Genomic DNA, 72,089 nt, shown 5'->3' with positions numbered 1-72,089 from the left:
CTTTTTAATATGCTGTCTAGTTTGGTCATAACTTTCCTTCCAAGGAGTAAGTGTCTTTTAATTTCATGGCTGCAATCACCATCTGCAGTGATTTTGGAGCCCAAAAAAATAAAGTCAGCCACTGTTTCCACTGTTTCTCCATCTATTTGCCATGAAGTGATGGAACCGAATGCCACGATCTAGTTTTCTGAATGTTGAGCTTTAAGCTAACTTTTTTCATTCTCCTTTTTTACTTTTATCAAGAGGCTGTTTAGTTCTTCTTCACTTTCTGCCATAAGGGTGGTATCATCTCCATATCTGAGGTTATTGATATTTCTCCTGGCAATCTTGATTCCAGCTGTGCTTCTTCCAGCCCAGCGTTTCTCATGATGTACTCTGCATGTAAGTTAAATAAACAAGGTGACAATATACAGCCTTGACGTACTCCTTTTCTTATTTGGAACCAGTCTGTTTTTCCATGTCCAGTTCTAACTATTGCTTCCTGACCTGCATACAGGTTTCTCAAAAGGCAGGTCTCTTAGCTCGTCTAATTTCAAAAACCAGAAATAATTAAATACCTGAGCTGCAGCCAGGAATTTTAGCATAAAAGGGACATGATTATAAAGCAAAAATATTAAATAAAAGCCTTGTTGTATAGTGAATAACGTATAACTCATAGCATCGATGTGCTATAGTACACACCTACACCATTTACTTAAAGAAGGATGTGTCCCAACTCTTCAGAGGTAACCTCTGAACACTTAGGATCTCCCAAATGATAAAGAGTGTGCTTGTTATCCACACCACACCTAACAGTTCATGCTATTCAGGAAGTTCATGGTGTGCCTCTAGATAGATTATGCTAATGGCTTGCTCTTTGGAAGCTATCAACAAACATAGACAGCGTATTAAAAAGCAGAGGCATCATACTGCCAACAAAAGTCAATATAGTCAAAGCTATGATTTTTCCAGTTACCAACTCAATGGACATGAATTTGAATAAACTCTGGGAGATAACGGAGGTCACAGCAGCCTGGTGTGCTGCCGTCCATGGTGTCACAAAGAGTCAGACATGACTTAGCAACCGAACAAGTCAGTGATCCTATCTAATCATCTCACCCTCTGCTGCCCGCTTCTCTTTTTGCCTCTGATCTTTCCCAGTATCAGGGTCTTTTCCAAATAATCAGCTCTTCAGATCAGGTGGTCAAAATGCTGGAGCTTCAACCTCAGCATCAGTCCTTCCAATGAATATCCAGGGTTGATTTCCTTTGGGATAAGGCTTCCTGGTGGCTCAGATGGTAAAGAATCTGCCTGCAATGTGGGAGACCAGTGTTCAATCCCTGGGTCAGGAAGATCCCCTGGAGAAGGGAATGGCAATGCACTCCAGTATTCTTGCCCGGAGAACTCCATGGACAGAGATGCCTAGCAGGCTACATGGGGTCACAAAGAATCAGACATGACTGAGTGACTCATTTCACTTTCACTTCCTTTAGGATTGCCTGGTTTAATCTCCTTGCAGTCCAAGGGACTCACAAGAGTCTTCTCCAGCACCACAATTCAAAGGTATTAATTCTCCAGCTCTCAGCTTTTTTTATGATCTAACTCTCATATTCATACATGACTACTGAAAAAACCATGTATGTGACTATAGCGACCTTCATCAGCAAAGTGATGTCTCTGCTTTTTAACATGTTGTCTAGGTCTATCATAGTTTACCTTCCAAGGAGCAAGCACCTTTTAATTTCATGGCTGCAGTTACCATCTGCAATGATTTTGGAGCCCATGAAATTAAAAGCTGTCACTGCTTCCACATTACCCCCTCTATATGTCATGAAGTGGTGTGACCAGATGCCATGATCTTAGTTGTTGTTGTTTTTTTTTAATGGTGAGTTTCAAGACAGCTTTTTTACTCTCCTCTTTCATCCTCATCAAGAGATGCTTTGGTTTCTCTTCACTTTCTGCTTTTAGAGTGGTATTGTCTGCATAGTTGAGATTGTTGATACTTCTCCCAGCAAACTTGACTCCAGCTTGTGATTCATCCAGCCCAATATTTTGCAGGATGTACACTGCATATAAGTTAAATACGTAGGGTAACAATATACAGCCTTCTCATACTCCTAGTTCTGAACCAGTCACTGGTCCCGAGTTCAGTTCTAACTGTCATTTCATGGCCCACACACTTGTTTCTCAGGAAACAGGTAAGGTGGCCTCATACTCCCACTTCTTTCAGAATTTTCCACAGTTGTGACCCACACTGTCAAAGGCTTTAGCACAGTCAATGAAGCAGAAGTAGATGTTTTCCTGGAGTTCCCTTGCTTTCTCCATGATCCAGTGGATGTTGTGAATTTGATCTGTGGTTCCTCTGCCTTTTCTAAACCTAGCTTGTGTATCTGGAAGTTCTCAGTTCATGTACTGCTGAAGCCTAGCTTGAAGGATGTGGAGCACAACTTTGCTAGTATGTGAAATGAGTGCAAATGTATGGTAGTCTGAGCATTCTTTGGCATTGCCCTTCTTTGGGATTGGAATGAAAACTGACCTTTTCCAGTCCTGTGCCCACTGTTGAATTTTCCAAATTTGCTGACATACTGAGTGTAGCACTTTAACAGCATCATCTTTTAGGATGTGCAATAGCTCAGCAGGATTCCATCACCTCCACTAGTTTTGTTTGTAGTGATGCTTTCTAAGGCCCACTTGACTTCACATTCCAGGATGTCTGACTCTAGGTAAGGGACCACACCATCGTGGTTATTAAGGACATTAAGACCTTTATTATATAGTTATTCTGTGTATTCTTACCACCTTTTCTTAATCTCTTTTTCTTCTGTTAGGCCCTTAACATTTCTGTTCTTTATCATGCCCATCCTTGCACGAAATTCCCTTGATATCTCCAATTTTCTTGAAGAGATCTTTAATATTTTTCATTCTACTGTTTTCCTCTATTTCTTTGCATCGTTGATTTAAGAAGGCCTTCTTATCTCTCCTTGCTATCTCTGGAACTCCACATTCAGTTGGGTATATCTTTCCCTTTCTGCCTTACTTTTTGCTTCCCTTCTTTTCTCAGCTATATGTAAGGCCTCCTCAGACAACCACTTTGCCATCTTGCATTTCTTTTTCATTGGGATAATTTTGGTTACTGACTCTTGTACAATATTAAAAACTTTCGTCCATAGTTCTTCAGGCACCCTCTCTACCAGACTAATCCATTGAATCTATTCATAACCTCTATTGTATAATCATAAAGAAATTGATTTAGGTCATACCTGACTGGCCTAGTGATTTTCCCTACTTTCTTTAATTTAAGCCTGAATTTTGCAATAAGGATCTCATAATCTGGGTCACAGTCAGCTCCAGGTCTTGTTTTTCCTGACTGAATGAAGCTTCTCCTTCTTTGGCTGCAAAGAACATAAGCAATCTGATTTTGGTATTTACCTTCCGGTGAAGTCCGTGTGTAGAGTTGTCTTTTAGGTTGTTATAAAAGGGTGTTTGCTAAGATCAGCTTGTTCTATTGACAAAACTATATTAGCCTTTGCCTTGCTTCATTTTGTACTCCAAGGCCAAACTCACCCATTACTCCAGGTATCTCTTGACTTCCTATTTTTGCATTCCAGTCCCATATGATGAAAGGGATATCTCTTTTGGTATTAGGTCTAGAAGGTCTTGTAGGATTTCATAGAACCCTTCAACTTTAGCTTCTTTGGCATCAATAATTGAAGCATAGACTTGAATTACTGTGATGCTGAATGGTTTGCCCTGGAAACAAACTGACATCATTCTGTCCTTTTTGAGGCTGCACACAAGTACTGCATTTCAGACTCTTTTGTTGACTATGATGGCTACTCCATTTCTTCTAGGGGATTCTCATCCACAATAGTAGATATAATGGTCATCTGAATTAAATTCACCCATTCTTGTCCATTTTAGTTCACTGATTTGCTAAGATGTCTATGTTCACTCTTACCATCTCCTGCTTGACCACACCCAACTTACCCTTAATTCATTTACCTGAAATTCCAGGTTCCCATGCAATATTACCATCTTCTTTATAGCAACAGACTTTGCTTTCACCACCAGACATCCACAACTGGAAGTCGTTTCTGCTTTGGCCCAGCCACTTAATTCTTTCTGGAGCTAGTAGTAACTACCCTCTGCTCTTCCCCAGTAGAATATTCGACACCTTCTGACCTGAGGGGTTCATCTTCCAGTGATGTCATACCCTTAACCTTTTTCACGCTGATCATGGGGTTCTCCAGGCAGGAATACTGGAGTGGTTGCCATTTTCTCCTCCAGGGGACCATGTTTTGTCAGAACTCTTCACTACAACCCATCTGTCTTGGGGGGCCCTACACAGCATGCCTCAAAGCTTCACGGAGTTATGCAGGTCCCTATGCCGTGACAAGGCTATCATCCACAAAGGGGAGAAGCAATGACTACCTGGTAGCAATAAATTCCTCTGGCACCCAGATCATGATTCTGAATATCATCTCTGACTAGACTTCTTGACTTATTCCAAATTAGAACCAGAAGCTTACACCACAGATGGGATCATCTTGCTGCACCAAAAAAGCAACAAGCCATGCAGCATGAGTGGGGCCCATATCAAAAGGACACAGAAGTCAACATAAAGGGACCCATGATACCCAAAAATGGGACAATGTGAACACAAAATGGAATAACAAAAACAATAAATTGAAACACGTCAAATTCAAATATAAAAACCAAATTTAATGAGTTCATAATTTTAATTTTTAAACAAACATCAGCACCATTAAATACTGCTAGAGTACCATTCCTTATTTCGAAACCTAACAAAGAGAAGAATTAAGCACAATATTCGGATGAGGTGTGACTTTAAAGACAAATCCCAGATAAAATATACAGAAGGAAGAATCAAATAAGAAAATCATCTTTTTGATTCTTCCTCTTACCTCTTCATCCTCTAACCCTGGGCAATGAAAGGTCATGATATACCTGGATTATCTTGTATCAGAAAGCAGGTAACTGCTCAAAGAATAATGGAGTCATGTCAAAAGGACAAAGGAGCCAATTCTCAAGGGGCTCTGACTGGCTAAATCAATTTGAGCATCAAAATTTTAAATGTTATTAATGGATTATAACTCATTGAGTAAAGTAGGAGAATATAACATACAACACTGCTATAACAATAAATAAGTTGAAAATCTCATGAAGAGCAGGACATTTAAATAGTTTCAAAGTACCTCTCCGTAAAATATTAAGTAATTACAAAAGGATAAAGAATCACCTCACAGTGGAGAAACCTGGCAGAGGCTACCTTAATCAAGTGATGAAAGTGAATCTCATCAGCAAAGGAACAAATCAAAATCATGAGCCACTTGATAGTTTGGAACAAGAACACAGTATCACTTTTGTGACATTTCTGCTACAGTTGCATAACTTGGCTCTAGTCATCAGGAAATACCAGTCAAACACAAATTGAAGGACATACTATGAGTGCTCTGTAATCTTCAAGAAAGCCAAGGCTGTAAAGGTCAAGAAAGAACTGAGAAACTGTTCCAACTCAAAAGATAATAAAGAAGCTTGACAGCTAAGCACAGTGCAAGATTCTGAACTGGATCTTTTTCTTATGAAGGATATTACTGAGGTATTTGGCAAAACTTGAATGGGGTCCAAGATTAGATGATAGCCATGTGTCAATATTAATTTACTGATTTCGATGTTTGAACTGTGGTTATGTAGAATGCCTTTGTTGCAGGAAATACATGAAAATATTAAAAGATGGCTGGGCATCACATCCTTAACAAATTTTCAAATATATAGAAGTGAAGTGGCTCAGTTGTGCCTGACTCTCTGCGACCCCGTGGACGATAGCCTACCAGGCTCCTCCGTCCATGGGATTTTTCAGACAAGAATACTGGAGTGCATTGCCATTTCCTTCTCCAGGAGATCTTCCTGACCCAGGGATTGAACCCAGGTCTCCTGAATTGTAGGCAGACGAGTTATCATCTGAGCCACCAGTGAAGTCAAATATATAGGAAAAAACAATTTTCTGTACTGTACTTCCAACTGTTCTACAGGCTTAAGATTTATTTTTTAATAGAAAAAGAAAAATCACCATTTTGTAATCACAATTGAATGATTACCTAGATAATAATCAACAATGGATGCTATAATTATAAGGTATCTTGTAATACGATATCTCATAGAGTAAGCTTCCATAGGCTCTTCTTTATAGTGGAGGGTTTAGGCTGACTCCACCTGAACCAACTGATCAATCTTAATGTCATCAAATATCAGTTAACAAAGGAAAATATAAATTATAATGTAATATAATATGAAGAATACGGTAGCCACTATGAAATATCTTTCCCTCAGAATATGAGTGTGAGTCTCATAACGCCTCTAGCTCTAATGAAGAGTGACCAGGAACCACAGGGAATAGACCAGTCACTTAATACCACCACAAGGACGCAATCAGCCACATCTACAGTGCAGAACATGCTACTGGACAAGCGAGCTGGTCTCTCCAACAGGCCAGTTATGAAGAGGAACCAAAAGTGGTGTATGAGCGAGGACTTGAGAAGAATAAGAGACTTCAGGGAATGACACTTACTCTTTGGAAGAAAAGTTATGACCACACTAGATAGCATATTGAAAGGCAGAGACATTACTTTGCCAACAAAAGTCCATCTAGTCAAGGCTATGGTTTTTCCAGTGGTCATGTATGGATGTGAGAGTTGGACTGAGGAAAGCTGAGCGCCGAAGAATTGATGCTTTGGAACTGTGGTGTTGGAGAAGACTCTTGAGAGTCCCTTGGACTGCAAGGAGATCCAACCAGTCCATCCTAAAGGAGAGCAGCCCTGAGATTTCTTTGGAGGGAATGATGCTGAAGCTGAAACTCCAGTACTTTGGCCACCTCATGCAAAGAGTTGACTCATTGGAAAAGACTCTGATGCTGGGAGGGATTGGGGGCAGGAGGAGAAGGGGACTACAGAGGATGAGATGGCTGGATGGCATCACTGACTCGATGGATACGAATCTGAGTGAACTCTGGGAGTTGGTGATGGACAGCGAGGCCTGTTGTGCTGCGATTCATGGGGTTGCAAAGAATCAGATACTACTGAGCGACTGAACTTAACTGAGGGAAATAATAACTGAATGTAACTATGGACCCTGTTTGATCCTGATTTGAATAAACCAGTAGCAAAATAACATCACTGAGATAATCAAAAAGACTTAAACAAGGGCTAGTCATAAAAAATATGAAAAAGCAATTAGTAAAATTTTTAGAATTAATTAATGCATAATAGTTACATTTTTAATTTCTCTTTATAGACTAGAAATGTGTATCAGTGTATTTAGATGATATGATGTTTCAGATTTGCTTTAAAATAGAGAAGCAAAATGAAAGTGATTAAAAAAAAAAAAACATTTAGCAAATGTTAACAATTTTTGAAGCTAGTTGCAAGTTCATTATGGTCTTCCCGACTGGCTAAGCAGTAAAGAATCCCCCTGCCAATGAAGGAAATGTGAGTTTGATTCCTGGGTTGGGAAGAGCCCCTGGAGAAGGAAACAGCAACCCACTGCAGTATTCTGGCCTGAGAAATTCCATGGACAGAGGAGCCTTGTGGGCTATAGTCCACAGAGTTGCAAAAGAGTTAGACACAACTAAATACACATACACACACACACACACACACACACACACACAAGTTCAGTATATTATTCTCTTCTCTTTTGTGTATATTTAAGAATTCCCATTTTGAAAAAATCAAATATAAAGGCAAAAAATTAGCTTGTTCCATTTCTTTAAATGACTGAATATTTTTATTACCCTTTAATGAAACGTGTGTGTGTGCTAAATCACTCCAGTCATGTCCAACCCTTGGTGACTCTTTGTACTGGAGCCCGCCAGGTTCCTCTGTCCATGGGATTCTCCAGGCAAGAAAACTGGAGTGGGTGTCCATGCCCTCCTCCAGGGGATCTTCCCAACCCAGGGATCAAACCCACATCTCTTATGTCTCCTGCATTGGGAGGCAGGTTCTTTACCACTAGCACCACCTGGGAAGGAAATAAAACATCAACAAAGAAATTTGGGGAGAAGAAAGGACACAAGGAAGGTTTGGCTTATTTCAAATGGTTCAAAATTAAGAGAGAAGTTGTGAATTCACACACACACACACACACATACCCACAGCAACAAACAGACCCCTTAGTTAACACTGTGAAGAGGCACTGCCAGTAGAAGCTTGCTAATGAAAAGTGACGAATGGAGCAAGACCATGATGAGACCATACTTTAAACCCAGTTAAATCCAGGTTCTGCTTTGAATCACTGTAATAAGTCACACACGGAGAGTGGAGAAGGAAACAGCAACCCACTCCAGTATTGTTGCCTGAAGAATTCCATGGACAGAAGAGCCTGGGGGGTTACAGTCTATTGGGTCACCAGGAGTTAGACACGACTGAGTGACTAGTGCACACACACACACACACACACCCCTAGTCAGTCTTTAGAGTGAACTCTTGATTCTGCACATAATGCTGCAATTCCCAACTTGGCTCAGACGGTAAAGCGTCTGCCTACAATGCGGGAGACCCGGGTTCAATCCCTGGGTCGGGAAGATTTCCTGGAGAAGGAAATGGCAACCCACTCCAATATTCTTGCCTGGAAAATTCCATGGACAGAGAAGCCTGGTAGTCTACAGTCCATGGGGTCGCAAAGAGTCGGACACGACTGAGCGACTTCACTTTCACTTTCAAAAATACTAAGATAAACCCTTGCTTCCAGCCTTCATATAGAGGTCCCAGCTTACTTTTCAGAAGACTTAGAGTAAAGGAGTCATCACTCCCCCCAGGAGAGAGTAATTCAATTACTACAAGGTCAACTTATCATGAGAATGTCCTTCTACTTAACCAGATTTTGGAACAGATGGCCCCATGGGTCAGGGCTGGACCATCTGCTATGAAATCAGTTATCAAGACTTGTGGAGTTACAGTATTAAATTCTTTCTATTCTGTTGTTGTTCAGCTGCTAAGTCATGTCCAACTCTTTGTGACTCTGTGGACTGGAGCCTGCCAGGCTTCCTGTCCTTTATTATATTTCAGAGTTTGCTGAAATTCATGTCCACTGAGTCAGTGATGCCTTCCAACCGTCTCATCCTCTGTTGCCCCGTCTTCCTGCCCTCAATCTTTCCTGGTATCAGGGTCTAAAGAAATATAAATGTGCTAGCATAATGAGAGATACATCCCTGTGCAGAAAATCAATATTCCGAAATGTTTCATTGAAAATAAAATTACTCAATAAATCAAAAATCTTCCAAAGGATTTCTTAAAGAAACTGACTTTACTCCAGCCACAGAACTCTTCCTCACAAAGGGACTTTCAGAATATCTTTAACGCAGTAAGAATCTAACAACTGCTCTACTATGTTTAATTAAAAAACAGCAACGCAAAAAGCCCTGCTGAATTCTTTCACCGACTGACAGGGATCATTGTATTCAATCTAGAGCTGCTAAATCTGAATATCAAAGAGTTTCACGTAGCTTGCTCCAAACTACTCAACTGTTACTCCTTGATAGTAAAACAAATAGCTGCAAATTTAAAACTTCAGTTTCCAGCAGCCTTTGTGTTAGGTCTTTTCTTTTCTCTTTCCCCTTAAAAGTCTAGGTCAGGGAATAAAGGTAATCTTCGGAAGTGAGATAGATGGGCAGAGCAATTCAAAACAAATCCAGAGAGAACCAAGTTTCCTGTGGAGGAAGTAAACATTACTGAGATGTCACCGTGTGTGAAATGTATCTTCTGAGCTTACTATTTCATATTAACTTTTTTTTCCCGCTGAAATTTACTTTAGAAAATTCAAGCCAAAACACCCCTTTGGGATCCAGGTGTGTTCTTTACCTTTGACCTCAATAGGAGTTCTACGCGTATGAAAGCAGAAATTGGCTTTTTACAGTAGATCGATAAAAGCTCTCTGGGAATGAGCGGAATACCTCCCAGAAAGATTTCTGTCTTTACATCTCATAAAATGACCTCGATATCTGGGAGAGAAAATATTCTCTCTATTTTCCCATCCAATTCTATTTTCTCATATCACAGAGACTGCACATTGCTTATACTATTGCCAGTACACCACGACAACCGGGAGAGAGATTTATCATGTTCTGATACTCCTCAGTTCAGAGAGGTCTTGCTGCTGTTCCATTTCCTTTGTATGCATCTGGAGAACAGAGAAAGTGGGCTCAAATATTCAATATAAGAAAATATTCCATCAAGGAAGTCAGTAAAGACACCATCTGTCCTGTCTTTTCATCTTTCCTTTCTCCATCCCCATCTTCCCTGCTCATTCAATCCTTTTTCTCACATAAATGCACAGGATTGAACATGCTATAATACATCCCAGAATTGTGTCCCCTACACTTTAATTATCAGCACATATTATGAATTAAAAAAAAAATTCATTCAGGCAAATTGACACAAACAATGTACAACCTTCAAATGAACTATACTAGATTTAGGGAAAACATTTTAGATTTTATTTTTCACATATAATTTCCTGAAAAATATTTACATTGAAAGAATGCTGCAAGCTTGCCTGTCTTGGCTTTCCATGAAACAAATGATTTTAGGAAAACTCATGCAATTGGAATTTAGATACCTTGATGTACACAACCCAAAAATTTTTAAAAGTACTTTTTAAAAGCTAGTTACTTGGATTTAAAAAGGAGGAAATCAGAGTTTAGTTTCAAAAATTTTGACCATCAGGAGCTCTCATTTCAAGGCCATAGGTGTGTGTGTGTATGTGTGTGTGTGTGTGTACAACTAAAGCAGTACTATACTATGGCAAATATAATGCCAACTTAGCAATTTCCAGATGGGACATGAAGACATGTACCTTTCTGAAGCCTTATTTTGAATTTTATACTTCTGTTCTCCTACTTCAGGCACTTCAGTTAGTGAATCCAAGTACTCAACTAAGCCCAAATTTCCCCTGGCTTATTCTTATTTCTCTATCTTTGTTCATATACCCTTATACTTGAATTATCTATCCTTGTGATCTAAATGTGGTAGCTGTATGGCTATTCAGATGTTCATTTTAATTAACTGAAATTACATAAAATTAAAATTTCAGTTCATCAGTCACCCTTGCTTTATTTCAGGCACTCAGTAGCTGTATTTGGCTAGTTGGTACTATATGAGACACTGAAGATAAAGCACTCACCATCATAGAAAGTTCCACTGGACAAAGATAATCTATAGTATCTTTAACTTTGGGCATACTGTCTGTCCCTGCCCCCAATTACTAACAGAAAACGCTGCCCAGATAAATCTCATACATCCTTCAGAGCTTCTGCTCTGCTGTTGAATTCTCACCCTTCTGAACTCCACAGCTCTATTTCCAGGCCCCTTGTGCTTCCAATCCTGCTTCGTATTACTAAATCTTTTTCTATATATCTTTTCTCACCAACTACCACACTCATTCAGTCTTCAAATATCCACTGAGTACCCCATGTGGCAGGCACTATTCTGCGTTCTGGCAGGTGATGCTTATCAAGACAGGCAAGAGCGGGAGCTCCTTCAAATCACAGCCAACACTTTGATTTCTTTAGCACTTAGGACAAACTATGGACACAAAAAGGGAATGAAAGATACACTTATTAAGCAGTTTTGGAATTCTGTTTTAAAGAAATAAGTTAAAAAAAAATAAGATATATTGTGACAGGAAAGAATTTGATGTCTTCTCCCTGGTCTACATCCTGAATTATACATTCACTGAGTCACATACATACTGTGATTACATTTATGAAGCATGCCACCAAGTGTATTATTTCAGAAACTTTTTAAACATCACTGTGTTGCTGAGGCAATTAAATATCACATACACTAGGCTATATGTTGAGCTCTTTCACAGAAGAAAATATTTATTTCAAGCATAAAAGATGAGGCATATTAGTTACAATAGAGGCTAAGGTGCTTTAACAAAGAGATAAAAACCGTGGCTTACTTCTCTTTCATATAACAACCCCAGGGGGAGAATTCAAGTTTGCTAGGGTAGTTCTGCTACTCAAGGTCCTTCGGGATTACAGGTCCCTGTCATTTTATTGCCCTACCATTCAACAAAGTTATCACTTTCATCTGCATGGGTGAAGCTGGGTCACAAATACATTATGTTCCTACTCAGAAGAAGGGGAAAAAAGAGAGGAAATCCAGAATATATATATATATATTTTTTTTTTTTTTTTAAGCAAACAAGTCTGAAGTTGTCCACACAGTTCATATTCCCAATCCACCGGTGATAACTTAGATTTATGGGCACTCTAGACCAAAATAATTTGGGGAAATGTAGTCTCTAACTAGATAGTTATTTGCTCCTAAAGAATGAGAAAATGGAATGGTGGAAGGAAGGGATGTCTGCCAGTGAAATTATTTTAGCTATTACCGGGAGAAGCTATTCTCTTCGGTTATATCCCATTCATACATAATACATTAAGGAACTATGAAAAGAATTACAATGCTAAGAATGTACCTGTTGAAGAAAGCACTACCGTGTTCTATTCAGAATTCATATTGTCATTTTCCATACATTTACATATGACCTGGAATAAAGCTGATAAAAGAAATGCTTACCAGTTAACAGTAGGATGCAATAAATGCTATTGACTTACCAAATTACTATAATATATGTACATACATGAACCTTCTTCAAAGAGCATATGACTTTAGAGGTGATCAGCAGAATACGACATAAACAGAAATGTAAGTACATACTGCATTTAGCATAAGCTCAGATAAAATTATGAGGTATGCGATTTATGTCATCTCTTCTTTCTATTTCAACACTCAGCATCTACCAAAAAACACCAGCAACTCTTTAAAGGCTCTTTAAACAAGAACACTTGGAAAATTCTTGTCCCTGTAGGAAAAAAGACTATATCTGAAACTCCTTAATACCTGAGTATAAGTTTGTTCAAGTCACATTCTTCAAAGAGTATTAACATTTTAATAGAGGTTTAGGGGGAAAAAAAAGAACACAAATGACTGAATCTGAAATGGGCACATTTCAGGATTTAGACTCTTATATGAGGAAAGTGCTTAGGGTACATTTTTTCCTGCTGGCTTTTTTTTTTTTTTTTTCCTATTTATTTATTTATTTATTTATTTTTTCAGTTGTCTCATTTTTATTTTTATTTTTATTTTTATTTTTTTATTTTTATTTATTTATTTATTTTTTTTATTAAATTTTAAAATCTTTAATTCTTACATGTGTTCCCAAACATGAAACCCCCTTCCACCTCCCTCCCCATAACATCTCTGTGGGTGATCCCCATGCACCAGCCCCAAGCATGCTGTATCCTGCGTCAGACATAGACTGGCGATTCAATTCTTACATGATAGTATACATGATAGAATGCCATTCTCCCAAATCATCCCGCCCTCTCCCTCTCTCTCTGAGTCCAAAAGTCCGTTATACACAGCTGTGTCTTTTTTCCTGTCTTGCATACAGGGTCGTCATTGCCATCTTTCTAAATTCCATATATATGTGTTAGTATACTGTATTGGTGTTTTTCTTTCTGGCTTACTTCACTCTGTATAATCGGCTCCAGTTTCATCCATCTCATCAGAACTGATTCAAATGAATTCTTTTTAACGGCTGAGTAATACTCCATCGTGTATATGTACCTGCTGGCTTTTACAAGTCATACAACATAAGGAATCAGTTCATTGTAACTGACACACAGACTACCCTTCCGCATTCACATTATTAAACCACTAAACGTTTGCGTTGTCTCCTTCCTGTGCCACTTCAAGTGTGCAGCTTTACCCTGAGGACAAAGCCTTCCAGCAAGTATACTCTGACACAGCCACCAGGGACAAACTAGTGAGCTCAATGTTCCCTTAAATTATTATGTTCTAGAATTTTAGTTTGACAGTAACTCAGAAAACTGTAAGAATATTGCCTGTTGCCAACCTTGAGAAATACCTTACTGAACCCAGTCCTTGGCAATGTTACTGAGACTCAAATATTAATCTACCCACTTGTCCCAGCTGGCAACCAGACTACAGCTAACATAAAAAGATAGAAGACAGATAAACAGATAGATAGATGGATACATAGATAGACAGATAGAAAAATGTGATTTGTGCTCATTTCTTCAAATCCACAGGCTGTTCAACCATTTCCAGAGGTTACAGAAAATCTGTGATGATGTTGGAAGCTCTTTAGGAGTAAAATTCTGACAAAGAAAATACAATGTTCCTGGTGTTTAGAATCACATTAAGCAACAATTTATTAGGACCCCTTACATCCTTGACTTGGCTGGAGCAGCCAGACAGTTTTTCCTTGGAGTCTCTTATTGATTGCTTTCGGCAAGTACCTGGGGCTTAATTTATCCAAGGACTCTATTGGACTGATATCTAGATGGCTCAACTGATACTGACTGCACAAGGGGACATCGATAGAGCTGCTATCCAAGGCTCCTACCCATGACCTCCAAATGTGTGTGCTCAGTTGCTCTGTCATGTCCGACTCTTTGCGACCCCATGGACTGTAGCCTGCCAGACTCCTCTGTCCATGGGATTTTTCCAGGCAAGAAATGGTTTGCTATTTACTATTCCATGGGATCTTCCCCACCTAGGGATTGCACCCGTGTCTCTTAGGTCTCCTGAATTAGGAGGCAGATTCTTTACCACTACACCACCTGGCAGGCCCCGACATGCACATGTAGCTTAAGCTTTACACTGTGGTAACTTATTCCAAGAGTGTCTATTCCAAGAGAAGCTGCCATTTTCTCAAGGTGTAGGCCTGAAAGGTGGCTCAGCATCAACCCTGCCTTACTCTACGGTCTAAGCAGTCACATAGCTCACCCAGATTCAAGGGGAGGGGACTGCAGACTCCCCTTCTCAATGGAGAAGGGTCAGACCATTTATGGACACCTTTAATTGGTCACACACAGCCACATACTCACTACGGATGGAAAATAAGAACCCAGAGATCATTAAGAACATATTTTTGGCATTACTAGATAATTAAACTAAAAGTGATATTTCATAACAAAATAATTTACTTCAAATTACTTCACATGAAGTTCATCTGGCCTCTAAGGAATTACAGAAGTCCTATTATGATTATTACTTTGTAAGTTATGTGTTCTCTTCAACAGAAGCAACGAGCTTGATAATTAAAGTGAGATCCTAAGGTAGCAATAAATATAAAAATAGGAACTTAATAGTTATATTCAGTTCAGTTCAGTTCAGTTCATTTCAGTCGCTCAGTCATGTCCGACTCTTTGCGAACCCATGAATCACAGCACACCAGGCCTCCCTGTCCATCACCATCTACCAGAGTTCACTCAGACTCACGTCCATCGAGTCCGTGATGCAATCCAGCCATCTCATCCTCTGTCATCCCCTTCTCCTCCTGCCCCCAATCCCTCCCAGCATCAGAGTCTTTTCCAGTGAGTCAACTCTTAGCATGAGGTGGCTAAAGTACTGGAGCTTCAGCTTTAGCATCATTCCTTCCAAAGAAATCCCAGGGTTGATCTCCTTCAGAATGGACTGGTTGGATCTCCTTGCAGTCCCAGGGACTCTCAAGAGTCTTCTCCAACACCACAATTCAAAAGCATCAGTTCTTCGCTGCTCAGCCTTCTTCACAGTCCAACTCTCACATCCATACGTGACCACAGGAAAAACCATAGCCTTTACTAGACGGACCTTAGTCGGCAAAGTAGGATGTCTCTGCTTTTGAATATGCTCTCTAGGTGCATCATAACTTTTCTTCCAAGGAGTAAGCGTCTTTTAATTTCATGGCTGCAGTCACCATCTGCAGTGATTTTGAAGCCCAAAAAAATAAAGTCTGACACTGTATCCACTGTTTCCCCATCTATTTCCCATGAAGTGATGGGACCAGATGCCATAATCTTCGTTTTTGAAAGTTGAGCTTTAAGCCAACTTTTTCACTCTCCTCTTTCACTTTCATCAAGAGGATTTTTAGCTCCTCTTCACTTTCTGCCATAAGGGTGGTGTCATCTGCATATCTGAGGTTATTGATATTTCTCCCGGCAATCTTGATTCCAGCTTGTGTTTCTTCCAGTCCAGCGTTTCTCATGATGTACTCTGCAGAGAAGTTAAATAAGCAGGGTGACAATATACAGCCTTGATGTACTCCTTTTCCTATTTGGAACCAGTCTGTTGTTCCATGTCCAGTTCTAACTGTTGCTTCCTGACCTGCATACAGATTTCTCAAGAGGCAGGTTAGGTGGTCTGGTATTCCCATCTCTTGAAGAATTTTCCACAGTTATATTCAGAATACCCTAAATTACAAAGAAAGGAAAAGTGAATAAGTCTTCCATGAAAAAGCAACAAGGATAAATTTTAATTAATGTATCAGCTAGCACCTGTTCATCATTCAAAGGGAAGTCGCTCAGTCGTGTCCAACTCTTTGCAACCCCATGAACTGTAGCCCACCAGGCTCCTCCATCCATGGGATTTTCCAGGCTAGAGTACTGGAGTGGGTTGCCATTTCCTTCTCCAGGGGATCTTCCCGACCCAGGAATCGAACCCAGGTCTCCTGCATTGTAGGCAGATGTTTTATCATCTGAGCCTCCAGGGAAGTTCATCATTCAAAGTGAATTTTAAATGTTGCCGCTGCTGCTGTTCCATCATAAAGTCGTGTCTGACTCTTATGATCTATGGACTGTAGGGACCAGGTTCCTCTGTCCATGAACTTACCCAGGTAAGAATACCAGGGTGGGTTGCCATTTCCTTCTCCAGGGGATCTTCTGACCCAGGGATCATTCCGTGTCCCCTGCGTTGCAGGTGGATTCTTTACCTAAACAGATCTAAAATTTTCCAAATATATTCCAGTTAAACATGAAACATTTGTAAAATAAAAATGTGTGCAGCTTGCTTGTCAATGCCATTTTCTCTTTCTGGGTCTCCGTACATACCCCGCCTCCCTTGTGGTTGGTTAGGGCTATATGACTGGGTTTTAGTCAATGGAACGTGTGCAGAATTGATGTGCACCACTTTCAAAACTGTCTGTAAAACCACCTGCATGATTCTGCATGCTTTCTCTTTGCTTCTTAGCTAGGCAGATGAAAGAGAGAGCGTGGACTCCCAGAAGCCTCTAAGGGTCAACCAAAACAAGCCACCTTCTAGTAGAGATTTACCCTGTCCACAACTAATCTATTTCTGTTTTATTGACTATGCCAAAGCCTTTGACTGTGTGGATCACAATAAACTATGGAAAATTCTTCAAGAGATGGGAATACCAGACCACCTAACCGCCTCTTAAGAAACCTATATGCAGGTCAAGAAGCAACAGTTAGAACTGGACATGGAACAACAGACTGGTTCCAAATAGGAAAAGGAGTACATCAAGGCTGTATATTGTCACCCTGCTTATTTAACTTATATGCAGAGTACAATCATGAGAAACGCTAGGCTGGAAGAAGCACAAGCTGGAATCAAGATTGCCGGGAGAAATATCAATAACCTCAGATATGCAGATGACACCACCCTTATGGCAGAAAGTGAAGAGGAGCTAAAAATCCTCTTGATGAAAGTGAAAGAGGAGAGTGAAAAAGTTGGCTTAAAGCTCAACTTTCAGAAAACGAAGGTCATGGCATCTGGTCCCATCACTTCATGGGAAATAGATGGGGAAACAGTGGATATAGTGTCAGACTTTATTTTTTTGAACTCCAAAATCACTGCAGATGGTGACTGCAGCCATGAAATTAAAAGACGCTTACTCCTTGGAAGAAAAGTTATGATGCACCTAGAGAGCATATTCAAAAGCAGAGACATCCTACTTTGCCGACTAAGGTCCGTCTAGTCAAGGCTATGGTTTTTCCTGTGGTCATGTATGGATGTGAGAGTTGGACTGTGAAGAAGGCTGAGCAGCGAAGAACTGATGCTTTTGAACTGTGGTGTTGGAGAAGACTCTTGAGAGTCCCTGGGACTGCAAGGAGATCCAACCAGTCCATTCTGAAGGAGATCAACCCTGGGATTTCTTTGGAAGGAATGATGCTAAAGCTGAAGCTCCAGTACTTTGGCCACCTCATGCAAAGAGTTGACTCACTGGAAAAGACTCTGATGCTGGGAGGGATTGGGGGCAGGAGGAGAAGGGGACGACAGAGGATGAGATGGCTGGATTGCATCACCGACTCGATGGACATGAATCTGAGTGAACTCCAGGAGTTGGTGATGGACAGGGAGGCCTGGTGTGCTGCGATTCATGGGGTCACAAAGAGTCCGACACGATTGAGCGACTGAACTGAACTGAAGTGAACAACTAATATGACCAGGAAAAAAAAATCCTTTGTTTTGCCAAACCACTGACATAAGGGAGTTGCTTGTTACAGCCACTGATATTAAACAAACTAATTAATATAGAAAGTAAAAGTTAGCATCCCACTTCCCTTCTAAAACAGACACTGTAATCACCTTCTTTGGAAAGCTTAATGTATCGCAGAAATTCAAAGTTGACAGGCACCATAGATGTCATCTGGCTGATCTATTTTCTTGATACCAGTAACCACACTGCCGCCAGTGAATGAAACGCTTATAAACAGCCGTACTCAGAGAACTATACATTGCAGAAAACAGGAGTGTAGAAGCCTATGTTGCCGTGGCAACAAGAACATAATTCCATTTCAAAAGGATCACCAGCTACTGTATGAAAAATAACACTTCTTTTCCAAGCAAGCTTTTTAAAATGTTGCATGCAGGATGGAAGGTATCAAACATCTCACTGTGAAAACCCTGTTACATTCTTGGTACTCGCAATACCAACTGTAACAAATAGTAAAAAGCCACTTTGGTTTCTCTAGGTATTAATCTGAGTGCCAAGAACAGCATGAAACTTCCAGATAATGTATCATTTCCTCTGCTAGGGAATAAAGTAGTTTTTCCTTGAACAGTAATAGTCATGCAAGTTCAATAGTTTCCTCAAAATAAAATGTTTTGCTCTAATATATTAACCTCATGAGCAAACTTATATGCCTAAACCCTTATTGTTTTAAATATAGTCCTCAAAATTACATGATACCAATGTTCTCTGAAGCTACAACATAGTAATGTTACAGATATTTTAGATTTATAAGTAACCCTACAGCTCATTTAGTCCAAATTATTCATATTAAGTATTAGAAAACTGAGGCTCAGAGATGTTTAATGACTCAACCAATGTCACAGAATTAAGATGATCTTGTACTATTAATATTATACACTTTTGTACTACTGCATTGTGGGTACTATTTTCATACTGCAGAGGATTTTCCATTAAAAAATAAAGTACTCACACTTCTGGAAATTACTTTAGAATGTTTGCTGCTGCTACTGCTGCTAAGTCGCTTCAGTCGTGCCCGACTGTGTGTGACCCAAAGACGGCAGCCCACCAGGCTCCCCCGTCCCTGGGATCCTCTAGGCAAGAACAATGGAGTGGGTTGCCGTTTCCTTCTCCAATGCATGAAGGTGAAAAGAGAAAGTGAAGTCGCTCAGTCGTGTCTGACTCTTAGCAACCCCATGGACTGTAGCTTACCAGGCTCCTCCGTCCATGGGATTGTCCAGGCAAGAGTACTGGAGTGGGGTGCTATTGCCTTCTCCGAGAATGTTTACATAACCAATATCATAATCTCTAGGGATTTTTTCAAAACTTTGCCAAGATTATACTTCAGCATATAGAAGTAACTTCTAATGTAATCTTTTTAACTGTAAGGAGTTTAATGAAAGAATACATTTATCTCTTAATTATTAAAAACTTCCTTGTTCCTTATTATCTTTTAAGAACCTGATACTGTAAAACTTTATCAAGTTCTTAATACTTGTATGAGAAATTACCTAACAAAAATCATCCATTATTATAAATGTAGCATTATTTTAAATGTATGGCTTTATTATTCCAACTGTAAACATTAACTGAACTACTCAACATTAAAGTCCACCTTTTGTAAATAGATAATAATACTTTTATTAGAGTATCTGAAATCAAAATTTTTTAAATTTATTTCATAATAGCAATGATATAATATTTAATGTTTAAAGTTCTTCAAAGCTGTCTGAAAACAATTCACTTATCAAACTTGATAGATGTGCTGTTGAAATTTCACTTACTATTCATTTTCTTAGCAAATATGTTTTTCACTGAAAATATATAAAAGTACATTTAGGTAAGCACCTCTTAAAATTAGTTTAAATTTATAATTAAGAGAAATTCTAAATAAAATATTTTTATATATTAATACTGATTTAACATTTAAGTAACAAGAAAAATAGGTCTGGGAGAAAATATTTATTGTGATATTTTCTAAACTGAAAAAATAGGGAAGCCAAGAAAAGAGTTGATAAACAAATATATCCTTTCCACCAGCCCTTTATCAGCACTAATTATTTTCAAGCCTTAGCATTGTGGAGCAATTAATTTAGAAATCAGATCTATCAATATTATGACCCAAGAAATTCCTCATATATTTTAGATAAAGGGAAAAAGGAAAAATTATGGAGAGTGGTAAATATATGGACTGATAATGCTTCCTATCTTTTAAGGCCACCAAAGGCTTCCTTGGGACTTTTCAGGTGGCGCTGGTGATAATCAAGAACACGCCTGATAATGTAGGAGAGGTCAGAAACTCGGGTTCAGTCCCTGGGTTGGGAGGACCTCCGGGCAAAGGGAATGGCAACCTGGTCCAGTATTCTTGCCTGGAAAATTCCTGGACAGAGGATCCTGGCATGCTGCAGTCCAAGGGGTAATCACAAGAGTCGGACATGACTGAGTGCCTGGACAGCAGCCGGCCTCTTTCTGCAGCCTCCGGTTTCCTCTGTAACTGTCTACCTCTTTTATATCACAGCCCAAAACAGTCAGGTCATGAGGTGGACCAACCCCTCCCAGATGTCCCCATCATCACACACACACAAAAAAAAATGCTGAAAAGGAGATTCAGCCTTCCTGCCACTACTGGCCATTTTTTAGGAATAAGATCTGAATAAAAACAGATGCTATGTATTAGAAACACCTACCAGTTAGCTCATCCTATAAAACACACACACCTAATTTGATGCTTATTTAATAAATGTTAAATTTAACCTTTCTTTAACTCTTTCAATTATGGCAAAATTAGCATGGCATTGGAAAGAGATTATCATTCACACTTTATTTTCCAAAAAATAGAAGTAATGATTACCCAATGGGAGAAAATAATTTTAGGAGCAGGAAAGGATTTAGAAACTATCCCTTTCTCAAAAGGACAATCTGGTCTCCTTATTCACATGAATATCTGTGTTGAGTTACTGACAGAATGACATAAATGTGATTAAAAGTCATCAACATAGCTATCATCATCATCTGGACTAAATACCATCCATCACATTTGTCTCTCTCTCAGTACGAGCATTCTTTCTTTTTCTAATTTTTATTTTTACTCTATTTTACTTTACAATACTGTACTGGTTTTGCCTTACTTTGACATGAATCCGCCACAGGTGTACATGAGTTCCCAATCCTGAACCCCCTCCCACCACCCACCCCATATCATCTCTCTGGATCATCCCAGTGCACCAGTCCCAAGCATCCTGTATCCTGCATCGAACCTAGACTGGTGATTCGTTTCTTACATGATAGTATACATGTTTAAGTGCCATTCTCCCAAATCACCCCACCCTCTCCCTCAGAGTCCAAAAGTCCGTTCTATACATCTGTGTCTCTTTTGCTGTCTCACATACAGGGTTATTATTACCATCTTTCTAAATTCCATATATATGTGTTAGTATGCTGTATTGGTGTTTTTCTTTCTGGCTTACTATCCATCTCATTAGAACTGATTCAAATGTATTCTTTTTAGTGGCTGAGTAATACTCCATTGTGCATATATACCACAGCTTTCTTATCCATTCATCTGCTGATGGACATCTAGGTTGTTTCCATGTCCTGGCTATTGTAAACAGTGCTGTGATGAACATTGGGGTACATGTGTCTCTTTCAATTCTGGTTTCCTCAGTATGTATGCCCAGCAGTGGGATTGCTGGGTCATATGGCAGTTCTATTTGCAATTTTTTAAGGAATCTCCACACTGTTCTCCATAGTGGCTGTACTAGTTTGCATTCCCCCCAATAGTGTAAGAGGGTTCCCTTTTCTCCACACCCTCTCCAGCATTTATTGCTTGTAGACTTTTGGAATGCAACCATTCTGACTGGTGTGAAATGGTACCTCATTGTGGTTTTGATTTGCATTTCTCTGATAATGAGTGATGTTGAGCATCTTTTCATGTGTTTGTTAGCCATCTGTATGTCTTCTTTGGAGAAATGTATATTTAGTTCTTTGGCCCATTTTTTGATTGGGTCATTTATTTTTCTGGATTTGAGCTGCATCAGTTGCTTGTATATTTTTGAGATTAGTTGTTTGTCAGTTGCTTCATTTGCTATTATTTTCTCCCATTCAGAAGGCTATCTTTTCACCTTGCTTATATTTTCCTTTGTTGTGTAGAAGCTTTTAATTAATTAGATCCCATTTGTTTATTTTTGCTTTTATTTCTAGTATTCTGGGAGGTGGATCATAGAGGATCCTGCTGTGATTTATGTCGGAGAGTGTTTTGCCTATGTTCTCCTCTAGGAGTTCTATAGTTTCTGGTCTTACGTTTAGATCTTTACAAGTGGTGCTGGGAAAACTGGTCAACCACTTGAAAAAGAATGAAACTAGATCACTTTCTAACACCACACACAAAAATAAACTCAAAATGGATTAAAGATCTAAAAGTACAAACATCCCTAACACAGTCATAGAAAGTGTAAGCCATTTGTACTTTCTGTTTTGTTTTGACTTCAGAATAATGCTTCCTGCCCATCTAATATAGTAAGAACAATGAGTAAATATAACATGAAATTATAAACTCAAACTCCATTTTTAAATGTATTTCTATTTTTAATATAACCAGAAGATCACATTTCTCCACCTCCATTGCTTTCTAGAATACCACGAAGTCTACTCCAACATGGGGATTCAGGAATCCACCCATCTCTCTGCCAGTTCAGTTGCCTAGGGGAAGACATTGTTTGGTTTTCCTTCATCTCTTTTCCCTCATCAGTTCTGCTCCATAACTTAACTTGAGCACATCATCACTTCTCCACAGAAAAGCAGCAGTCATCATTGAAGATATTTGTGATGTACAAAACTGAAAACTAATGAGGTGAGAAAGATTAAGGGACTGTGAGTAACTCATCGCCTGGGCACTGAACAGGAGTAGGTGAATGCAAAATGGCTCTGAAATGTGCAAAAACAATCGGCTGAACTACTTGGGCGCTATGAATTATATTTTCAAGCTTCTAAATTCACCTCCTAAAATGAATTTCAGAATTTTCGTTAGACTCTGTTCTGGATGTATCCTATAACGTTTATATGGGTAAGGAAGGAGTGATAATTAGCTCTGGTCATCCCCTTGCCAACGTTCAGTGTATCTCCAGTACCAGTTCCTTCAAGACACTGGTCAACTCCCCTCACTTTCCTTTTCCTCTAGTAGGAATCACCACACCAGGTTAGAAGCCCTAAGAATATCTATGTCTCCTGAACAAGGAAGCTTTCAGAGTTTATCTGTCAATGGGTACTATGATTTGTATTATTTTATTTTAGTCAGTAAGAACAGGATAAAACTTTAATTCATATTTTTAGATATTTGTTGCTTAGAGAAAAACGGAAACAGTAAAATCCACCACCCTCAACTTTACCAAATCACTGAAAAATACCAAACCAGACTAAGTTAACAGCCACAGAACTGAAGTATAATCTACCAACATGAGTTATGAAATTTATAAATTCATTTCACATATGAAGAAAGTTAAAGACTACATGAGAATATATTTGTAAAATAATACATAAGACCTTCTGAATCGAATGAAATGGTTCTATAAGATGGCTGAATGTACTCTAACATTTAATTTGTATGTAAAATAGCCATGTTTATTAGTTTCTGTATAACTTTGTAACCTGTTATGCAATAATTTCACTTCATTATATTTTCACATGGTCAACAAATATTTTAGAGATACTTATTTATTCAGAGGTCTAAACAGTGTTCATAGGAACATTTGCTCAGTCATGTCTGACTCTTTGTGACCCCAAGGACTGCAGCCCACCAGGCTCCTCTATGGGGATTCTCCAGGCAAGAGTACTGGAGTGGATGGTCATGCCCTTGTCCAGGGGACCTTCCCAGCACAGGGATGGAACCCAGGTCTCCCGCACTGCAGGAGGATTCTTTACCAACTGAGCCACCAGGGAAGCCCTTGGATATAATGGAATTCCTCAAATACACAGCAGCACATAGAGTTTTGTGAGATAAGAGGATAAAGATTAATAAAATATGTACACCTGTATAGCATTTTTAATGCGCTGGAAAGATGCTATGTACATGTAACATTTGAATTAATAAAACGCTACATACACTCCAGACATCTTTATGTAAAACCAAAGCATTTGATAAACAGCCCTGAAGACCTCCACACATGTATATGCCTATTAAATCATTGTGTACATGAATATTACTTATTTAGATCATTCCAAGTACCCGAGAGCCTGATTTTTAGAAAGAAAATGGACTATCACACTCAGCAAACAGATTAAAAATGGCAATGACATTTCTTTTGGTTACTCTTTCCCAGTTAGTCTATTCTTGCTGGTGAAGGTACTCAAAGAAGGAAGATGAACAAGTCCTTCTCCAGAGATCTTCACTTGCTGAAGGAGGAATGTAAGCTCCACCCACCTTTTTTTGCAGAATTCCTTTTAAAAAAAAAATCTGAATAGGCTGTTTAGTTTTCATAGATACTTGAGTCCTTTTTTTTAATTAAAAATAAATAAATAAATGAGTCTTAATTTAACCTTTGAGAAAGGCCAAAGTCATCACCCATATTCACATTATTAGCTTTTTCCTGTTTAACTTCTAAACACTTTCTAATTCTCAAGGGAGCCAGGGATTATTAAAAAAAAAAAAAAAGATAGGAAGCACTGCATATTAGAGGGGAAAAAAAGAAAACGTAAGCAAACATCCTCAAGAAGAATTGAAGAGTGGAATCTCATTATATTGCTTCTTGGCCACAAGATAACATCTACTCAACCTGCCAGCTATTTGCGTCTATTCTGGGCAGTTTGGTTGGCCTGCCCTCCCTAATGCATGCCTTCCTCAAGCACACCTTCAGGCATTATGTAGATTAGGAGGCAGAAAGCCGGAGAGAGGGAGCCTTGGCCATTGTCTTGAAATTCGATTTTCTTTTTCTGATCAAATGTCCATTTTCTATATTTTACACATATTGTCAAGAAAGCCTAGCACACCACCAGGAAACTATTAAGGGCTATCAAAAGAGATGCCCAAGTCTCTCTGGTGAGCACCCTGTTGATGATGAATTTACAGTGCTAGCTCAGTGCAAACACAAAAAAAAAGACGGCAACTGGCAACTCAATTTTAAATATTTCAGGCGGCAATAGACTCCTATTAGCTATTTCTAGGTCTGTTTTATGTCTTCTTTAAAAATTCATCTTTAATGGGGAAACACATGGAGTGCACTTGGGGGTCCCATGGTTCTGCCTTTAGCTTCAATAGTGTTTGAACCAAACAGACCCAGGTGTTTTTTTTTTTTTTCCTGCAGCAAAAAAAAGGGGGGTGGGGGGGACTATTCTAAATTTTTACCCAAGGAAGGGCCTATATAAATACTTTTGTTTTCTTTTACTCTCAGAAATATAAGGCTAGTTCAAACTGAGAAAAGAATAAAGCTGAAAAGATTTTTTTCAATGAGACCTGCACATAACGGTCTCATCTTCTCCTCCCCGTTCTTTACCTTTTCAACCAATAACTGAAAACCCTGTAACTTGCACTTTCAACTCCCTAAGTTCTTCTGGAGTACAGTGTTTTCCAGCATATTACACATCATTGCACATGTTAAATATATTTTTTATTTAAATGTCTTCTTTTCCATTAATAGCTTAAGCCTGTAGGCCCTGCATTGTGAGTACTTATGCTATAGTGAGCAAATGAGTCCCTGAAATCAGTTTGCTATAGTGCCACGGGGAGAGAGCCAACAGAACTGAAAAACTGCAGAACGGAGGACCTCTGCTGGCAGTTTTGTGGCACGATTTTCTTAAACCCCGGTAACACAAGAGGGAGGGGGAAGTTATCTACGTAATGCTTAGAAACCTTTGATTGCCTTCCTAAAACTTTATTTTCTGCTTCTGCCACATTTTCAGCAATTTGCGTCTTTCATTTCCATAGTAGTTGCTTTACTTTCTGAAAAAAAAAATACATGGAAAGGAAGACCGTTGGGTGAAAACATTAATTTTAATACTATTAACCTTCCAGCAAATTAAATTTGTTCATGAATAATGCTTCAGATTTTCTTAACATGGGAGCTGTACATAAGTATATATGCATATGGAGACATAGATATAGATAGGTAATCCTCATGACATAGAACATGGAATTTTGTATCAAAATCTAGTAGTTTTATAATTACTAAGAAAATTTTCATTTTTCCAGAAGCTAGATTTGTTTTATATTCAATATACACCTAGCTAGCATTGGAAGCCAAGTTTTCTTCTAAATGTCCAGTTCAGTTCAGTTCAGTTCAGTTCAGTCACTCAGTCGTGTCCAACTCTGTGACCCCATGAATCTCAGCATGCCAGGCCTCCCTGTCCATCACCAACTCCCGGAGTTAACACTATTTTAAACTTGAAAAGGCAATTGTACTGGTTATCCGTCGCTCCACTTCACGGCTAACGTTGCTTGCCTGCGCATTCCCTCTAGTATCAGTAAGCCACAGATTACTCTAATTCAAAGAGACCTTAAAAGTCATGTCACCCAACTCTTTGGTTTTACAAAGAAGAATCTGAGATTGGTGGAGGTCAACAGCAACCTCTGCCTGTTCTCGCCAAGTCTGGACCAAATGAACAAATAACTACCCAAGGCCTTCTCAGCTTCTAGGGGAAAGAGAGAGCAGAGTCCCAGTCCTGGGCCACCGTGACCCAGTCCTCTGTGAAGGCAAGAAGACTTAAACCAGTCTGATTTCAGGCCTTCCAACCGCTAGGAAGACGTTTGCATCGAGAGGCAAGAGCAACAGTGATAACCATTACAAACATTATTGAGCACCAAAAACGTGCCAGGCAGGCACAGTTCTAAGCACCTTACATGGGATAGCTCGTGTAGTCATCACACCAACCCCGTGCCGGGGATAAACTTGCTGGTATAATTGAGGAAATGGAGGCACAGGGCGAGCATCACTAGACCAAGGCCACTAAGTCACATCCGTGCGGTGGAGATCCAGAGCTCACATGCTTAACCCTACACTCTGAGAAAATATATAAAGCCCTAAAATTGGTCCCAAAGGGTCCACCTTGAATTTTATAGCTGGTCTGTCTGACCTTGAATCAGAAAGTGATCTTCTATAGCCCAATCCCATTAGATCTAGAATTCTGGTATTTTAAAAGCTGGGGAGAGCCTTATTAAGCATGGAGTCTGGTGGCCCTTCATCTCTTTTGGTTTATAGACTTATTTGAAAATCTGCTAAAAGGAATAAAACTGGTTCTCTGAAAAAAACATTCACTGCATAAACACACACGACGGCACAGCAGCAGACCCATGCACAATATAATTTCATGTTGTTTATGGAATCTTTGAATACTCATTTATGGACCTTAGGGGACCATAGGATTCTGATTCTGACTTAGTCCAACGTTCACAATTCATGTTTTATGTGAAGTTTTTGATCTCATATCTCTGTAGCCAAAACAAATATGCCAGTCTTATAAATGTCCAATCTTACAAATGTCAGTGCTGTCCAACTGTTTCACATGCCAGCACGTCTAGAAAATATTATTATGACACACAGGCATAAAGAAAGAAGCTTTCTCGTGACCAGAAGTGACAAGCTCCAAGAACTCAGCCTCTCCAGACCTCCCCAACCACCCAAAGTATTAAGAAGAATCAATATCTCAATGTACCCAATTCACAACACACCAATTGGGAGGTGCTGGCTCAGAAGCCTCCAATAGATAGCAAAGAAAGAACAGGCTTAGGAGACCAGTGTTTAAATTTCCCTCTCAATTCTAAATCTGCTTCAGATTCTCACCCCTGACCACTAGCCCAAACTAGTTTAAATTTTAACCCTTACTTCCCAGATCTTCAGAATAATGGCTATGTGTATTGATTCCCACTCAAGACTATGCTTTTTCCAGGAGTCATGAATGGATGTGAGTTGGACTATAAAGAAAGCTGAGTGCCGAAGAATTGAAGCTTTTGAACTGTGGTGTTAGAGAAGACTCTTGAGGGTCCCTTGGACTGCAAGGAGATCCAACCAGTCCATCCTCAAGGAAATCAGTCCTGAATATTCTTTGGAAGGACTGATACTGAAGAAGAAACTCCAATACTTTGACCACCTGATGTGAAGAGCTGACTCATTGGAGAAGACCCTGATGCTGGGAAAGATTGAAGGCGGGAGAAGGGGACGACAGAGGATGAGATGGCTGGATGGCATCACCGACTCGATGGACATGAATCTGAGTAAGGTCTGGGAGTTGGTGATGGACAGGGAGACCTGGTGTGCTGCAGTACACAGGGTCACAAAAAGTCAGACATGACTGAGCGACTGAACTGAACTGATTGATTGCTGCAAAACAAATGAACCCAAATTTAGTGACTTAAAGGAAAGTACTTGTTATCTCACTGTCTGGGTGGGTCAGAAATTCAAGAGCAGCTTAGCTCTGTGATTCTGACTTGTGGTCTTTCACAAGGCTGCAGTCAGAGTATCAGCTAGGGCTGCAGTTTCTGGGGCTACTTCCAAGCTTAATCAGAGGCCTGTTGGCAAGAAGCCTCATACCCTCCCCACCCTCTCGCGGGGGCTGCAAGAACATGTCCTCTCCGACATCGAGCAATACAAAGGGAGACAGAGAACCTCAAATGAAAACTGCAATCTTTGTATCTCCTAATCTCAGAAGTGACACTACTGCTATATTTCATTGTCACCCAAACCAACTCAGGTAAGTGTGGAAAGGAAATGAAGAGTTGTAAACACTACGAGGTGGGACCCTAAGGGACATCTCAGAGGTGGCCACCAGACTGGGGGTTACTAAGTGCCTAATTTGATATGAGCACTTTAAATTTACTCAGCATTATCTCATTGCATTTTTGCAACAGCACTCTGATATAGAGATCTCCTTTTAAGGTTAAGACTAAACCCAGAAAGATTAATTGCCCAAGATCATACAGGTAATCAAGCCTATCCATCTTTAATGATTCACATTCTTTTCAATACATTTTTATGTTGTGCTTTGCCTTCTGAACCTCAATTTTTCTGGACCCCAGTTCTGATGTATAAAGCCCTTCCCACTCTTCTCAGATCTGACCCATTATCCTATTTGGATGTGAGAGTTGGGCCATAAAGAAAGCTGAGCACCAAAGAATTGATGCTTTTGAACTGTGGTGTTGGAGAAGACTCTTGAGAGTCCCTTGGACTGCAAGGAGATCAAGCCAGTTAATCCTAAAGGAAACCAGTCCTAAATATTCACTTGAAGGACTAGTGCTGAAGCTGAAGCTCCAATACTTTGGCCACCTTATGCAAAGAACTGACTCATTTGAAAAGTGCTGGCGATGGAATGAAACACCAACACTGCAGAGTGGTTTGAATCTTTGTATTTTAATACTTGCTTCTTACAGCTGCTTTATTTTATATCCCTTGCACAACAATCTACAGGGCAAGTTGCCAAACACCATAATTCAGCGACTATACAGTGCGCAGGCGCAGGGCGAGATAACCTTTACCTTGACTTATTTACTGCAGCTAAGACTTTGTTTTGGGGAACTTCCTTATCAACTTGGAATCCGTTTTGTCCCTGGGTCTGTTCCTTTTGAGAAATCAGAGAAACATCCTTGTGTGCAAGAAATGTTCTTTTCCCACGGGAACAAACAGAGGATTCTTAGCTGAACATTTCGTTTGCAAGAATGTTCAGCCCTGGTTGAGAGTCTCGTTTGCAAGCACTTCTCAACCTTCCTTATACCTAGTTCCCTACAGAAAAGACCCTGATGCTGGGAAAGACTGAAGGCAGGAGGAGAAGGGGATGACAGAGGGTGAGATGGGTGGATGGCATCACTGACTCAATGGACTTGGGTTTGAGTAGGCTCTGGGGGGTGGTGATGGTCAGGGAAGCCTGGCGTGCTGCAGTCCATGGGGTTGCAAAGTAGGACGCAACTGAGCAACTGAACTGAACTGATCCTATTTGTCCACTTTTGCTGCCAATCCATACTCTGTGATTACTGAAATCAACAGCACTTCCTAAGGACATATTTAATTCCATCTTCTCAATAATCATATGAGATAATGTGAGGCATTAAGTATTAAAATATAATCATAAATTTATTAATGAAAGTGAAGCTGCTCAGTCATGTCTGACTCTTTGCAACCCCATGGACTGTAGCCTACTAGGCTCCTCTGTCTACAGGATTTTCAAGGCAAGAATGCTGGAGTGGGTTGCCATTTCCTTCTCCAGGGGATCTTCCCAACCCAGGGAAGATCGAACCCAGGTCTCCTGCATTTATTAATAGCTATTGTTAAAAGACATAGAGAGAAAAGAGTAAAGATGTTGCAGAATAAATTTGAGACACATAATTGTTTCATTTGCAGTGATTGACAAATGCATTCCACTATCAGTAAACACAGGCTGAAAATTTGAAGGAGAATGAAGCAAAGTGGAGGTGCCGGTGTTTGATTCTCACATGTTTCCTAAAGGCTAACTGAAGATTCTGTTGATTAAAACGGATACACAACAAATCGCAAGATAAAAGTGGGTCAATAGAATGTTAACTGGCCAGGTAGGTTTTCATATGAAAAAAGCAAGAGGCCAATATGAAAAATTGTCTTACTTTCTGACCCTTTATCAACTACACTAAATGGTTTTTATTTAACTGGATTGGTGGGTATTTAGTAATTAAAGAAATCCACCACAATACCAACTTATTCAGGTATTAACACCCCAGGACATCAATTGATCGATATGATATGAGCCAAATAAATAAGCTGAATCAAGTTTCCTGTCACACAAAAAAGAGCCTTAATAATAGTGCTTCTTGAGTTATATCAAATCTGAAGTTACCTCTCTCTGGTCATTCTGAATAGGCAGTGGTAAAAATGTGTTGGAAAGACATTGTATGCATATGTATGTGCATTTATGCATGTGTGTGTGAGTACATGCCTACTTACATGAATGTCATTCTATGATTGATAATAAAAATCACACTTCTCAGTCTATTTGTGATAGAAAGTGAAAGTCGCTCAGTCATGTCTGACTCTTTGCGATCCCATGGACTATACAGTCTATGGAATTCTCCGGGCCAGAATACTGGAGTGCCTAGTATTCTCCAGGGGAGTTTCCCAACCCAGGGACTGAACCCAGGTCTCCCGCATTGCAGGCAGATTCTTTACCAGCTGAGCCACCAGGGAAGCCCATTGTTCTAAGTCTTTCTCTCTAAAGTCATGCATTTGTAGATATGGTTTTCCATTTTGTCTGAAGGGAATGCAGTCATCATCTTCCCCAGCTTATAAATGAAACAAAACCAACAACCAAAAAAAAAAAAAATTGCTGCAGCTTGGAGAGAAGGTGTAAAATACAGAAAAACCAAGACTGAACCTAGACCGCCCAGCTCTGATTCTAACACTCCTCCTCTACATGAGACCAGAGCGTCATAATTAGAGAAAACTATTGGAGAAAGAAGAGCTTATGATACAAAGTAAGGAATAATATCTCTTCAATGGGTGTCTAACATTAGAGAGAGCCCTTTCACATATGTCACAGCAGTATCAGCTCATTCAATGCAAAGAGTGGAAATAGAGTAGAGGGATACTGTGAGTAAAAAAGAAATAAAAATTTTCTTCTTCCTTATCTCCTGTTTTGATGCCACCCTGCAATGTTCAGCTATGGTAACAAGTGCCTGCCCAAAGTCTTCAGTAGAACTTCAGCCCCTGATGAATTGGATCAGTACAGCCAAAATCCAAGGTCCATTACTCTATAGTTCTGCTATGGCCATTCTAAGGCTCCAAGTATTTCGTGACAGAGGCAAAATTTATTCTGGAGCTCATCCATTCTTAAAAAGCACCATTGTACATGTTGGGCTTCCTTATTGTGAGACACCTAACTTTGAATGCGAAAGACTGAAGAAATTCACTGAGAAAGCTCAACTCTAGAAAGGATTAATTCAAGAAGTGATATCACAGAGGACCCTGTTAGATGTTTCCTAAGACAAAGAGAAATAAAATGATTTACTGGGAATTCAATTTTGAAGAGTGAACAACTTAAGGATAAAATTTACTATCATACCTTTTGGATTCTAAGAAATTTTTTAGCACTAATAAAAACCATAATGTATCATACTATTGGCATTATTAGGGTTTTTAAAAATAGGTTGTTACTTAGCAAATGGTGTGGTTTATAACCCATGACAAAGGCAAATCAAGGAAAAACAACATCTACAGATGAACATTAATGAATGTTTTAGAAATATGTGTCCAAAGAGACTTTGGAAAAAAACATAAGTCTTTGAAAGTGTTAGGCATCATAACTAAGTAAATCTGTTCTCTAATAACTTGTACTGTCCTCTATTTGAAGAAAAACCTGTTGAAAGGGGCAGGTGTCCTATGAGAATCTCAAAAGTAGAGGATGATTCACCTCCACCTGCTACAGAACACAAGCCTCTTATCACCAGGCAAGTGCAGCCCATGTGCAAGGAGGGCAGTGGGACCAGTGCCCTCAGATAAGGTCTCTTGTTCTGAGCCCAAAATATATTCAGTTCAGTTCAGTTCAGTTCAGTCGCTCAGTTGTGTCTGACTCTTTGCGACCCCATGAACCCCAGCATGCCAGGCCTCCCTGTCCATCACCAACTCCCGAGTCCACCTAAACCCAGGTCCATCGAGTTGGTGATGCCATCCAACCATCTCATCCTCTGTCATCCCCTTCTCTTTTTTTTTTATAAATTTACTTATTCTAATTGGAGGCTAATTACTTTACAATATTGTATTGGTTTTGCCATACATCAACATAAATCCGCCCTCAATCTTTCCCAGTGTCAGGGTCTTTTCCAATGAGTCAGCTCTTCACATCAGGTGGCCAAAGTATTGGAGTTTCAGCTTCAACATCAGTCCTTGCAATGAACTTTCAGGACTGATCTCCTTTAGGATGGACTGGTTGGATCTCCTCCAAGGGATTCTCAAGATTCTTCTCCAGCACCACAGTTCAAAAGCATCAATTCTTCGGTGCTCAGCTTTCTTTATAGTTCAACTCTCACAACCATACATGATCAAAATGTATTAGTCAGACATATTTCAATCGTAAGTCAAAGAAAGCCACTCAAGCAGACTTAAGAAGGAGAGGGATCTGGGCTGAAACACTTACAGATGGACCTGGTCTCAGGCAGTTCAGGGATTCAAACACTGCCTTGTGTTCATCCTTGCTGAGTCCCTGTTTTGTTTTGTTTTGTTTTTTAATGGGTGGATAACCAGTTACAATATTGTGTTGGTTTCTGCCATACATCAACATGAATCAGCCATAGGCATGCATATGTCCCTTCCCTCCTGAAACTCCCTTCCACCATCCAACCCCTCTAGGTGGTCACAGAGCATCGAGTTTGAGCTTCCTGCATCGTACAGCAAATTCCCACTGTCTGTCTATTTTATGTGCACTTGAGTCAGTTCTAATGAGTGGATGAACCTAGAGCCCACTATACAGAGTGAAGTAAGTCAGAAGGAGAAGAACAAACATCATATATTAACGCATATGGATGGAATCTGGAAAGATGGTGCTGGCGAACCTATCTGCAGGGCGATGGAGGCGCAGACGTAGAGAACAGACTTGTGGGCGCGGGGGGGAAGGGAAGGAGGGGTGAATTGGGAGAGCAGCACTGAAGCATATGCCTCACCATACGTGACACAGTCCTTGCTTTAGACGCGCCCCCTCCCCCCAATCCAGTCTCCCGGATCCACGTTGCTCTGTCCGTCGACGTCATCCCTCCTCGCTGAGGCCGAGGACAGAGGGACACAGTCAACACAACCCAAGAGGGAAAAGAAAGCTCTTTTCTCTCAGAGACGATATTGCCCTGGCTTGTGCTATTAGGCTCACTGTTTGTTTTTTTTTTTTTAACTTTATTTTACTTTATAATACTCTATTGGTTTTGCCATACATCAACACGAATCCGCCACGGAGCTAAACACTAGAGCTGAGGGGATGGGACATTAAGTTTCCACTCCAAGTCCCAGGCCCACCCATATAACCAGGCTAGAGAGACCTTGTCACTGGTGGTCCCTACTGAGCTCACAGGGGATGAGGAAAGGCCATTCCCAAGGGAGAGGGGAAGGCAAATAAAATAACAAATATCCAACACACACATTCACTACGTAAACTTACATACACAAAGTCTGTTTCCCACACAGACTTTCCCACCAGGGCACCAAGGCGATACTCACTGGAGGAGTGTTTCCACATACTTGCAATTACAAGTCTCAATATCTGGCTGCCATTTCAGAACTATTCAGTGTTTGATCATTTTGAGTCCGTCCCCTGAGCTTAATGAACCAATAACTAAACAGGCTGCCGATCTAAAGGATGACTTTGAGTAAATTAGAAAAATGTGCTCCTGCCTCAAGACACTTTAATGCCGTCTGCCAAAAATTGGCTAAAATGACATGCGTCACGTCAGCTGAGGGAAATACTGCTCCATGGAGTTGCATAATGCAAAACTTCCACAACCAAGATCTGTAGTCCTGACCAGGAGCTGGAGACACGCACTCTTGCCCTGGCGCTGTTGCTCTGTAAGATGTTAGGTATCCCTGACCTAGCCTTTGTACAGCTCCAAATGCAGGCTCACCAACATCATCAACAGATGTCTACGATGTACCCACTTTGTACATATGGCTGAACAAGAAAAGACGATCTTTGCTCCAAATCAAATTTTCTCCATCTGATTGAAAAATAAAACACAGGGATCCTCAAGTTCTTTGAAAGGATAGAGCAACATTTTGAGCATTGAAAAAGGCTAAATGGTAAGAACTACCAGCCCTAAAATAATTTTACTACTGTCTAAAATTTTCTTTAATAAGTTCCATTGTATTCTCTTAAGAAATCCTTCATAAAACAAGCATTATTTAATTAGGAGCATTGTATATCAATTCATGTGATGAACTAATCATATACAATGAGTTGCACAGAAATTTTCATATCCCATTAAATCTTGCAAGTACTTGAAAAGTATCTTGGAAGCTTGCTAGTAGGTGTCTGAGCAAATCCATACTTCCCTCACATGCTTTCTTTTACAGTTATCTCATGACTCTGTCAGTTTTACACATTGACATTTTGTTTGAATAAAGGGTTTTATTGTTTTTAAATGTTTGAAAGTCAATGCATTGATTGATATTATAATTTCTCTCTTGGCATGTACATGCTGAGTAAATGTTATGCCCTAAGACAAGCGGAAAGAGTCATAGGGGCAAGGGCATTTGAAAAAAAAAAAATGAAACCCAAGGAAAATGTGAAATTCATCAATTCTGTCATTAGAGGGAGTGCAAGGCAAGCATGGAACTCAGATTCCAAGCACTTATGGAAAATAGAAAAAAAAAAATGAGTATACAATTCCAGTGAGATGAGTCCATGAAAGAGCTTCCCTTTCCATCTGCAAAACTTGGTGTTTTTTGTATGCTGGAGCTGGCCCTGCAAAAGAAAGTTTCTTCTCCTAGAAGAAACTACATTCAGCATAAATCTTGGAGATTATCAAGAACTATACATTTGGCAGAGACTTTATGAAGCTAGGAAGGATACAACTGTACTAGCAAGAAGTATACAAAGTGTATAAACTTAAGCACAGAGGATTTTTTGGGCAGTAAAATTCTGTATGATTCTCTAGTGGGGGATACATGTCACTATACATTTATCAAAACCCATAGAATGTAACCAGCAAAAGTGAACTCTATTGTAAACTATGGACTTTGGGTGATAATAATATGGTCATTTAGGTTATCAGTTGTAACAAATGCACTACTCTGGTGGGGAATATTGATGACAGAAAAGGCTATGCATGTGTCAGGGCAAGGAATATGTGAGAAATCTTGGTACCTTCTCCTTAATTTTACTGTGAACCTAAAATTGCTCCAAAAAATAAAATCTACTTTAAAAATTTGTGTTAGTTTTTCAGTCGTGTGTCCGACTTTGCGACCCATGGGCTGTAGCCTGCCACACTTCTCTGTCCATGTTATTCTCCAGGCAAGAATACTGGAATGGGTTGCCATGCCCTCCTCCAGGGGATCTTCCTGAGGATCAAACCCAGGTCTCCCACATGGCAGGCACACTCTTTATGGTTTGAGCCACCAGGGAAGCTTCTCAGTAAACTCAGTACCATACACAGATTATAAATTTGCTATTTGACCTAGAGACCTATGAATGACTCACTCCTAACCATTTCTCCTTCATTAAAATTGAGAACAGATCTTCATCAGGATAGCTGGCAAGGTAATACAATGCAATCAATTACCTAAAAAATGCAAGTTAAGAGTTTTACCCCCATCTAGAGGGACAGTGGCCATAATATTGCCCTCTATTTACATAACTCTCAAGAACTGTAGGGTTTTTTAAAGCCTAAAAAGATCTTGACATGGGTAACCTAATTAAAAGACGCTTACTCCTTGGAAGAAAAGTGATGACCAACCTAGATAGTATATTTAAAAGCAGAGACATTACTTTGCCGACTAAGGTCCGTCTAGTCAAGGCTATGGTTTCTCCAGTGGTCATGAAAGATGGCAATGACGACCCTGTATGCAAGACAGCAAAAAAGACACAGATGTGTATAACGGACTTTTGGACTCAGAGGGAGAGGGAGAGGGTGGGATGATTTGGGAGAATGGCATTGTAACATGTATACTATCATGTAAGAATCGAATCGCCAGTCTATGTCTGACACAGGATACAGCATGCTTGGGGCTGGTGCACGTTGATGACCCAGAGAGATGTTATGGGGAGGGAGGTGGGAGGGGGGTTCATGTTTGGGAACGCATGTACACCCATGGTGGATTCATGTCAATGTATGCAAAACCAATACAGTATTGTAAAGTAAAATAAGGTAAAAATAAAAATTAAAAAAAAAAGAATCTGCCTGCAATGCAGGAGACTCTAGTTTAATTCTTGGGTCAGGAAGATCTGCTGGATAGGGATAGGCTACCTACTCCAGTATTCTTGGGCTTCCCTTGTGGCTCAGCTGGTGAAGAATCTGCTTGCAATGTGGGAGACCTGGGTTCGATCCCTGGGTTGGAAAGATCCCCTGGAGAAGGGAAAGGCTACCCACTTCAGTATTCTGGCCTGGAGAATTCCATGGACTGTACAGTCCATGGGGTCACAAAAAGTCGGACACGAGTGAGCGACTTTCACTTTGATGGAGGAGGCTAATCTTTCATATGACAGAGGATGATGATTCAAAGTGGACTTGTGGTTGTAAAGCTGTAGAGAAATAACTAGATGCCACTTTATTCTAGTTTTAGTGTGATTTTTTGACCACTCCGTTTTTTCTGTGACTCCTAATTTACCACTTCTAAAATACTGATGTCATCCAAAATGGAGTTTGTCTACAGCTGAATGTTTTCATTTTATTATTCACTATTGTTTCTAAACCAGTATCACCTATATAGCTTCCAAAATAAAATGTCCAGACTCAGTTTCTTGTAACATTTGGCATATGCGGTGGTCATGAGATATGCCTCTCAGATCTCTGACCGCAAGGAGTATAACTTCCTTAGTTCACCGAGGGGCCTGGCAGCTTCTCACTGAAGCCGTCACATTTGTACTGAGGCCATGCTGAAGGCCAGGCATTTCCCTAATTCATTAATTTCTTCCACATTTAACCCTATTGTGCCGTCTGTTTCTTGGCAACCCAAACTAACCCTAGGGGTACCAATAGTAAACCCAGATAAAGACAGTAAGATCAAGAACTGGGTGGTTGCCTCCTACCTGGCAGCTGAATCGGATGCCGTCCAGGTTAGTAGGGGGTCACAGTTCGTTGTTGACACAAGGTCTGGTCAGGTCATTCCAGTGGCTATTCTCTTGCTATCTGCACATGTCCTGCTTGACCAATCCCTGCTTCATTCATATGACTATCCAGTTCACTTAAGTACAGGGCTTAATCAATAACAACCTATGTGCTTGCCCATTCCCCAGCCTCTGGTTTTCCTGGTAACTGGTGAGCCAACCTGAGGTCAGTTCCCCCCAGAAATGGTAGCCTCTTTGTCCCCCAAGTAATGAAGATAGCTGCCATGTCCTGCCTGCTGTTGGCTATATGCACGGTGGGATGTCTCTCTGGGAGGACCGTTTGTTTTGGACTTGCAAGATCCGATTTCCAATAAGTCACTGATGTCTCTGTTACTATGTCTGAGCCTTTTCTTCAGTCCTGAGGTGGGCAGTTGCAAGGCTTCCAGGCCTGTGGGGTACAGCCCAATACACAAGGTGACAATATAAATGTTAAAACTTCAATAATAGTAATGTGGGGAAATACCCCAGAGGAGGAGAATGCCATGCTATGTGCAATGATGGGCATTCTAAAAAACCAACCCTAATCCCTGCTAAGTTTTTCGACACACTATGAAAGGATAATGAGAGACTGAGGGCTGTTAAAAAGCCGTTAATGGCTAAAAGGGAAAGCACTATGTCCTCTCTAATAACCCACAGGAGGCTCTTTTCTCAGATAGAGGAAGGGCAGACATAACTGAACAATAAGCTGAAGACCTAATTGTTAGTCTCAGAGTCCAAGAGATATTTGAGTGCTCAGCCAAAGCAGGTATGTTATGTAAAAGTCAAGTTCCTGGTGGGGAAATGTGGGACACTTAAGATAGGACCATCTGAATGGATGCCCCTCAGGCTGTTGTCCCTGAAACCTATGGATTTACATTAACGATCAACATTCTGTAGAGACCTCTCCCTCGTAAAGCATTACCAGCTCCCCTCAGAAACCTTCTGTTTGATCCACCAGAGTGAGAACCACAAGAGTTAAAGCTGAGCAGAACTTGACCGGAAACATGTTTGGGAACTCATGTAAGAATTAAAGATTTTAAAATTAAAAAAAAATAATAATAATAAATAAAAAAATAAAACAAAATAAAAAATTAAATTAAATTAAATTTTTAAAAAAATGGATCCAATAAAAGACAAAAATAAACGATATGCCTAAAGTGTAGCAAGAAATAGTATTTACCAGCAGGAGCTAAGGGCAAATTCCTAAGACAGATTTAAGAATACTAGATCAAGCAGAAGAGAAGATAAGACCGGACAAGAAAGAATTCATTGATCTGGGGATGTTTCTTTGGACACAGAATTTAGCATCTTAGCAATGTCTCCAGGGAACGGCCAGTTCACTGCCAGGATGGCTTGTAGAGGCCTGGTAAAAATAATGGCCGCTGTCAAGAAAGTGGAAATGTCTGACTCATCCTAAAGGAGAACAGAGAAAGAAAGAGGCTGGGAGAAGTGGAATAATATGTGAGGCCAGAAAAACTCGCACAGGACTTTGATCCATGGGAGGGCTCAGGGTACACTCACCAAGGCCATCAGGACTGTGCTGGTGAGAAGAGCACCCCCTCAGCAGACCAGGTATGGTGGTAAGGAAGGCATTCACATAACTGGGCTAGTTAATGGGATCCTGATGTAATTGAAGGCAGGTGTTACGATGCTCAACTGCCAAACCCAGGAGGCTACAATTATCATGAGGATCAGCAAGGTCAGAAGGGCAACCAAGGTCGCTGGACCTTCAGAGAATTGAGACAGTTAAGAGCGAGTGGTGCCCCAACCTGCAAAATTGATAGCCAGCCCACCTACTTGCTGCCTTCCGTCTGTCACTGGGGGATGGGGAGGTAAGCAAGAACGGAGGAGCAGGACTCTACACTGAAAGTGATGACTCTAACAAAAAGCCACAATCCTTTGCTCATTTTCCAGACCTGAGCTATTTTCCAGGTCCAGAATAGGAAGCCAATGGCTGGGGTGGCAGCCAAGGACCGAGGAAGAAGACCCTGCCTTACACACTGTGATGACCCTCTCAGCCCTTCCCCTAAAGGGATATAGAGCCTTTTAGGGTGGGTGAATGTCCTAGAGAAGAAAAGACACTTGCTGATGACCTAAGAGAAGGCAAGCTAGTAACAAGGCTAGAAGCGCTAAGGAAGGTTTTAAGGAAAAAGTGCACTGACTCAATAGGACTAAATCGCATCTACTGCTTGTCATTTGGGGCTTCCCTGGTGGCTCAGATAGTAAAGAATCTGCCTGCAGTGCCAGAGGCCCAGGTTTGACCTCTGGGTCAGGAAGATCCCCTAGAGAAGGGAATGGCAACCCACTCCAGTATTCTTGCCTGGAGAATCCCATGGACAGAGGAGCCTGGTGGGCTACAGCCCATGGGGTCACAAAGAGTCAGACGTGACTGAGCATGCACATCACCATCATCATATAACCCAAGGACCAAAGAATACATCAAAAGAAAAGTAGCAGGGACTCCCCTGGTGGTCCAGTGGCTAAGACTTAGCTTTTCAATGCAGGGGGTGTGAGTTCAATCCCTGGTCGGGGAGCTAAGATCCTACATACTTAGTGGCCAAGAAACCAAAAAGCAAAAAAGAAAGAAACAATGTTGTAACAAATCCAATTTTTAAATGGTCCATATTTTTTTAAAAAATCTTTAAAAAGTGAGAAATAATAAAATACTACTGAAATAATGAAAATGAAAATACAACATATCAAAATTCTGAGATACAGCTATTGCCTACATAAATTTTCCCTTTGTCTCCATATGTGATGATTTTATTTATGTGTATTCATTTAGCATCTAGAATATAAGCTCTATGAGGCAACAACCTCATTTTTTTCTCCACTGCACATATAGTCCCTAGAATAATGCCCAGTCCCAATTAAAGAAATATATGTACCTGAGGGCTTCCCAGGTGGCCCTAGTGGTAAAGAACCCGCCTGCCTGCCAATGCAGGAGACGTAAGAGACGTGATTTGATCCCTGGGTCGGGAAGTTCCCCTGGAGGAGGGCATGGCAACCCACTCCAGTATTCTTCCCTGGACAATCCCATGGACAGAGGGGTCTGGTCAGCTACGGTTCATAGGTTGCAGAGTCTGACACAATCGAAGCAATTTGCCACACACATGCATGTATCATCAAAGGGTAATAAAAATACTCAAAGTCATTTAAAGAAATTGAACAAGCCGACTTTTTATATATATAATTTTTTCAAACTGGAAATTCTTAAAGTGAAAGTGAAGTGAAGTCGCTCAGTCGTGTCCAACTCTTTGCTACCCCATGGACTGTAGCCTACTAGGCTCCTCCATCCATGGGATTCTCCAGGCAAGAATGAATACTGGAGTGGGTTACCATTTCCTTCTCCAGGAGATCTTCCCAACCCAGAGATCGAACCCAGGTTTCCCGCATTGCAGGCAGATGCTTTACCCTCTGAGCCACTAGGGAAGCGCTTAAATATACACCAAAATTCTTATATACACCAGGGAAATTCTTAACTATACACCAAAAAAGAGAAAATAGTATAATGAACTTATCCGTGTGTGTATAGTTGTGTCCAACTCTTGCCACCCTGTGGACTGTAGACCTCCAGATTCCACTGTCCATGGAATTTCCCAGGCAAGAATACTGGAGTGGGTTATCTGGTGGGCTATAGTCCATAGGTTTCAGAGTCCGATACGACTGACTTGAATTTGTACACACACACACACAAATACTTATATGAGTTCCATCACTCAGAAGCAACTACAACAAAAACTTATTGCATATCCTTCCAGAATTTTCTAGACATATATAAAGATATTTATATTCTTTTTTACAACAATGGACTAACACTATCCACATCAGCTTGTAGGCTGCATTTCCTCAACTAACAATATATTGGCAAGTTATTTAAGTGCAATCAAATGAAAATTTACATCAATTACTAGTGGTTGTATAGTATTCTATTATATAGACTTATCCTAATTTATTTAACTAATCTCTACCAATGGACATGTAGGTATTTCTGGGTTTTATAAAATTAATTTTTATTTTAAAAAATGCAATAATTCACATATACCCACACATCATACTTACTTGACTATTTTTTAAGGATAAATTTTTACAGGTAGAATGACTGGCTTAAAAGGCATGCACATCTAAATGTTGGCTACAAAATGACAAATTCTAGAAATAATATACAAATCTCATAGCACATTAAGCTAGTTTTTTTTAAGCTATTATCTTGATCTTGGAATCAAATATATGTTAATACTTATATGTCTATTATATGCATAATTTGTTCCTTTTACTCCAATAATTGTTCAAATAACACTTTTTCCTTGCAGTGTCTCTGTGGATGTTCAGTTACTCAGTGATGTCCACCTCTTTGTGATCCCATGGACTTGTAGCTTGCCAGGTCCTTCTGTCCATGGGATTTTCTGGGCAACAATACTGGTGTGAAGTGAAGTGAAAGTCGCTCAGTAGTGTCCAACTCTTTGTGACCCCATGGACTATACAGTTCATGGAATTCTCCAGGCCAGAATGCTGAAGGGGGTAGTCCTTCCCTTTTCCAGGGGATCTTCCCAACCCAGGGATCAGACCCAGGTCTCTCACATTGCAGGCAAATTCTCTACCAGGTGAGCCACCAGCAAAGCTCTGCAGCATCTTAGTAGTCCATTAACAAAATACTGATAACAATTGTGCATTTTAAGATTTGCATAATATTTATAAGCCAGTTGTTGGTTTTTCAAATTGTTAATGAATCAACTACTCTATCAATAATGATTAACAGTTGAATAGAATGAATCTAAGCAAGCACTTATTTCACTTATTGTCACCCTGCTTACTTAACTTATATGCAGAGTACATCATGAGAAACACTGGACTGGAAGAAACACAAGCTGGAATCAAGATTGCTGGGAGAAATATCAATAACCTCAGATATGCAGATGACACCACCCTTATGGCAAAAAGTGAAGAGGAGCTAAAAAGCCTCTTGATGAAATTGAAAGTGGAAAGTAAAAAAGTTGGCTTAAAGCTCAACATTCAGAAAACAAAGATCATGGCATCTGGTCCCATCACTTCATGGCAAATAGATGGGGAAACAGTGGAAACAGCGTTAAGACTTTATTTTGGGGGGCTCCAAAATCACTGCAGATGGTGACTGCAGCCATGAAATTAAAAGACGCTTACTCCTTGGAAGGAAAGTTATGACCAACCTAGATAGCATATTCAAAAGCAGAGACATTACTTTGACGACTAAGGTCCATCTAGTCAAGGCTATGGTTTTTCCTGTGGTCATGTATGGATGTGAGAGTTGGACTGTGAAGAAGGCTGAGTGCCGAAGAATTGATGCTTTTGAACTGTGGTGTTGGAGAAGACTCTTGAGAGTCCCTGGGACTGCAAGGAGATCCAACCAATCCATTCTGAAGGAGATTAGCCCTGGGATTTCTTTGGAAGGAATGATGCTAAAGCTGAAACTCCAGTACTTTGGCCACCTCATGCGATGAGTTGACTCATTGGAAAAGACTCTGATGCTGGGAGGGATTGGGGGCAGGAGGAAAAGAGGACGACAGAGGATGAGATGGCTAGATGGCATCACTGACTCGATGGACATGAGTCTGAGTGAACACGGGGAGTTGGTGATGGGCAGGGAGGCCTGGCGTGCTGTGATTCATGGGGTCGCAAAGAGTCAGACACGACTGAGCCACTGAACTGAAGTGAACTGAAGCAAGCACTTATTTTGAAAATGCCTTAAAAATTGAGCAGATTATTTGACATTAAAATTACCTACTCAAAGTTAAAGTATTCTTTCTCCTCTCCTACAAATCCCTGTAGCTAATTTGAAAGGTAGGTACTCTGGGAATTAAATTCCAAGTCTAACACAGTTACTCCAAAATAGTGTTCATTTGAGCCTCAATTTGTCCAATGACAAGATACAAATAACAGCACTTGTATAACAGCTGCATAATAGAAAAATGAGATATATGTCAGATAATTACTGGAGTCCCCCATACTAGTTCCAGGCACTTTATACTACTATAAACTTCATAAAAGATCAATTGGCAACATCCATTGGATCACTGGAAAAGTAAGAGAGTTCCAGAAAAACATCTACATCTGCTTTTCTGACTATGCCAAAGCCTTTGACTGTGTGGGTCACCACAAACTATGGAAAATTCTTCAAGAGATGGGAACATCAGACCACCTGACTTGCCTCCTGAGAAATCTGTATGCAGGTCAGGAAGCAACAGTTAGAACTGGACATGGAACAACAGACTGGTTCCAAATCGGGAATGGAGTACATCAAGACTGTATATTGTCACCCTGCTTATTTAACTTGTATGCAGAGTACATCATGAGAAACGCCAGGCTGGATGAAGCGCAAGCTGGAATCAAGATTGCCGGGAAAAATATCAATAACCTCAAATATGCAGGTGACACTACCCTTATGGCAGAAAGTGAAGAGGAACTAAAGAGCCTCTTGATGAATGTGAAAGAGGAGAGTGAAAAAAGCTGGCTTAAAACTCAACATTCAGAAAACTAAGATCATGGCATATGGTCCCATCACTTCATGGCAAATAGATGGGGAAACAATGGAAATAGTGACAGACTTTATTTTGGGGGGCTCCAAAATCACTGCAGATGGTGACTGCAGCCATGAAATTAAAAGACATTTGCTGCTTGGAAGACAAACTATGACAAACCTAGACAGCATATTGAAAAGCAGAGATATTACTTTGCCAACAGAGGTCCGTCTAGTCAAAGCTATGGGGTTTTTTTTTTTTCCAGTAGTCATATATGGATGTGAGAGTTGGACCAGAAAGAAGGCTGAGTGTCAAAGAATTGATGCTTTTGAACTGTGCTGTTGGAGAAGACTCCAACCAGTCCATCCTAAAGGAAATCAGTTCTGAATATTCACTGGAAGGACAGATGCTGAAGCTGAAACTCCAATACTTTGGCCATCTGATGCAAAGAACTGACTCATTGGAAAAGACCCTGATGCTGGGAAAGATTGAGGGTAGGAGGAGAAGGGGACAACAGAGGATGAGATGGTTGGATGGCATCACTGACTCAATGGTCATGAGTTTGAGTAAACTCTGGGAGTTGGTGATGGACAGGGAGGCCTGTCATGCTACAGTCCATGGGGTCTCAAAGGGTCGGACATGACTAAGCAACTGAACTGAAATGAACTGAATAATGGAACAAGTTAAAATCACAGACTACTTGATAGGATACAATAAAAAGAACACATCCTTACTTTTGGGTTTCTGTGATATTCCTGCCATGTACACAAAATCTAAATCAAATAATAGGAAACATCAGATGTACCCACATTGCGAAGCATTCTACCAAATAACTGGTCTCTAAAGGTCATGAAATTCAAAGACAACCGAGATTCAACACTGAAGGAGATTAAAGAGAAATGACAGCTAAATGCAACATGTGGGCCTTGACTGGATCTTTTTACTGTGAAACATATTACTTGGACTACTACCAAAACATGAATGGGTAAGCAACTAGCTGGAAGTAATGTAGCAACGTTAATTTCCTGGTTTTGATGATTATGTGGCATTTGGGTTCGAACATGTCCTTGCTTTTCCATTTACCCGTTAAATATTGGAGTTAACATGCATCATGTCAGTAACTTACTTTCGAATAGTTCATGCCAAGAAATTTCACTGTACTTGTAAATTTTACACATATTTAAAATTATTTCCAAGGGAAAAAAACTTAAGGGTATGATTTTTTTTTTTCATCTAAGCCTTAAAATTATAGTTGAATGAGTCAGCACCTCAGACAGACAAGACTGATTATGTTGTCTTGAGTATTCCTGGTCAAATAACCAAACAAATTCTAAAAATGATGTGCACAATTTAATATGCCACTTTATGGAATTTGACGGTGCACTAGCCACAGCTGTTTCCTCGTTCAGATATCTATCACTGACACTGATGCATTTCTAATCTCCTCCTTTAGGGAACGCAACCTGAGTAGTGGACACCAGTAGCTGTCTACACAGTATCCATTACTCCTTCCTCTTTTCTAACAAAATCCCCCTCTTGCTCAGGCAGAGAGATTGGTTCAGCTAATCCAATTAGATCATGGTAGTTGCCTAGCCTCAAAAACTGGTGCAGGAATTAGCTTGTAACCTACTATGGGCCAGTAAGCCCTGGAGCCACAACAAAGACTTCCTGTAATTTTTCATATGCTTAGTTACATGGAGCCTAGAACCTCTAGGCTCAAGAGGCATTTTTGCCACCTTGAGGCAAGTCAGCCTAAGCAAAAGCCCATCATACTAACAGCAACAAAGCCAAGGAAACCACAATAAACTGAGCTGTGTCCACTGAGTTAACCGAAACCTATCCTGCCCTTGACTATTACTTTGTGAGCCAATTTAAGCGAGTGGGATTGAACTAAATTTTCTGTTACTTGCTTCCAAAAGTATGCTAATTTATACAGTCTTCAATTTCAGGTTTGAAAAGTGGCATACACAGGCCAATCTTTTAAGGTAATTTCTTATTTTGTTCTCCCAAAGCATAGTATGAATAGAGGGAGAAAATAAGAAAGAGAAGGCAATTAGTCTATCAGTTGAAAAGAGGTCTAAGGTTAGATGGGCGTTTGCACATATATTTAGAAGGGGGATAAGTATTTTATTTCTTTAAGAAACATGTATATGGCAGTATATGTTTGGCACCATTTAAAGGTTTCATCATATTAACTTACTTGATTCGTGTAACAAATTTATGAGGACCTGTTTTACCTTTCATTTCCATTTTCAATTGAAGCAACTGAGGCATGTATAAGTTAAATAATGGGCCTAAGGTCACATAGCTAGCAAGTTGCAGAATCAGGATTCAAATCATTAAGTATATTAATACTGGAGAAAAACAATAAATCATCCAGTGAGAACATTTCAGTTTTATATGTCTGTTACAGGATATGGCATGTAGTTAATTTATTTCGAAACATAAAATTTGCATCAAGAAACTAGATATTTCTCAACTATCAGAAAAAGAATAAATGGAACTGTTAGTCATTTATCTAAAAAAAAAAGATAATTACCAGATGTCTATGTTTACTTAAAATCAACACATGAGTAGACCGTACCACAAACTCAGTAATTAAGAAGTACTACAATAGAAAAGTCTATTAAAAATAGAAAAAGACTTTTGGACTCTGAGGGAGAGGGAGAGAGTAGGATGATTTGGGAGAATGGCATTGAAACATGTATAATATCATGTAAGAAACGAATCGCCAGTCTATGTTTGATGTAGGATACAGGATGCTTGGGGCTGGTGCACGGGGATGATCCAGAGGGATGGTGTGGGGTGGGAGGTGGGAGGGGGGTTCATGTTTGGGAACTCGTGTACACCCGTGGTGGATTCATGTCGATGTATGGCAAAAACAATACAGTATTGTAAAGTAAAATAAAGCAAAAAATAAAAATTAAAAAATAATAATAAATAAAATAAAATAAACTCAAAAAAAAAAAGAAAAAGAAAAACCTCTCTCTTTAAAAATAGAGAGTGTGTGAGTTATATAGTGGGAAATCTGAATGACTACAGTTGTTAACTTGGAAACAGTACCAGATACAATTTTATTTTTTGTCTATTACATTGGATATCTTTGCTCATTCAAATCTGCCTAATTGACACCTGAACTTCATGTCTCATCACCTTGACCCACTTAATCTGTACTTCCCATAGAAGGATGGTCTAAAGAATCTTCTCCAGGCTTGAAGGGGGAGGAAAACAAGAAGGCGGACCCCCAACCTGAGGCTAAAGAAAGTCTTGTGTTGCCCAACAGTTTGTATACAACTTAGGGGAGCTGCTTGTCTCTCCTTGAATAAATCCTCCCAGAATTTTCCCTTTCAAAGCTGTCCACCTTTTTTTTTCCTTTAATTCTTTATTTACTTTAATATAAAATGACATTTATAATAAAATTCAATAAAAGCTCAGCAAACAGAAAGACTTAAGCCAACAAATGTGACATAATTTACTAATGAGGTCACATTTTCTTCATTTGCCAGTTTATCCTGTTTTATTTTAAAAAATAAAATAAAATAAAACAGAAAACTATTCCCAAAAAAACTCTTTTAAATTTTTACAGTTAAGATTTTACAAATCTGTCCATCATATTTGAAGTAGGTATAGAGAAGAGGCCTAAAATTAGAACACAGAGAAAATGAGTAGGAAAGCATCTCCCTTCAACCCATTATGACTGAAGTGCTTAATGGTGCCTTTAATTATTCAAATGCTGCAACATCTAAATTTTAAAAGGACAAACACAATATTGAGCACACAGGAAGGTTAACAGCACAATTTTAAATATTTTTGCTCGCTACGAGGAAACTGATCAGAAACAAATCACCAGGGAAACGTCCCTGTACAGTGTTTAAGCCGCCTGGCTCATTCCAAACAGTCCCCAAAGCTCAGCTAAATTGTAAGAAAGCAATCAACATTACTGTTAAACTGTTCTGTTGCTCTTGTAGTTAGCATCTTTGTTTTATCTAAGTCAGATGTTATGGAATTTGGGGGTTTTTGGTTTGTTTTTCCATTCCTGTATGTCAGAAAACATGTCTTTATATTCCCCAAACTCAATAGACATGAGTTTGAGCAAGCTCCAGGAGTTGGTGATGGACAGGGAAGGCTGGCTGCTGCAGTCCATGGGGTCGCAAAGAGTCGGCCACAGCTGAGCAACTGGACAACAGCAAATATTCCCCATAGTATGTTGAATATGGGCTTCCCTGGTGGCTCAGGGGGTTAAGCGTCTGCCTGCAATGCAGGAGACCCGGGTTGAACATATGTTGAATCTAGCAGCTACTAAACGATCCCTCCTGAATAAATGAATTGAAAAGGCCAGGTGTCAGAGGAGTCCAGAGCAGAGGTCGGAACCCATCAGCCTTAACGGGCCGGCCGCTCGGCGGCGCCGCCTACCGGCGAACGCTGGTTGGCAGCCCGGCCCGGAGCCTGACACTTTCCTGACAAACGAGCGTCGGTCGCCTGGTTTCACTTGAGTTACTTGAGTTGCGAGTTCCTCAGAGTTGCGTCAACCTGTGGCCCTCTCTTCTCACAGTCTGGCCAAAGTGCATCTCCAAGTGTTCTTTTTGTGACGTAGAAGGACTATCAGCTAAATTCAAAGGGAGTGGGTTTTAGTCCCAACTCATATGCTGACTTACTATGTGAAAGTTGCTCAGTCGTGTCCGACTCTTTGCGACCCCATGGACATACAGCCCATGGAATTCTCCAGGCCAGGATACTGAGTGGGTAGCCTTTCCCTTCTCCAGGGGATCTTCCCAACCCAGGGATCGAACCTGGGTGTCCTGCACTGCAAGCGAATTCTTTACCAGCTGAGCCTCAAGGGAAGCCCTGACTTACTATGTAATCACGGACAAATTAACTTCTCAGAGTTAAACAATTTCTTTGTCTCTTAAGTACCAGTTTGTTCCTTCAAGCCAAAGGTTGAACTGTTAAGAAACATTAGGAACCGACTTCCAACATGGTCCATATCCATGCTTTCTTTGATCACATATTGGGTGTATACGTGTCTAACATTTTAAATTACTTGCCCACATTTTAAGTTGACTGGAATTTTTTTAGTAGATTCTCAAAAATATAGAGATTCTGATTCTGTAACACAATTTTATTAGATTTATTATAGGTTTATCATTGTGTCTTTGCTTTTAAAATGTGTTGCTAGTCACAGCCATGGCTTATTTAATAGTGATTTAACTGAGCAGGAATGCAACTGCAACTTTAGGTTCCTGTGGGAAAATGCAATGTGTTTATAATGCATTTTCCAGAAGAGAACTGGGGAGAAATGAGGATTATCCTGTGATTTTGTTATATTATAAACTCACATGCTCCCTAAACTAGCTTTTACTTTGTTTGTATAATTAGTTTTGATCTCAGAGTTTATAAGAGTTTGCTGATATGATAAAATTTAGATTGTAGCTAAGGTTGCTAATATTTTCTTAAAAGTAAGTTTGGTTGCTAACTGTGGAATATAAATGTTGAAATTTGTATTAGGGCCAACCGAATTTGGTTCTGTTTTCTTTCAGCTGCTTGTCTTTAACATTAGAAAATAAAGAGGAAAAAAGCCAAAAATCTTAGGAATGTATCTGAAGTTAGTTTTCAAATGCCATTCAAACAAACTGGGGAAAGTGAAAATAGGCATAAAGGAGTAACAGAGATACGTGGAAAATTCTACAGGAGAATTTTACTTTTAAATTTATTGCATGATTTAAATATGTATAAAGTTTGCTTGTATGTAGATTTCTGATACACATTAAATAACAAACATTAGAAATATATGAGATCTTTAAATAAGTTGCAAATATATGATTAATGCAGTGGTGTTTTTATGCTGAAAATAGGCTGCCCTCTTGGAATTAGTTAAGATAATATCATCTTCCAAACTAGAATATGCTTTTATTAAATGAGTATTGATTATCTGGATAAGTAACACCTTGAAATAACATTTTGTAATGGTAATGCTAGTGAATCTGGATAGTCTACTAAAATCCTTTCATGGAAACAAAAAAATAAATATAACTCATACAAAATAAACTTTAGTCTGCATGACATTTATTTATTTATTTTTTAATTGAAGGATAATTGCTTTACAGAATTTTGTTGTTTTCTGTCAAACCTCAACATGAATCAGCCATAAAAAACTGAACTCAAAGGGTAAAAATTCCTTTGCCTCTGGTTCTGCCTTTTCAGGAAAATGAGTTCCCCGGTATGATGATTAACTTTATGTATCAAACTGACTGGGTCACAGGATGCCAGATATTTGGTCAAACATTTTTCTGGGTGTTTTCTGTGAGAGTGCTTTCGAATGAGGTTAAGATTTACATCAATGGCCTGAGTAAAGCCCTCCCTAATACGGGTGTGTCAGGGTAGGTTGAGGGGGCAGGAGGAGGGTTCAACCAACCCACTGAAGGCCTGATAACAAAAAGGGTGATCCTCCCTGAGAAAAAGATCATTCCTCCTGCCTGAATGCCTTCAAGCTGGGACTCGACTTTTTCTGGCTTCAGACTCAATGTGAAACCTCAGCTCTTCCTAAGTCTGAAGGCTGCCAGGCTCAGATTGGAACACCACCATCAGATCTATGGGTCTCCTCCTTGCTGACTCACCCTGTAATCTTGGGACTTGTCAGCTTTCATAATCTTGTGAACCAATAAATCTATTTTACTACATTTTACCTTATAAAATCTATATAGTTTTTGTCTGTTTCTCTCAGTTCAGTTCAGTCACTCAGTTGTGTCCAACTCTTTACAACCCCATGGACTGCAGCATGCCAGGCCTCCCTGTCCATCATCACCTCCCAGAGTTACTCAAACTCATGTCCACTGACTCAGTGATGCCATCCAACCATCTCATCCTCTGTTGTCCCTTTCTCCTCCTGCCTTCAATCTTTCCCGGCACCAGGGTCTTTTCCAATGAGTCCGTTCTTCACATCAGGTAGCCAAACTATTGGAGTTTCAGCTTCAGCATCAGTCCTTCCAATGAATATTCAGGACTGATTTCCTTTAGGATGGACTGGTTGGCTCTCCTTGCAGTCTAAGGGACCCTCAAGAGTCTTCTCCAACAGCACAGTTCAAAAGCATCAATTCTTCAGCAATTAGCTATTTCTCTGCTGCTGCTGCTGCTAAGTCACGTCAGTCGTGTCTATGAGTTCGACCTCATAGATGGCAGCCCACCAGGCTCCTCCGTCCCTGGGATTCTCCAGGCAAGAACGCTGGAGTGGGTTGCCATTTCCTTCTTCAATGCATGAAAGTGAAAGGTGAAAGTGAAGTCGCTCAGTCATGTCTGTCTCTTAGCGACCCCATGGACTATAGCCTACCAAGATTCTCCGTCCATGGGATTCTCCAGGCAAAAGTACTGGAGTGGATTGCCATTGCTTTCTCCAAGCTGTTTCTCTAGTGAACTCTAAATATACCAGGTCATCCACAACATGACTTCATGTTCATCATGTTCTTTCCTATTTTACAGACAGATCCATGACACTCTCTTATTCTAAAGCCATTATGCTTTATGAACATTCAGCTCTTCATTTTCTTTAAATTGCTTTATTATCTTTCTGATACTAATTTGATTTAGTAGGAAGTTTTTGTTGAAGGTAAAAGGTAGACCACTTAAGTAGACCACTAAATGTGTGTTTTATAGACTTCTTATCTAGAAATTTCATTTTTAACCAAGTACTTTTTAAGATTAATACATCAGGACTTCCCTTGCGGTCAAATGGTTAAGAATCAGCCTGCAATGCAGGGATACATGTTTGATCCCTGCCCTGGGAAGATTCCACATGCTGCAGGACCACTAAGCCCAGGAGCTGCAACTACTGAGTCCACATGCAATAGACACCAGGCTCTGCAAAAAGAGAAGCCACAGAAGAAGCCAACACACCACGACTAGAGAGAGACTCAGTTCACTGCAGCAGGAGAAAGCACAGCCATCAAGACCCAGAGCAGCTAAAAATAAACAAATAAAATGAAGTCATCATTTTAAAAAATCACTGGTTGTAATCCAGTACGCACACACACACACACACACACACACACACACACATATATATGTATATGTAGCATAAGAGAACATATTTTTTAAAATCAATAAATCAGCTTCTTCACACTATCCCTATCTCTGAAAACCTAGTTGTTCCTCAACTCACAAAATAAAGGTGCTCAGAACCAAGGCCGCAGAGCGAGTCCTAGGCTCAAGGAGGGCTCACATGGAGTATACGCCCGCGATGGCCTCTGAAACGCGGCTTCAATCAGCTACCTCTTCTCTCCTTGTCCTCCACCTTTTATCTTTCCGCTCCACCCTAACCCCACTGACATCACTGAATTTCAGAATTCTCCACACCATACAGCCTCTAGGGAGCAGATGATGGTAAGCATACTCCAATTTAAATTTCTCATTCCAATTCGTTAGTACTGGCGGCCTCACCCACTTTGTTGAGGATTAACCAGCAAGCGTAGACCATAGGGAGAAATGATTAATGGGCTATGTCTGCCACGGGTGAGGGAGAAAGTAGTGGCTGCGAAAGTCATGCCCTCACCACCCGTGTTCCAGACACTTAAACTGACACCGTTTCAAAATATACACGGAGAAAAGTGTTGCAGGGTAATTTTTGAGATAATCGCGTTCCTACCCCTACATTATACTCTCAGAAGAAAAACGATTTTTATTTCATTGTGGTTACCTAGACCCTTAGAAATAGGAACTCCAAGCATGGCACTCCGGTTTCCTTTACTCTAGGGACTGTTAACAGCTTTGGGTTCCAGAAGCAGAAAGAGGAGTTGTCTGGCACGAAGAAGGCACGTCCTTTTTTAGGCTTTTGTTTGGCTCACTGAGGCTGGGTAATCCCGGTGGAGAGAGGGAAGTGTGACAGTGCTTGGAGTGGTTTTGAAAATGGCTCATTCTGGAAAAGAAAGGATAGTTTCTGGGAGGACTCGTGAAGGGGGACTATCCGATTTTCATATCCAGGGAGCATGCACAAACCCCTGCTCCCAGTTCCAGAGACCAGGGAGGATGGAGGCCTTTTGGACATCTCCAGGATCCTGACTCAGAGTCCTAAGACTCTCCTTCACAGAGAAGAGGGTCTCTGTGGCTAAGCCTGAGTCAGTACCGAAAACTGATGTTAGGCATCTGAATACTTCAAGAGCAACAAGGCCTGAATAATGGGAGAGACACAGCTTTCCTAGGAGCATCCCTTCAGAGAAGGAATAGTAATGACAACCAACACAGTGACGAAGAATGAGAATCTTCCCCCATTTTTCAAATGAGTGCATGTTTGCACAAGTGGTCTACTGCCCTCACCCTTCCAAAAAAAAGGTGAGTTAGACTAAAGTTCACAATTTAAGCTATGGCAAATTCATATTTAAGCTATGACAAAATGTTATATATTGTTACCCAAGAATTGCAGAGCAAAATCATACATAATATACAAGATTTATAAACAACAGGAAAATATAAGAATTTAAGATAGGTTCAAATTCATGGGTATCACTAAACTTCTGCAAAGCTGGGAGGAGGAATCAGAAGATATTAGTGATCCATGAGGAGGATAAAAAAGCAAAACTGAGGCAATAATAGTTTAAGCCACTTGTTCAAGATCATGTAGCTCGTATGAGAGGGCCTAATACTAACCAAGGTCTTCTGATTGCTGTGAGACTAGAAGAGCCAAGATGATTCGATATTAAACATAACTCATACTATAGTGTTTCTAACTCAGTAGGGGACCAGAGATAAGGTGGCTGAAAGCACTCCAAGGGCCCCTAAGCGTGTTAGGGAGGAAAGAGTAGCGAATCATCAGGAACACGGTGGTGCAGCCGTAACATCCTGTGGCATGCATTGCAGCTGACTCAGAAACTGTATATGGATGGTCAGATATAATCAGGCAGATCTGAATTCTTATCCCTGCCTTTTTCTCTTTGCCTTTTAAAAACTTTTGTTACATATTGAGATATAACTAGCATACATTATATTAGTTTCAAGTGTACAACATACTGATTTGATATCTGCAGACACTATGAAGGGGCTTTCCAGGTGGCGCTCGTGGTAAAACAACCAACCAATGCAGGAGACGTAAGAGACACTGGTTGACACCCTGGGTCAGGAAGATCCCCTGGAGGAGGCGATAGCAACCCATTCCAGTATTTTTGCCTGGAGAATCCCATAGAAAGAGGATCCCAGCTGGCTACCGTCCATAGGGTCACGAAGAAACGGACATGACCGCAGTGACTTGGGATACATGCACTATGAAGTGATCACCACAATAACTCTACTTATTTATCACCATACATAGTTACAGAATTCTTTTCCCCTGTGTTGAGAAATTTTAAGGTTTACTCTCTAAGCAACTTTCAAATAAGCAACACTGTATTGCTGACAACTATAGTTGCTGTGTTGTACATTATATGTCAATGACTTGTTAATTCTATAATTTGAAGTTTGTGTCTTTTGACTTCCTTTTATCAATTCACCTACCCTCTACCCTCTGCCTCTGGCAACCACCTTAACCATTCTCTGTAACTACAAGCTTTATTGTTTTTTAGATCCCACACACGTGTCTTCTCACTTCTTTAAGAGATGTTTGTTAAACTCTGAGTTTAAAAAAATGCCTATAATGTGACCAGGACATGACAGGTCCTTAGATCAACATACTTTGAATAGAGGTACAGTGAGATCGAGTCCAAAATTTGAGAAGGAATCTGCCATAGCAGATCAAAACATCACAACAAATTTCTTGGAGAAGGAAATTGAGGAAAATAAATATCTATTAGTGTAAGTTTTCATAGCCTTGACTTGTGGTTTGAGGTGAAAGGAGTTGCTTTTTTAACTTTTATTTATAATTTTTTATATTTCTATGTCTACATTTTGCTATATATTGCAATATTTTCCCAATTTCTGTTGATTTCCAAATTTCTATGAGACCCTGATCCTACCAACCCCAGTTCTGTCATGTCCATTAAATCCAGGAACATAATCCTGAAACTTGGCAGAAATTAGCAGGTACCAAATTTCACTGTTCTCTCAGTCTTTTACTAGACTCTCACTTGCTATGTGCTGCGCTGCACTAAGGCACTTCAGTCATGTTCAACTCTTTGCAATCCTATGGACTGTAGCCATTAGACTCCTCTGTCCACGGGATTCTCCTGGTAAGAATACTAGAGTGGGTTGCCATGCCCTCCTCCAGGGGATATTCCTGACCCAGGGATAGAACCTGCATCTCTAATGTCACTTACATTGCCAAGCAGGCTCTTTACCAATAGCACTGGAAAACCCTTTGCTTTGTATCAGTTCACTTCAGTTGCTCAGTTGTGTTCAACTCTTTGCAACCTCATGAACTGCAGCACGCCAGGCCTCCCTGTCCATCAGCAACTCCCGGAGTTTACTCAAACTCATGTCCATTGAGTCGGGGATGCTATCCAACAATCTCATCCTCTGTCATCCCCTCCTACTCCTGCCTTCAATCTTTCCCAGAATCAAGGTCTTTTCCAATGAGTCATTTCTTGACATCAGGTGGCCAAAGTATTAGAGTTTCAGCTTCAACATCAGTCTCTCCAATGAACACCCAGGACTGATCTCCTTTAGGATGGACTGGTTGGATCTCCTTGCAGTCCAAGGGACTCTCAAGAGTCTTCTCCAACACCACAGTTCAAAATCATCAATTCTTCGGTGCTCAGCTTTCTTTATAGTCCAACTCTCACATCCATACATGACTACTGGAAAAACTATAGCCTTGACTAGACGAACCTTTCTTGGCAAAGTCATATCTCTGCTTTTCAATATGCTGTCTAGGTTGCTCATAGCTTTTCTTCCAAGGAGTAAGCATCATTTAATTTCAAGGCTGCAATCACCAACTGCAGTGATTCTGGAGCCCCCAAAAATAAAATCTGTCACTGTTTCCACTGTTTCCCCATCTATTTGCCATGAAGTGGTGGGACCAGATGCCATAATCTTATTTTTCTGAATGTTGAGCTTTAAGCCAACATTTTCCCCTCTCTTCTTTCAATTTCATCAAGAGGCTTTTGAGTTCCTCTTCACTATCTGCCATAAGGGTGGTGTCATCTGCATATCTGAGGTTATTGATATTTCTCCAGGCAATCTTGATTCCAGCTTGTGCTTCTTCCAGCCCAGCGTTTCTCATGATGTACTCTGCAAAGAAGTTAAATAAGCAGGGTGACAATATACAGCCTTGATGGACTCCTTCCCCCATTTGGAACCAGTCTATTGTTCCATGTCCAGTTCTTACTGTTGCTTCTTGACCTGTATACAGATTTCTCAAGAGGCAAGTCAGATGGTCTGGTATTTCTGTCTCTTTCAGAATTTTCCACAGTTTATGGTGATCCACACAGTCAAAGGCTTTGGCATAGTCAATAAAGCAGAAATAGATGTTTTTTCTGGAACTCTCTTGCTTTTTCAATGATCCAAAGGATGTTGGCAAATTGATCTCTGGTTCCTCTGCCTTTTCTAAAACGAGCTTGAACATCAGGAAGTTCATGGTTCACACACTGTTGAAGCCTGGCTTGGAGAATTTTGAGCATTACTTTACTAGCATGTGAGATGAGTGCAATTGTGCGGTATTTTGAACATTCTTTGGCATTGCCTTTCTTTGGCATTGGAATGAAAATGGACCTTTTCCAGTCCTGTGGCCACTGCTGAGTTTTCCAAATTTGCTGGCATATTGAGTGCAGCACTTTCACAGCATCATCTTTTAGAATTTGAAATACCTCAACTGGAATTCCATCACCTTCACTAGCTTTGTTCGCAGTGATGCTTTCTAAGGCCCACTTGACTTCACATTCCAGCATGTCTGGCTCTGGGTGAGTGATAATACCATCGTGATCATCTAGGTCGTGAAGATTTTTTTGTACAGTTCTTCTGTGTATTCTTGCCACTTCTTCTTAATATCTTCTACTTCTGTTAGGTCCATACCATTTCTGTCCTTTATCGAGCCCATCTTTGCATGAAATGTTCCCTTGGTATCTCTAATTTTCTTGAAGAGATCTCTAGTCTTTCCCATTCTATTGTTTTCCTTTGTGTCTTTGCACTGATCGCTGAGGAAGGCTTTCTTATCTCTCCTTGCTATGCTTTGGAGCTCTGCATTCAAATGTGTATATCTTTATTTTTCTCCTTTGCTTTTCACTTCTTTACTTTTCACAGCTGTCTTTAAGGCCCTTTCACACAGCCATTTTGCTTTTTTGCATTTCTTCTTCTTGGGGATGGTCTTGATCCCTGTCTCCTGTATAATATCACAAACCTCCATCCATAGTTCATCAGGAACTCTGTCTATCAGATCTAATCCCTTGAATCTATTTCTCACTTCCATGGTATAACTGTATGGAATTTGATTTAGGTCATACCTGAATGGTCTAGTCATTTTCCCTACTTTCTTCAACTTAAGCCTGAATTTGGCAATAAAGGAGTTCATGATCTGAGCCATAGTCAGCTCCTGGTCTTGTTTTTGCTGACTGTATAGAGCTTCTCCATCTTTGGCTGCAGAGAATATAATCAATCTGGTTTCGGTGTTGACCATCTGGTGATGTCCAAGAGTCTTCTCTTGTGTTTTTGAAAGAGGGTGTTTTCTATGACCAGTGTGTTCTCTTGCAAAACTGTATTAGCCTTTTCCCTGCTTCATTCTGTACTCCAAGGCCAAATTGCTTTCTATGTTTGTAGTCAATTTTTTTGCCGTAAAAATGAAAAAAAAAAAAAAGCAAAGGAAAAGGAAGGGGAAAAGATTGTCTGAATGTTTTTTCTACTTCATGATACCCAATTCCAATTGCTGAACAGACTGTCCTCTGAACTTCTTAAATGAGAGACTCATTTCTTATATAAAATTTTTATATCTTTAGCAAATATTCAGGCTACATTTTAAAAGATTTAAAATTGTACTCATATTCAGTTGTACTTACATTTATTAATTATGGATATATATCACAAAACTAGGCCAATAATGGATGGATACATATATCCCCATATATTTGTGCTTTAAAATCTCTATAAAATCAATAATTACCTTTAGTGGTCTCTCAAATTATCACACACAAACAATGTAACTGAGAAACAAGGAGCCTTCCATTTGAATCACCATTTTCTACTTGACTAGTTTCATTCACATATAAAATAAATTAGAATGTGGCTGAATAGTCAGCGTGTTAATTGCTCTCTGAACAAGTATTAAATGTGTCATTATTACCTAAATAATGAAAAACTGTGGTGCGATTTCAATATGGAATAACCTGCCCTTGCCTTTTATTTCTTGAGAGATGTCATATCACTTCAATTGCTTTCAGTCAGATGTGACATCTTCTGTACACTGATAGATGTATTATTGATATTCATGGTCTTGATATGATGCAACAGATTATCTCTTTTATCTTTGATTAAAGTGAACTATCACATTGCAACAGCTACTCTCCCAGTTGTCAGTTGCACAGGCAGCTTACCTCTTGTTCACCACGATACTTCAACTTTAAAACAAGCGGTCAGGGAACACATTTGTGCTTTTAGGTGTGTAACAAGAAATATAAACTTCCCCTCCTCTACAGTAGAACGCTGTTGGTTTGGCCTGCCTTCCTTCCACTCTCGTCACAACAGCCCGATTTTCCTTTGGCGAGTCTCCTCTGCCCTGCCTTCAGTCTTTGTGATATGAGTGGGGCTGATGTTAACTGTCCCTCAATCACCTCATGCCGAAGACTAGGAATATGAGTAAACTTGACCAATGAGCTTACTACATGACCCATTCACATTTGAATCATCATTCACAATGAGTGGCTCAGAGTAAGGGACGCAACCCTGTCAGTGAATCAGAATCATCCTCTGGACTGAGTCGGTACAAAAAAGAGTAAAACAGCCAGTTGGACTAAGAAAGAGACCTGCATCTTGATGACAGATTTTGATTCTTTGGATCTAGCTATGACTGCCTCTGAAGACCTCCCTGGAGAAGGGAACGGCAACCCACTGCAGTATTCTTGCCTGGAGAATCCCCTGGACAGAGGTACCTGGCAGGCTACAGTCCATGGGGTCACAAAAAGTCAGACACAACTGAGCAACTAACACACACACACACACACACACCGCTCTGAAGGCCTACTCTTGGACCATTCAATTACACAAACCATTCAATTCCCCTTCTTTTTAAAAAACAGATAGAGATTTTCACTCACTTACAACCAATAGACTTGTGATTAGTATGCCCATGGCCTGATTTTTTTTTCTCCTGTTTGGAGAGTGTATTATTCAAGATAGGATAAACTCTGATTACATAACAAATGAAATCTGAAATCTCAGTTATTTAACACAATAGAGATTTAGTTTTGTTTATCTCATAGTGCAATACTGGTTGTACTGCCTTCTTCAATGGTATAAGTATATTATTAATATGTGGGCACATACTTTCCAAGGTCCTCCCAGTCAAGGATGGGGGAGAAGAAGGCATCCTGGCTCCTCAGTGGCTTGGACTACATATGACAGCATCCCTGCAGCTCACAGCCCATTGTCCAGTCTGATCACCAGATATCAGACTAAGGAAGGCTGGGAAAATGCAGGTGAGCACATGTGTACTCACTGAGCGGTGCTCTCTGTATCAGTCAGGGTCCTGCAGAGAAGAATAACCATAGAGACATGTCTGCATGTGTATAGAGAGAAAGACCTTAAGGAATTGGTTCATGTGATCATAGGTGCTGGTAAATGTGAAATCCAAAGGCCAGCAGGCTGGAAATTCACACAAGCTCTGGTGAGGTGGGGGCACCTTAGAGACTGTGGACACGTGACCCCAGGTACAGGGTCTGGGATTAGAGTTACCTTGGAACTTGTGGAGGGGTGACCCCCAGGGGCAGGGGCTAGGAAGAGGACCTCACCCTGGAGCTTTGGGACATGTGAGCCCAGGTTCAGGGTCTGGGAGGGGTGTCACCCCACAGACTGTGGCTATGGGACCGCAGGTGCAGGGTCTGGGGGTGGTCACCCTGGAGATGTGGACATGTGAACCCTGGGCAGGATCAGGAGGAGATCACTCTGGAGACTGTGGTTGCATGTCCCCAGGTGCACGGTATGGGAAGAGGGGTCACCCTGGACAATGTGGGTGTGAGACCCCAGGTACAGGGTCCTGAGGGTGGGGTCATACTCTGGAATATATTCAATAGCATGAGCCAACTGGATGTTTAAGCCAAAGGTATTTCAAGCAAAGGACTGGCGTGATTCATGATAGGCACTCTGGGTGATTCATGATGCATACTCTGTAAGTATCAAGCTGATATGTACAATCTTGAACAATAACTTTTTTTTTAAGAAAACCTCAGGTTTTGCTCTTATGTCCTTTAATTGGATCAGGCCTAAAGTCAGTTGATTATAGATGTTTCACTCATATGTGCTAAGTTGCTTCAGTTGTGTCCGACTCTTTGTGACCCTAAGGACTGTAGCCCTCCAGGCTCCTCTGTCCATGGGGATTCTCCAGGCAAGAATCCTGGAGTGTGTGGCCATGCCCTCCTCCAGGGGATCCTCCTGACCCAGGAACTGGGTCTTATGTCCCCTGCATTGGTAAGCAGGTTCTTTACCACTAGCGCCACCTTGAAGCCCCTAATATATGTTAACTAAATTAAGGCATCATTGATACAATGGACATGAGTTTGAACAAACTCTGAGAGGTAGTGAAGGACAGGGAAGATGGGTGTGCTGCAGTCCATGGCATCACAAAGAGTCGGACACTATTTAGCAGCTGAACAACAACACCAGCAGCTAGATTAAGTCTGGTTGAATCACCATATACTATAGCCTAGCCAAGTCGACATATAAAACTAACCACCACACTATCTCTGCCAAAGATCCAATGCCCTTATTTTTTATCTTCTTCTCATTACATTGCTGTGGGAATAAGTATTTCTGGTGGGCAGTATAGGAATGTCCCATTATTCAACATATTCTATGTATCTCCTTCTATTCCATGAGGCAAAATATATTAACAATAATAAAAATATTCTTCTGGTCTTCAGAATGCTAATTTGATTCTGAAATCTTAGCTAAATTCTAGGTCTATATTTTTAACTGATTTCATTTACATATTTATTAATTCATTCAATTAATATTTTTGAGTTATCCACTATAACCTAGCACACTGGAGGTCATCTTTTCCTGTCAGATATCTGCAGCTTCACATTGAGAAGAAATCAATAACTGTGGCAAGAATTTATGCTCTGTCACAAAATTATCCCCACACTTGAAGGCTTAAAGCAGGAAACACTATGTTTCATGGTTTCTATGGGTGAGGAATTTCCAAGCAGCACCATTGGGGAGTCTCCTGGGAGTGCATTCAGATGTCGACAGGGCTGTGGTCATTAGACGGTTGATCGGGACTGCAGGCCCTGCTTCCAAGGTGGCTCACTCACCTATCTGGCAAGTTGGTGCTGGCTGCAGCAGGATTCTTTCCTTGTTCTCTTCATGGGCCTCCTCACAGGGTTTCCATCGCTCCATACAGTAAGCTTCCCCAGAAGGAGAGATCCAGAAGACCAAGGCAGAAGCTTCACTGCCTTTTATCACCCAGACTTGGACGTCACACACTTTCATTTCCAATGAATCTACTGGTCACACAGACCAGCCCTGAACTATGTGGCAGAAGACCACAAAGGAACACAGATTCCAGGAGGTAAGGATCCAGGGGGGCCAGCTTGGAGGTCAGCTATCACAGTGAGGCATGCCAGTCCTTTGCTTGAAATGCCTTTGGTTAAAGGATCCAGTTGGCTCACGCTGTTAAATATATGGCTCCATAAATCACATATTCAGGTCTAACTAGATCATGAGCTGATGTTTTAGTTTAATTTAGCATAGATCTAAAACTGTGTAGATCATAAAAACAGTAGAAAATTCTTAAAGAGATGGGAATATCAGACCACTTTATCTACCTCTTGAGAAACTTGTATGCAGGTCAAGAAGCAACAGTTAGAATTGGACATGGAACAACAGACTGGTTCTAAATTGGGAAAGGAGTATGTCAAGTGCCGGGGTCAGGCCCCGGTGGATCCAGGGTAATTTGAAGCGAGGACGGTGTGGCGAGAGAGATATATAGATTTAGAGAGAGATAAGGAAAGAGTTTGCAGACAAGAGAATAGAGGAGAGAAAGAGGCTGAATAACTTGGTTTACGTGGAAAGCTAATAAAACCTTGAAACAAGAGGTTTGCACCATCTACATAGGCCACCGGTGCCTGCTTGAAGAGTGGAGGGTGCCCCGCCTTGGGCTCCCTCTCACGTGGGTCTTAGAAGCCAGAGTAAGTAAGTATACATGGTGAGCCTCCACGCCCCAGATGGGAATTCAGCCAGAAAAGAAGAGAAGGAGAAAAGACCACACGGGGGAAACCAGTCTTTCCAGTGACTGGCCCATCCTTTATTGTCCGGAAAACTTTTATACTTTTGGTTGTACATAGAGATCAACGGATAATACAAAGTTATGCAGCATCAGCAGCCCTGACTCTTATCGAGACCAGGCTTTCTCTCTGCATACCTAGTTGTATACTCAAGTCTTAGGTGATTTACATCATCTTCTGGCCAGAAGGCCAATTAACATTTTACGGCCCTTATCTGATAAGGGTCTGTCAACCAGAAAACTTATTTGCGTTAATAGTGTTGTTCTTCCCAAAGTCTGGTGCCACTCTCAGAAAGCACTAAATAAAGTTACATTCTTACATAGCAAGGACATGCAATTTATAACAAAGAAAGAGGAGTACAGTGATTTATAACAAAGAGAAAATTAATTAACTAAAAAGTCTAGTGTTGCTAACATCAAAACTACCCTATTCCTTTTTCTATATCCCAATTACATGTATTAATATCCTTCAGGTGCCTAAAAGATAAAGAACATGGAGGCCTGGCAGCAGTCATTGACTCAACAGTGAAACCCATCACCAGTATAATTTTTAGCTTTTTAGAAAAGGCTCTATATCTTTAAGATGCTTTAAGCTTCATGCCTCTCACGGTTGGGGGGCTGTAAACAATCACAAGTGTAGTTAAACCTGTCAGGCAAGTTAGAGAGCCATCAAAGGGGTATGAGCTGAAACACTCCTTTCATATGCGGGAGACTAATTGGAGCTCTAAGTTAACTTTTTCCAGAGAAAGATGGTCGGGGATAGCCCCCCTGTAATGTCAGAAGAGTGGTAAGCACAGTACAATAAGGCAGGCAGACTCTGGTTTTGGGGGTAGATGTTCAAGAAAATTCAGCAAGGCTCCCTTAAGGCCAGACTCGCCTTTGCCTGTCAGACCCCTTAACCTCATGACCTTTGCCACGGCGGGACTCCTCCTGCTGGCTCCCGGCAGTCAAGGATGTATGGTCACCCTAATTATTTAACTTATATGAAGACTACATCATGCAAAATGCCGGGCTGGATGAAGTATAAGCTGGAATCAAGATTGCCAGGAACAATACCAATAACCTCAGATATGCAGATGACACCACTCTAATGGCAGAAAATGAAGAGGAACCAAAGAGCCTCATGATGAACCTGAAAGAGAGTTTAAAAAATGGCTTAAAACTCAACATTCAGGAAACTAAGATCTTGACATCCAGGAATATTCAGGGATGATTTCCTTTAGGATGGACTGGTTTGATCTCCTTGCAGTCCAAGGGACTCTCAAGAGTCTCCTCCAACACCACAGTTCAAAAGCATCAGTTCTTCAGTGCTCAGCCATCTTTCTGGTCCAACACTCACATCCATACATGACTGAAAAAACCACAGCTTTGACTAGATGAAACTCTGTTGGCAAAGTAATATCTCTGCTTTTTAATATGCTGTCTAGGCTTGCCATAACTTTTCTTCCAAGGAGCAAGTATCTTTTAATTTCATGGCTCCAGTCACTATGTGCAGTCTCAAAGAAGATATAAATGTTAACAGAACCACATTTTATTTACTTTGTTGTAATGGGTGCAAGATTGATGGGAGAAATATCAATAACCTCAGATATGCAAATGACACCACCCTTATGGCAGAAAGTAAAGAGGAACTAAAGAGCTTCTTGATGAAAGTGAAAGTGGAGAGTGAAAATGTTGGCTTAAAGCTCAACATTCAGAAAACAAAGATCATGGCATCTGGTCCCATCACTTCATGGGAAATAGATGGGGAAACAGTGGGAACAGTGTCAGACTTTATTTTGGGGGGCTCCAAAATCACTGCAGATGGTGACTGCAGCCATGAAATTAAAAGACGCTTACTCCTTGGAAGAAAAGTTATGACCAACCTAGATAGCATATTCAAAAGCAGAGACATTACTTTGCCGACTAAGGTCCATCTAGTCAAGTCTATGGTTTTTCCAGTAGTCATGTATGGATGTGAGAGTTGGACTGTGAAGAAAGCTGGGCACCAAAGAACTGATGCTTTTGAACTGTGATGTTGGAGAAGACTCTTGAGAGTCCCTGGGACTGCAAGGAGATCCAACCAGTCCATTCTAAAGGAGATCACTCCTGGGTGTTCTTTGGAAGGAATGATGCTAAAGCTGAAACCCCAGTACTTTGGCCATCTCATGCAAAGAGTTGACTCATTGGAAAAGACTCTGAAGCTGGGAGGGATTGGGGGCAGGAGGAGAAGGGGACAACAGAGGATGAGATGGCTGGATGGCATCACCCACTCGATGGACGTGAGTTTGAGTGAACTACAGAAGTTGGTGATGGACAGGGAGGCCTGGCGTGCTGCAGTTCATGGGGTTACAAAGAGTTGGACATGACTGAGCGACTGAACTGAACTGAATGGAATGGGTGCAAAAGTGAAGATCACGAGCTCTTGGTCTTGGGAGCTCTGATAGAATAAAAAATTGTGATAATTGCCACTATGGGTATAATCAGTTTAGGCCTGGGTAATGTCAGCAGTTTATTTCTAGTTCTTACATTCATCAGTTATAGTGATAAACCAGTTTTTTATGAATATCTGTCCCAGAAAACAATTTAGATAGGAAAAAATGCTTTTTTTCTAAATCCACCATATAAATTCAAGGAATCATTCTCAGTTTTCTCCTCCCAATTGTACAGGACTTCTAAGACTATTTACATTTGGACCCCAACTCTTGGATTCAGAATATATTCAAGTTCAATATTAAACCAGGTAATTGAACTAATAATGTCACAAAAGCTTAGTTAAAGAGTTGTTCAGAATAAACTATTTATAAAAACCTGAGTTAGTTGGCCAAAGAAATATCTAAAATTTTTCAAAATTAAATAATCAATGCTGTATTACTTATATGGAAAATTGATAACATAATAAGTTTTAATGATCTAAGTGATGGAAAATTATAATAAAATTTCTTTAAAATTTTTTCAACATCCTGATATTTTTCCATATTCATGACTATTGTATATACTTTCAAAGGAATTAATGTCAATGGAATAATTAAAGAATGAAAATGGAGCTCATTTATATCCTATTCTCCTTTTCTCAAAGCTTTATGCTGCTGGTTTATGTAGTCTTTGGATTAAAGGCAGAAATTTTTTTTTCTTGGATAAAAAAATTAGCTTTTCTAGTTCTTTCAGGATAAATAGAAGCTGCACAGTGGTAAATTATCTCATCATCATAAACCCAAACTTCAAAAGAAAATAATAAAACCATATCCAACTAATCTAAACTGCCAAATTGAAACAAATTTCCATTTATTTCAAATATTCAGAACAAAAACAACCAGTGCTTCAGTTAAAAACAAACATGTAGCATAATTATGTTGCTGATATGACTATATAATAATGTATCCCATCAACTCTAGTTAAACCTGAATGATCAAATCTCTAGATTTTCTTCAGAGTTCACAGCAGGCAAGAACTTCACTGACAGTATTAAATCATCCATAAATCTTACAATGACACTGTTACTTCTATACTATATCAAGCTACACTCAACTATACTTGCTTGATTTTTTTTTAAATATAAATAAAAGAAAATGTAAAACTTATCCTCAAGTTTCACATGTGTTGAGAATAATACAGAAGAAAAACTTAAGTGGTAAATATTAGTTGCCTATTGAAATGTAACAGATTACCCCCAAATTTACTGCCAGTAAACAATAGTACTATCTCACTGCTGTTCCAGTTCAGGAATCTGGGTACAGCTCAACTGGACCCGTGGCTCTGGGTCTCATGAGGGTCATTTCTGAAGGCTACAGTCAAGCTGTCGTCCAAGTCTGCAGTCAGCTTAAAACCTGACTAGTCATGAAACTATTTCTCAGCTCATTTCAATGACTGTTGGCAGGATTCAATTCCTCTCCAGCTGTTGGCTTAAGTGCCTTAGTTTCTCATTTACTGTTGGCCAGATGCCACCCTCAATTCTTTACCCCACACGTGCCTCCACAAGGTAGCTCACAACACAACAGCTTGCTTCATCAGAGCAAGCACATAAGTAGAACCAAAGCAAGACAGAAAATACAGATTTTGCCCCTTAACCCCAAAGTGACATCCCACCTCTTTTGACAGTTCTAGGTATTAGAAGAAAGCCACTGGATCCAACTCACATAAAAGAGGAGGGGATTATCCAAGTGGTGAACAGGAGGAGGTGGGGAACTTCCCTGGTGGTACAGTGGATAGCAATCTGCCTGCCAATGCAAGGGACACAGATTTGATTCCAGGTCCGGGAAGATCCCACCTGCCACGGAGCAACTAAGCCAATGGGCCGCAACCACTGGGGCCTGGTGTCACAAGTATCAAGGCCCAGGCACCCAGAGACTGTGCTCTGCAACAAGAGGAGCCCCTCAATAAGCAGCCCATGCACCGCAATGGGTAGCCTCCACTCACACGACTAGAGAAAACCCAGAGGCAGCAATGAAGACCCAGCACAACCAAAAAGAAACAAGGTAAGTGTTTTTAAAAAATAGTTTAAAGAGGAGGTGGGGATTTCAAAACACTCTACCATAGGCTGCTACTCAACTAGAGGGGTTGTCTGAGTTTAATAATGTCCCCAGTATTCATATCCTTCCCAGCACTTCAGAATGTGGCCTTATTTAGAACCAAGGTTGTTACCCTTGAAATTGGCTATGCTAAATTTAGGTCATACCATAGTAGAGTGACCCCTCAGTCCAATGACCAATGTCCTCATAGGAAGAGACCCAGGAAGAATGCCGGGTGACAACAGGGACAGAGATGGAGGGATGCAACTACAAGCCAAGGAATGCCAAGGATTTCCAGCAACCCCCGCATCCAGGAGGAGGTAAGGGAGGACCCTGGGCTTCCCTGGTGGCCCAGAGGCTAAAAAACCTGCCCACAATGCAGGAGACCCAGGGTCAATCCCTGAGTATTCTCAGACCTGCGACTCCCTTCTAACAAACGGAATATAGCGAAAGTGTGGGCTATCACTCTCACAATCACAGGACGTCATATCGGAGTTCTGCCAGAGACTCTTTCTACTCTTTCAACTTGGATGAAACCAGCTGCTGTGACTCCCACAGTTGCAAGTAAATGAACTCCATGTACAACCTGAGAGAGCCAGAAAGTGGATTCCTCCATTCAGGCCTCAAGATGAGAACCTAGGCAAGCAGAAGCCCTGACTATACACCCTTCTGAAGTGCTAAGTGGGGGCCACAACAAACACGTGCTCAGACGCCTGACCCATAGAAACTCTGAGCTAATGAGTTGTTTAAAGCAGCTGTTTGTGGTAACTTGTTTCACAGCAATAGATAAGTAATATCCAACTTGATTCTTCTTATCTGAAGCATGATAATCCCTCATTTGTGTTGTAATCATCTTGTTGTCATTAACTTTTTAAATATTTTTTTTTATAGACCAGTTCCAGGTTTACAACAAAAGAGGAAGGAGATACAGAGATTTCTCACATACCTCTTGTCCCCACACAGGCATAGTCTCTGTCATTATCAACAGTACTCATCAGAGTGGTATTATCCATTTTTTTATCAAGGATGAATCTACACTGACACATCGTGATCTCCCCAAGTCCATAGTTTATCATAAGTTTCGCTCTTGGTGTTGTGTATTCTGCGAGTTTAGACAGATGCATAATGACATACATCCATCATTTGAGTATCATACAGATTACTTTTACTGCCCTAAAAATCCTCTGTACTCCTCCACTATTTTTAATAATATATTGCTTTTAAACTATCGATTGTTTTTTGATGAATCAGTTACCTAATGCTAACATTCAACACTAAACAGTAAAAGAACTCCATTTAATTAAAAAGCCTTTTGTATATTACTGTTCGTATTAAGAGATTTCTCCAAGTTGCGAGGGAAATAACTTAGAGATATTTGTATTACTTTTAGCAATGTTAATATGATACTATCTTATGCCATAGAAGACTCAATTCTCCAGTAAGTTCTCTCAATTTAAACTACTATGAAAATTCAAACCATACCGCACATCACAATGTCACCTGGCCTTCACTGAGTAAGATGTAAGTTACATAAACATAAAGGCACACTCCACGGAAATCATGGAGCCATTCCCAGTTACAAGTGTTCAACCAGATGATCCAGATTATGTTTATCTCGCTTACATTACAACTTCAGATATTATATAAACAAAACTACAAAATATAAAAATTCTCATTGATGTATATTCAAAATTTTAGACTCTCCCAGTTGCACCTCTTCTCATAAAAATAGAAAAATAAAAATAAGTAAAAGTGATAGTAAAAGCACAAATTGAATAATGCTAGTTCAGTTCAGTTCAGTTCAGTTCAGTCGCTCAGTCATGTCCAACTCTTTGTGACCCCCATGGACTGCAGCACACCAGGCCTCCCTGTCTATCACCAACTCCCAGAGTTACTCAAACTCATGTCCGTTGAGTTGGTGATGCCATCCAACCATCTCAGCATTTGTCCTTCAACCCCAATCCCTTCTTCTCCCTCCTTCAATCTTTCCCAGCATCAGAGTCTTTTCAAATGAGTCATTTCTTCACATCACATGGACAAAGTATTAGAATTTCAGCTTCAGCGTCAGTCCTTCCAATGAATATTCTGGACTGAGTTCCTTTAGGATGGACTGGTTGGATCTCCTTGCAGTCCAAAGGACTCTCAAGAGTCTTCTCTTGAGATAACAGTGCTAATATAAGGTTCTTGAATAATGCTAATATAAGGTTAAATCTGCTAATATAAATAATATGTTACATTTAGTTCATTTATCATTACTAGTTATGTAACAGGCACATCTCCCCTTTGTCACCAGCCTGGGTTGCAAAGACAGGCCCCAATCCTATCCCTAAATCATGGGTTATTGAGGCCCTCCCCAAGTCCCATTAGTTTTCAGGTACTCCATAGAGTTTAACCAGGATCCTGGAAGTATCCCCATGTGGTGTTTAGGCAAGATGCTGCACTCATACCCCTGTGATAGGGAACCCTGACCTATTCATCAGTGTAGTGCTGATGTGATAGATGGGGTTCAACCTCTGCTCCTAGGAACTCCCTTTATATGCCACAGTCAGTGCTCAGATCTTATGACCCTAAGACTCCTCCACCTTCTTGGAAGTATAGACCTGGAGGCAACTGCTGCTAAGCTGCTTCAGTCATGCCCAACTCTGTGCAACCCCATAGATGGCAGCCCACCAGGCTCCTCTGTCCATGGGATTCTCCAGGCAAGAATACTGGAGTGGGTTGCCATTTCCTTCTCCAGATCTGGGGGAGCAGGTAGGAAAGAAACACCACCCAACCCTCAGTAGTGACTAGCTTATCACCAAGGGCAGAAGGGTCTTCTTAATAAAGCATAAAAAATAAATACTATGAAAGTTTGTTTGGTGAGAACTTCCCTCTGCAATATTACATTTCTAGTAGTACATCTCAAAGCTGACAGCCACACAATACTATCTCATGATAATGTGGTTTTTTAAAGAACCTTATAGCTCAAATATACTTTCACATTTACTTGGTGGATTTGCAGAAAAACTTGAAATACCACACTTGAATGTATTATAAAAAGAACACTTAAAGGGAAGCTGCTCTAATTATAGGTATTTACCTAAGAGAAACAAAAACATGTCCACCAAAAGATTTGTGTAGGGCTTCTGGCTTCCAGTCCAGCATGCTCGGAGCTTGAAGTCATCAGGCCGCCATAACAGCCAGCATGAAGCTGTACACGCTGAAAATCAACTCTTCAGAGATTCATCAGAGAGTTGAGGTCACAGGGCAAGCCTTGTTAAGAAGAATGGAATGATTTGGTGTGTCTCAAACAGGCTCAAAATGGGATTTTTCTTCTATTTTCACTGTGAGAACCTGGCAGAGCTTTTGGAGGTAAATCTCACAAAAGTGTGGCCATGCCCCCGAAGGCCATAGCTCTCAGCTTTGAGCCTGCAATCATTGGTTGGTTTACAGTTCAGGGTTTCTCAGCCCATACTGATTCCCATGGAGGCTGCTGCTCATGGGTTTCTGCTCCAGTAAGTGGTGGTTCTCTGTGTCTGCCTGTATGTCTCTCCAGTTTTTGAGGGCACAAACACGAAGTACTGCATACATATTATCCTCATATCATCTTTACAGGTATTCAATTGTTTCCCCTCTATTACAATGAAGAAAAAAGCTTAGAAAGTTTGAACTGTACCTAAAGTCTGAAGCAAAGCCAGGCCTTGAGTCTAGGCTGAGCCAACTCCAAAGCTTGTTCTTTTAACCACCATACTGAATGGCCACACTCATTTCCAAACTCATTTCTAAGTCACCAGACTTAGAACCTGAGTAAATTAGCCACCTTCTGATGGTGGGAGTGGGGAAAGGCCTTGAGGGAAGACATGGGTGGCAGATTGTTAAGGGAAAAAGTTATTACTTGTAATCCTAGACTTATTAATACTTTAGTATATCACCTTGCCTTGATAACTTTTTGAATAAAAGAAAAGAAAATGGACAGACTAGATCCAGATTTTTCCCTTACGTTGGAATATATTGTTGGGCTGGGCAGGATCAAAGAGCACTGAAATTCTGTGTTGGTGGTGGTACAAGTGTGTGCACACACAAGAGCGCATGCATTTTTCTGCGGAGATCCAGGACTTTAGATTCTCAAGCAGGCTTAAATCCAAATAGTTTAAGATGATCTCTAAGATCCCCCTGAACTCCAGGAGTCTGTGCACCTTTCATTTTAAGTCACAATTCTTCTTTACCTTCATTTCCATCCATTATATAGATAACTTGTATTTCTCCCAAACTATAATATTTTAGAGGAAAAGAATAGGAATAACTTCACATTTTTTAAATATGATGCTTGAAAAGCTCTCTGGTGGATGTTTATACTGTGTCTAAAAATCGCATCTACATCTTTGAACAAATGCACTGGATGGATAAATATATGGTCATTTTCCCTATCACAATTACCTAAAATATTACCTAGGTGTACTAATGTATATTCATTTTATATAGTTAGAGAAGTTCTGGACAAAAGCAGAGGAGAAGAACCCAGTGGTTCCCATTTTCACAAACATGGTCAATGTACACAAAGTTAGAAAATCTGAAATATTTTTTTTTAGTGAGTTTTAAGAAACTTTTATAAACCAAAGTGAAAAACCTATTTTTCCCCCCCTTAGAAGAAACGCTTCGTATGTTCTGAGAGGAAATGTTTTGTTAAGCATTTTTTTAGCCAGTTATGACAAGAATCTTCACATACTCTCAGTGCAACCCTGAAATGAGTAAATTATCCAGAGCAAGATACTTAAGGCTGAATTT

Source organism: Capricornis sumatraensis, chromosome 9 (genome assembly GCF_032405125.1).
Source record: "Capricornis sumatraensis isolate serow.1 chromosome 9, serow.2, whole genome shotgun sequence".
Classification (NCBI taxonomy): Eukaryota; Metazoa; Chordata; class Mammalia; order Artiodactyla; family Bovidae; genus Capricornis; species Capricornis sumatraensis.
Note: the sequence above shows the minus strand (reverse complement) of the source record.